At 40.6% G+C, this 72,089-nt stretch overlaps 2 protein-coding genes across 2 annotated transcripts in view; one reads left to right on the top strand and one right to left on the bottom strand.

Annotated features, from left to right (window-relative positions):
- LOC127621464 (reticulocalbin-1-like) overlaps window positions 1-5,057 on the top strand; it is a 9,645-nt gene extending 4,588 nt beyond the window's left edge. The window contains exons 5-6 of the mRNA XM_052095111.1: window positions 1,636-1,835; window positions 1,950-5,057. Of these exons, the coding sequence (XP_051951071.1) occupies window positions 1,636-1,835; window positions 1,950-2,057 (308 nt within the window). The 3' untranslated portion in view covers window positions 2,058-5,057. The remainder of the gene's footprint in view (window positions 1-1,635; window positions 1,836-1,949) is intronic.
- Window positions 5,058-37,294: 32,237 nt separating this feature from the next.
- LOC127646242 (multiple C2 and transmembrane domain-containing protein 2-like) lies at window positions 37,295-69,541 on the bottom strand. The gene is made up of 21 exons (XM_052129741.1): window positions 69,461-69,541; window positions 65,787-65,907; window positions 61,101-61,243; window positions 59,692-59,768; window positions 59,500-59,611; window positions 59,387-59,419; window positions 57,456-57,620; window positions 56,180-56,310; window positions 55,903-56,089; window positions 54,247-54,340; window positions 54,057-54,159; window positions 53,491-53,593; window positions 53,232-53,333; window positions 52,988-53,062; window positions 52,717-52,836; window positions 51,470-51,583; window positions 49,429-49,470; window positions 47,830-47,939; window positions 40,109-40,218; window positions 39,850-39,947; window positions 37,295-38,782 (listed from the first exon to the last, which is right to left on the bottom strand). The coding sequence occupies exons 1-21, from the start codon at window positions 69,518-69,520 to the stop codon at window positions 38,714-38,716; spliced, it is 2,169 nt and encodes a 722-aa protein (XP_051985701.1). The 5' UTR covers window positions 69,521-69,541; the 3' UTR covers window positions 37,295-38,713.
- Window positions 69,542-72,089: the final 2,548 nt, after the last annotated feature.

Raw genomic sequence — 72,089 nt, 5'->3', positions numbered from 1 at the left:
TGCAAGAGCTCACCAAAATTGGAAAAATGTTGCCTGGTCTGATGAGTCTCGATTTCTGTTGAGACATTCAGATGGTAGAGTCAGAATTTGGCGTAAACAGAATGAGAACATGGATCCATCATGCCTTGTTACCACTGTGCAGGCTGGTGGTGGTGGTGTAATGGTGTGGGGGATGTTTTCTTGGCACACTTTAGGCCCCTTAGTGCCAATTGGGCATCGTTTAAATGCCACGGCCTACCTGAGCATTGTTTCTGACCATGTCCATCCCTTTATGGCCACCATGTACCCATCCTCTGATGGCTACTTCCAGCAGGATAATGCACCATGTCACAAAGCTCGAATCATTTCAAATTGGTTTCTTGAACATGACAATGAGTTCACTGTACTAAAATGGCCCCCACAGTCACCAGATCTCAACCCAATAGAGCATCTTTGGGATGTGGTGGAACGGGAGCTTCGTGCCCTGGATGTGCATCCCACAAATCTCCATCAACTGCAAGATGCTATCCTACCAATATGGGCCAACATTTCTAAAGAATGCTTTCAGCACCTTGTTGAATCAATGCCACGTAGAATTAAGGCAGTTCTGAAGGTGAAAGGGGGTCAAACACCGTATTAGTATGGTGTTCCTAATAATCCTTTAGGTGAGTGTATGTACAATACCTGATATATTTTGAGTTTGTCTTTCCCACACAAATAATTTTGAAGATGTTCTGTTTCCATGTCCAAATTGGGAATGATATTATTTGTTATTTGTGTTTGCTGTCTTGAAAAAAGCCATATTTAGCCAGTAGATGTTTATTTTATCTTGGAGTAAAGAAGTTATTTTTGTGTGGTGTGTTACGAATGGATTTCAAAGCTTTTTCACACCAGATATGATTGTCTTTAGAACAGAACTTAGATGCAGGTAGATTTGATTTTGATTGATGGACTTTCGAGGTCTTATTGTTGAACAAATGGATTGTCACCCAAAATGGAAAATTCTTATGCCCCATACATTTTTCAAGAGCTTTACTTTGTACTGGAGATCTATCGATATACACTCACAAGCACTTTATTACAAACACTAAGATCCTGATAAAGTGCCTGATGTTGTCTTTTGCTGTTGTAGCCCATTAGCCTCAAGGCTCGACATGTTGTGCATTCTGAGATGCTGTTCTGTTTACTACAATTGTACAGAGTGGTTATCCGAGTTACCGAAGCCTTTCTGTCAGCTCAAACCATTCTGGCCATTCTCCGTTGACCTCATCAACAAGGCATTTCCTTCCACAGAACTGCCGCTCACTGGTTGTTTTATGTTTAGTTTTTGGTACCATTCTGAGTAAATTCTAGAGACTATTGTGCGTGAAAATTCCAGGAGATCAGCAGATACAGAAATACTCAAACCAGTCCATCTGGCACCAACAATCACAGAGATCACATTCTTCCCCATTCTGATCGTTGATGTGAACATTAACTGATGCTCCTGACCCATATCTGAATGATTTTATGCATTGCACTGCTGCCACATGATTGGCTGATTAGATAATTGTATGAATAAGTGGGTGTACAGGTGTACCTAGTAAAGTGCTCAGTGAGTGTATCTACAGTATATATTGTGCAAAACACCATATATATTGTCCTGCTATTTTACAGCGGACATGTTTGCTCAAGAAGATACCGGTCCAGAACCAGACTGGGTTAGGACTGAGAGAGATCAGTTTTCCGATTTTAGAGATCTGAATAAAGATGGTAAGATGGACCTAGAGGAGGTTCGCCACTGGATCCTGCCACAGGACTATGACCATGCACAGGCAGAGGCCAGACATTTGGTGTACGAGTCAGACACAGACAAGGTATACATGTACTTAGTATTTCAATAAAAAAAACCTTATTTTCATCCAATCCAAATCATGTTGAGAACAAAAAACTAATGAAAACACATTTTTATTTTATGTTTTATTCACCAGGACCAGATGCTTACCAAAGAAGAGATTCTTGAGAACTGGAACATGTTCGTAGGCAGCCAGGCCACCAACTACGGCGAAGACCTCACTAAGAACCATGATGAGCTATGAGCCCAAGTAAAAGATCTGGACCTCTACTGGACATTGTGACCACAGGCATCCTGACCTGGAACTCTATTGCAACCATTCTTTTCCTTGGGGGAAAAAAAAACCAGAAGCCATGCCACTGATTGACTGACCTATTGCAGCTCTACCTCACAGAACAGACATAGAGGAATCATTACTATTGAGAGTCTGAAATATAAATAGCCATGGTCCCAAATGCATACTTACAGTTTTCTCCTGCACTCTATGTCCTTTTTGTGGGATGCCAAAGGACTATTCTGGTCTAGACTGAATGAGCTGCTACAGATTTCTTCAGCTGAAGCTAAAATTTTTTTTAGCAGTCATTGGATAAAGACTGTACTTGTACAAGTTGTTCCTATTTTTGTCTGGTGACATTCTATTGTAACAAACAAGAACATTCAAATTCTATTTATTTAGGATTAACGTCTTAATTCTACAATGCTGTTATTGCTGCAAGTCAGTGTTATACAGTTATTAGGTGTGTTTATATGTGTAATTTCACTACACTGTAGAAACATCTTCACTGTAGGTAATCATATACATTTTCCCAGAGCTGGACAGTTATGACTCTTACTTTTTTTTTTGACATACCATGCTTGAAACCCAGCTGCCTCAGATGCTTCTTTTAAAGGGCTAGTTCACCCAAAAATGTTAATTCTCATCATTTACTCTCCATCATGATTTTCCAGATGGGTATGACTTCATTTCTTCACAAGAACACATTTGAAAATCTCAACTCAGTAGGTCCTTAAAATGCAAGTGGATGATGATTTGGCTTTTGAAGCTCATAAAAATGTATAGATAGTCAGCATAAACGTCATTCATATGAGTCCAGCTGTTGAATTAATGTCTTATAAAGTGATCACTTTTGGTGCAATAAGATCAATATCCAAGTACTTTTTTAACTCTAAATCATTGCTTCCAGTCAGCAGCGGTAAGCACATGTGACGTGAGCGCGTTGGCACTTGAAACACATGGAAGAGCAGTGCTGTTTACAACCAAGTAGGATGAGAGCTGTATAGAAGCATTGTTGGATTTGGTTTAGAAATGTATTTATCTTTTTCTTTACTCACAATGGTGCGTTTGTGTGCTTATCCTGGATGTCTCAGCTGAGAGTAGAACATGACATTTCGTTCATAACATGGCAGTGCGAATTCATCACACGAGAGACCGTGTGATGATCACCCTCTCGTGAAGTTTTCTGGAAGCATTGGATAATAGTTAAAAAGTGCTTAAATATCTTTTTTCACACCAAAAGTGATCGTATCGCTTTAAAAGACATTAATTTAACCAGTAGAGTCGTATGGATAACGTTTTTGCAGACTGTGATTTTTGGAGCTTCAAAAGTCAAATCACCATCCACTTGCATTTTTGAGGACCTTCTGAGCTGTGATGTTATTCTATTTTTCTTTTAATGTGTTCTGAAAAAATACATTCATACACGCCTGCGATATCATGATTGTGAGAAAATTAAACAATTTTCATTTTTGGTGAACTATCCCTTTAACTTTTTATGTCTTTTGAATTTTGCATTTGTAGTTTAATTTTGTCTAATGTCTGGTAAATTTCCAAAAAGAAATGTTGAATTTGGTTGGTGATTATGGAAGATGTTTTACCCTTGTACTGAGCAGTTTCAACATGAAATATCCCTAGTGTCTCTTCAAAATCTGTTCATTGCTGTACATTTATACATTGCCAAAATGTGGTCCTGTTTGTCTTCAAGTGTTCTAAATCTGTAGCGGCTTGTACATCCTGGGTTTTGATCTTGATCCTGGTGTCAGTTCTTAATCTGAACCAATAGCAGTGATGCTCCTTTTAGGTTTCTTATGTATAGTACCTGAGAAACCAAGTCACTTTAACGTGATAACCATTGTGAAGTGTTGAGGAATACAAAGCATCTTTATCTGCTGGCATGATTGTGATGTTTGGTTCCAACCAAAGAAGCTACTCAGATGAGGGTCTTAAAGATTAGAGTAATAAAATGTCTTTAATAAATTGATAGACTAGTCTTAGATCAGATGTTCAACAATGACTCTGATGATACAAACTTTCCTAGTCTTTATTTTTATGTACTAAACTAATACAGTACGGTAGATCATACCATCATTTTCCACTAAGGCTTTGTTTTTTCCTCCACAGAGGATTGCATTAGAATATTTTTGTTCTTTGTAATTGTGGTTTTAAATTCTGAAATGCTTTTATTTTAATTTGATGAATTTATGGAATTAAATGGCACCGTATTGTGGTAAACCTGTAGGAGAAAAAGGAAGGAGGTGAAATGGGGATATTTAATTGTCTCCAACAAAACATTTTCATTTAAGCCAGTGTTCTGCTTCAGTTACTTAAGTCTTTCTTGTAAAATTGTCACTTTTTTTTGTTTATTGTATGTTTTATTGTATGTTTTATATATATATGGTATGAATCAGTCAGATTTAATTGTAATAAAAGAAAATGGAATTCGGTTTAAAAATAGATTTCCACGCATGCTTCGGGACTTCAGTGCTGCAGATGGAGACTGGTGGTTAATAGAAACTACTTTGACATTTCTAAATGGAGACTGAACAGTCAGACCTGTACCAAATGTTAAGGTCCCATTGCCACATTGGAGTGTGTTCATCGCAGTTGTTGACCATTGCTATTCATTGGCCCCTTGCCTGATGACCTCATAAATTGTTCTAATTAATTAATTACACACTAAAGATAACCAGATACTGATTATGCGCCAAATGTGTAAATATGCCAAACTAAAGCTGTTATCTTTATTTAGTAAGTTTTATTTTTGTGTGTGAATTTGGATATCTAGTAGGGATTCACTTTAGAGTGAGACTGGTGTAGTGGTCGATTATTATTTATATATATATTTTGTTTTAAGTTAGAGAAGCTGAAATTTATAGTAATGGAAATATTTTGTGCTGAATGTGTTTTTATAATCTAAAACAAAACAATAATAAAAGTACCAAGACAACCCAGAAATACAATGTTCTCAAAGCCACAAGTCTAAAAAGTTATGTTTCAAATTTGAAGATGATCTAACAATCTAAAAGGTTTTTATCAATATTTCTCAGATTTATCACTTTTATGGACAAAAAGTGCTATTGGATGTATTTCAATGAACGCTTGTCATGGACAGTTGACCCAAGTGTGGCGAACTGGATTCATCTGGCGATCGACTCTTGATAAAGGTGTGAAGTGCCGTTTTGATATTGCATGTTTTAATTTGTACTCCTGGCATAAATAACTAAATTGCTGTTTCTGGAGCATTGCTATCGTGAAACAGAGATCTGATATCAATGTTGAACCCTTAGACCTTTGAAAAGATGTATAATTTGTTAACATAAATTAGATTTATAGACAGTACATTATATATTAAATGTGCAGTGTGACGTCACTACCGCATGCGGGGGGGATTGCGTATCAACAGGTTAAGGAGTTCTATCTTGATATTTATAGTTCCATGTCTTTGTCTACAGACTTTGTGGAACCATTAGAACTCCCTAAACTGATGACTGAGCAAAAAATTATCTTGATTCTGAGATAACCTTGGAGGAGCTTGACAAGGTAATTAAGGCCCTGCCTACTGACAATGCTCCGGGGCCAGATGAGTGTAAAAAGATCCAAGTGAGTGTAAAAGTTACCGTCCAATTTCCCTGAGCTAGATGTAAAAATGTTGGCAAAAATTCTGGCTAAGCGATTAAAATTGTTTTTGTGTTTGTTTTTGAGTTGCCACAGTATGCAATAGACTGGCGTGTCTTAAGGTCAATATTAGGTCAAAAATGGCAAAAAAGAAACCGCTTTCTCTAGATTCTCATCTGTCAATCATTGTTTTGAGGAATGAACGATATACAATCCTTGAAATTGCCAAAAAACTGAAGAATTCATACAAAGGTGTACACTTCACTATGTGGAGGATTTGAACTTAGATCTTTTTGAAGTAGTTTAGTTTTAGTTAAATTATTTTCAAATTGTAATTTTTTCACGTTATTAATGTGCTGACTATACATTGTGATCAGTTAAATGCCACTTTGCTGAATAAAAGAACCAATTTCGTTCCATAAGAGTAAAATCTGTACATTATTCAAAACTTTTGGATGCCAGTGTATATTTATATAAAACAGTTAGTTCCGGTCCTCGAATCTGATTGGACGAGAGATGTTCTATGGGCACTGATGACTCAGAACATCAGCACTCATATGCTTTACTGTTTGTATCACTCTGCTTGTGTTCATGCCATTCTTTACACTAAAGCTAAAGTGTAAGAGCAGTGCAGATGTGTAAAAAGCTAGATGTGTCTCTACATTTATTTTTGTGACATTGCAGATTTTAGACAGCATGTGGCAGCAAAAGACAATTTTTGTGCGTAAATGAGTCATTTTAAGTAACGTGCATCACCAGTTAGTCAGTATTTTCATTCATAGGCACTCCATGATTTCTCAAATCACTACAACACTACTAAAGCTGGGAAAACTGCTTTACACTAACAACATCAGCATTAAGGCTCCTCACAGCTGAGAGACACAACAGACTGATTAATTACACAAACTCAAGGCACTTACCTCTTACTGGAATTTACCGCTACATCCCCCTCTCTCTCTCTCTCTCTCTCTCTCTCTCTCTCTCTCTCTCTCTCACTCATTCAAACACACATACATACATCCTTGTTTCTCCAATACCTTGTTAGGATCCTGCCACAAACCACGATAATACTTCTAAAGTGATGTTTTCGAGAGGCTTGGATGCCTTTATGATGGTTTAAACCAACAACGGCAGATTCTGATCCGTCGGGTAAGAAAGTAGTTCCATGCACAAATGCGTTTTTTTGTTTTGTTTTGTTTTGTTTTGTTACCATACTTAAATGTACTTATATGGCCATGTGCCATAGGTAATCACAGTAGTGCTGATGTAGGGCCATATAGCCCAATTACAAGTGTGATATAGGTTGGCAGCATCCTGCCCACAGACAATATTCACTCAATCTGAGAATATTGTATTCTGTCACTACAGGCTAGAGATTTCACCATAATACCTATCTCATATCTAGAATTATGATGCAGCATTATAACTCTACCCAGACTCCAGTTTCTGTTTTGTTCATTTATTAATACATGGCTGGGGGTTCTGTCAGATGCAGCTTTTGAACTCACCCAAGAAAAGTTAAACACAAGCTTTTATAGATGATATTATGTGATCTCTCCTGATACTTGTTAACTTTAGTCTGATTGGATATAGGTTAGTTAGAATTAGCTAATCATCTTGTCAATTGATCAACATTATGAAATATAGTTATTAAAAAAGATTATGATGAAAATTCCAGTCATCGTTTAACAATGTCAGGTTCACATTTTCAGTTCCCCTTAAAATATTCCACTTGCACTGACTGTTTGATTGTTCCCCTTCTCAGCAATCTTTCATATTTAGCCCAAATATGCTATCACAATATATATATATATATATATATATATATATATATATATATATATATATATATATATATATTCACATGAATTACATTTTATGTAGGGCCTACACAAAATTGATGCTCATAATATATTTCTATTATTTTCCCTACTTACACGCATGTGTATGTGTCCTGAAGAATGTTGGTAGTCAAAAAGACTTTTGTAAAAGCTTTTTGAAAAAAACTTTTCTTAAAGGTTTTCTTCCATTCCTAAGGAAATGTCTGTTTGCAAAGGGATCGCATTTACTTCAGTCAGCGAGGACATATAAAACTTTAGATTCTGTTTCATCAAATGTAAAGTAATTTTCCTCCCTCTAGTGGTTGATACATTGAAACATTTACAGTGCCCCCCAGCATATTTGGACACACTTAAAAATATCTGAATGTAAATGCTTTAGAGAGCTAAATATCAAACCAAGTAGAATCTGTAACACCAAGTAGAGACAAATTATGCTACATTTTGTTAGTTCTCAGAACTTAAATTCTCTTAACCATTTGCTGTTACTTTTATATAGTGTGATTAATTATGTAAAAAGTAAGGTATAAAAATAATTACCACAATTTATCATGGCCCCTGACCCACATGCAAATTCCAAAATGCAAGTATGTATTTTCTTACTAGGTTTTGATGAGCTGCATCAACAGGGGGCATTCAGGGTGCCTTATGAACAGTTGAGTGCTCCAGGTGTTATACAGACACAGGACTCGGTCTTGACAGTCAAGTCATTTTCATCTGTATATAGCTTCACAATACTGATTGTTTCAAAGCAGCTTTATAGAAAGTATCTGTAACGTCTTAACCTCCTCAATGCTCAAGCAAGCTGTTGTAACCTGCATTCCCTGATGGAGGGAACGAGACGTGTGTAGATGTAGTGACACTAGGGATCTCTCTTGAGAGCCTCAGTTACCTCTTATCTTTGAGAAAAGGCCAATGAGAACTGGCAAACAGAATTTGCATGCCCCTCCCCCGGACATATGGATAAAAAAAAGGAGGGAAGCGTGTAACTGTTCAGACAGGTTTTGAGCTTTTTTACATAAACCTTCAAGGTGGAGGGGGACAGCCGCCCCTCCAGCTTCTCCTGCAGGAATGAGAGCACTGACCCGACTACGCAGCTCTGTGGGTCTTCAGATCGGGAAGAACACCAATTTGCGAATAAGCGCCACTTTAGAGCATAAAGCTGCCTGGTAGAGGGAGCTCTGGCTTGAGTGATCGTGTCTACAATGGATGGTGGAAGACCGTTTAGATCTTCCGCATCCTGTCCAGGGGCCAGACGTGAAAGTTCCAGAGGTCTGGGCATGGATACCAGAGGGTGCCCCGTCCCTGAGAAAGAAAAGAATTCATCAAGGGAATTTGCTTGGGAGGTGCTGTTGAGAGGAGCATGCTATCCGAAAGCCAAGACCGAGTGGGACAGTGGGGGGCCACGAGAATGACTTGTTCTTCGACCTCTCTGACCTTGCACAGGACTTGTGCAAGTAGGCTCACTGGGGAAAATGCGTATTTGCTCAGCCCCCTGGGGCCAGCGCGTCTGTGGGTGGGGCTTCTGTCAGAGAGGTAGGCGTCCGTATGTACATGTCTACGACGCGTCTGAACACTGCTGTAGGGGGACCCCTGTCGATAGAAAACAGAGGTCTGTCCAAGGGCTGAATAAGTGACGGCAGGAAGGGGTGAGGGTCACACGGTATGTGCCGTGGCGCCGTCCCCATCTTGGGACTCAAGTCTGAGGCCAGTGGTGAAGCGGTCTCATATGCATCAATCAACGGAGCAGTGAGACCGTCGCTGAGGATCCCATATGCCCCAGGAGTCTCTAAATTTGTTTCAGTGGAACCGCTGTGCCTGGACTGAACAAACTCAGGCAGTTTAGCACCAACTGCGCATGCTCGCTCATGAGGCACACAGTCACTGAGACTGAGTCTAACTCCATGCCGAGAAAAGAGCTTGCTCTTTTCCCAAGCAACTGTCAAGAGTGCGTTAAGATTAGCCAGTCGTAGAGGTAGTTGAGTATGCGAATGCCCACTTCCCTTAACTGGGCAAGATCTGCCTCTGCGACTTTCATGAAGACGCGAGGGGACAGGGACAGACCGAATGGGAGGACCTTGTACTAATACACCTGGACGTCAAAAGCAAACCGGAGAAAGGGTCTGTGACGGGGTAATATTGAGACATGAACGTATGGATCCTTCAGGTCTAAGCGTAAGCCACGCGTCCAAGCTCTGGGCGAGGGGCACTAAGGGGACGATCACGTGTGACATACCTGAAGGAGGGGCCTCACAGCGTAGGGGAGCAGGCGACGTCACGTGGAGAGGTGGTTGAGCTGAGGAGAGGCTCGAAGCACTTACCTTGCTCCACATACACGGCCTTAGGCAGGTACGCGACTGAGGAGGAGGTTCTGCGGCGACAACCTCTGGTTGCCTGAGGCATGAGTGTGGTGCATTTGGGCACTTGAAGTAATGGTCTGCATTCATGGGGGCCCAATTGAAAGCGCTTGGTGCCTGATCGCCTTGAGAATGCCGGTTGTGGGCACCGTCTAAGTGACCCAGGGAGTGAGGAAACTGCTTCCTTTGCGACAACATGGGTACCACAGCCCGTTGGGGGTGCGGCAAGCAAAAGAAAGGAAACAAGTATGTACCAGCTCTGTGGCAGACATCTCTCTCCCTGGTTTGCCTGATTCTGGAGCACTTGGGAGCCTTCTGGGTCCAGGAGGTGATCTGTGAGACGGGGGTGTCCACTTCCTGAGGAGAGCTCTATGCTGGGGCTGAGAGCTGTGCCCGGGGTGGGGCGGAGCTGCCTGGGGTTTCAACGCCGCAGGGGGGATTCCCTCGGCGAGCAGACGAAATGTGGGATCTTGAGCCGCGGTGGGGCAAGATGTGTTGAATGGCCGCCATCTATTGTAAGTCACTTTGGATAAAAGCTTCTGCCAAATGCATAAATGTAAATGTAAATGTAAATCTATTTCTTCACCATAAAGAACAGATGGGCAAAGCCCTCTACGGTGTCACCGAATAGGCCAATCTGGGAGATGGGGGTGTTGAGAAAGCGATCCTTGTCGGGGTCCCGCATCTTGACCAGATTCAGCCACAGATGGCGTTCCTGGACCATGAGGGTGTCCATCGCCTGTCTGAGTGCATGCGCTGTGACCTTCGTGGCCCGGAGGGCGAGGTCGGTCGCCAAGCACAGTTTCTGCAGTACCCAAGTTGCTACCAATGGCAGGCTAGCGCCTTGCATGGCAGCTCTTCCACCATTGGTGTATGAGTGTGTGTGAATGGTTGATTGGGACACAGTGTAAAGCGCTTTGGTAACCTCTAAGGTTAAACAAAGCACTATATAAGTGCAGACCATTTACCATTTACATTAGGACCAGGCTTCCCAAGTGCAGATCTCTGCATTTTGGCCTGGTGGACTTGCAGGAGGGATGTAGTGTGCAGGGCGGAGGCGGCCTTTCCAGTGGCGCTGTAGGCCTTGGTCACCAGAGACTTGGTCACTGTATCAACCTACAGGCCTTGGAGGGTTTTGCGGGAACAGGTGCACCGCAACTGCCTTATCCAGCTGGGTGTGTTCCGTGTACACGTGGACCACCCCGCCATCAAGGGTAGTGAGAGCAGACAAGCCAGGGAGTTAATCACTTAAAGCGTGATTGCGTCACTCAAGGCCAGCTAGAAGGCCTCGACCAGGACATATCCTAAAGATCACACCCACCAAGAACAAATAAATCAATCTGATTGGCTGATGAATCTGACAATCTGACTTTAGTTGCTCATTCATTTGCACCGTTGAGATGCTGTGGAAATTCTGAAGGTTTGACGGGGTGGAGCTCAGACTCACGCGCTGCTTCGGGCATAAGATTTGTGAAACAGCTGTCACACTTTGCTTGTAAGCATCAAGGAATAAATTCTGACTGGATAAACTTTTCATTTTTCTCTATTTGTTTGTAGATTAATTAAGAGTGGAAAGGGATTAAAAAATACATAGGCAAAAATGTGATTGAGAATGAAAATATTTATTTATTTGGCATGTTAGGCCAGCAGAGAAGGCTTTGCTTGCCCTGAGAATTTGCCACTGCTCTTTGTTCTGTCAAAACAAACAAGTGATAGCCAGTCCTGAAACATTTTTCCAATTAGAAATTAGCATAATTAACTCTGATAAAAGTAATGGCCAGCATGGTGCAATCACTGCCAACCATGTCAACATAAAATTTAGCATAATAAATTCAGAAACAGAATGTACTGATTATCATTGTCCTATGTCTGCCAAACATGTTGAGTGGTCCAAACATCATCTGCAGCTTGAAACTGAACTTTTGACTGGATTTTAAGAGTGAAGGCACTTGGCTGCATCAGAAAGCTATAGGATGCCACTTTTCTCCATTTCTCCTTATATAGTGAATGACTTAACCTTCATTTTGCCATCTGTCTGCGCTGGTCTCAGGACAGTTCAACTTCTTGGTGGTCTTTGCAGCATTGTCTTGTTGAAAAATAGCATCTGATCATTCCTCTTTCAAAAACAACTTTTCAATTGTGGGAAGCAAGCCTTTCTGCAAAATTCTCCTCTACTCCAAAGCATTAATTGACTATTCACAGTGAAGCAGCTCAGTACCAGTATCTGAAAAGGCTCCCCACACCATGACACCTCTTCCTCCTTGCTTCACTGTGGTAGAGATGCATTCACTATTGTATTTCTCAGCAGGTCTTCGAAGACACCTCTCAGGAGCACCACCATGCATCTCAAATCATGATTCATCACTCCACACTACTTGGCTAAACCACTCTTAATCAAACTTTCCATATTCTACCAAAAACTTAATTCGGTCTTTGATGTTTTTATGAGACAGCATTGGCTTTTTTACACATATTCTAGACACCTGCATTAGATAACCTTCTGGTTATTGTTCTTCTCGAAAGAGTCTTGTTTTCTGAGGTCTTGAATTCTGCTGACAGTTTTCAAAGGTTTTATTCCTGTCATTGAGGCAATTTCAGCAGGTGATTATTCCAGCATGAAGAGGTTTGGGCCATCTGAAATGCGGGTTGGCACTGTTTTGGCAGCATGCGGAGGACCTACACAATATTAGGCAGGTGGTTTTAATGTTGTGGCTGATCGGTGTATATACGCAATGATCTCAACATTGAGTTTGTCTGGGATTATATGAAGAGACAGAAGCAATTGAAACAGCCTAAATACACAGACCTCTGGCAAGTTTTCCAAGATGCTTGGAACAACCTACCAGCCAACAACCTTAAAAAACTGTGTGCAAGTGTACATAGGAGAATTGGTGCTCTTTTATTGGCATAAGGTGGTCACACCAAATAGTTATTCTGTTTTTTTGGTTTACTGCACTTTAAATTATGTTACTCGATAAATACAAATTATTTATGGCATTATATTTTTAAGAATCCTCACTCTACACAACATTTTATATATAGGCAAATGTATATGCATAATTTCTTAATTAATCCATAAGCCCTGAGGGTGTAAATATTATTTAACATTCACAGGGCATGAACCCATTTAAAAGTCTTTAAAATATGTATAAATATTAGAAATTGTTTATATGAATAATTTACAACCATGCATTAGTTCCAAATGATTAGGATACCTGCAAATACCTGTAAATGTTGGAGCTGTGCTGCAGACAACGCATTTGCTCAAGATATATAAAAGCTCAGGAGACGGCTTCATGCTTCATGCTTCATGCTCCTATAACATTTTCCTGTCTTTCTAAACTGTCCTATTCTTAAAAAAAAAGGAAAAAAGAAACATAAATATGAATAATAAATAAAACAGGTATCAGGTCAGATTTTACATCACACATAACATGTTTTCCTTTTCCATTTATTTGATGTCTCATGAAATGTATTGCAGGGAATTCACTGTAATACAGAGTTTGTTTTTGTGTGCATCTGTCAGTTCGGCAAATAGATGTGGCTGCACAACAAACATCTGTGCCTGTGTTTTTAATGAGGTTAAGTTTATTGTCTCATCCCTGGAGATTTCCAGGACTGTTTTAGGACTTTTTTTTAATGAATACCAGTACAGCCTTGGGGATCCTTATTTGTCTTGTGTCTTTCTCTTTCCTATTCATCAGAGACCTGGAATGGGTGGAATCAGTTCCTTCCTGAAGAGCTGGCATCTTGTGATCCAAACCTCACGTGATGTTAACTTACAGTGGCTTCAAAAAGCTTTAATAAATAAAAAAATAAATAAAACCAAGTGACATTATTTTCAGCAAAACTAACTTTTTAAGCAGAACATTTCATAATAGGAAAGATTGTTAGACATTAAATAAAAAAAAAAAAAAGATGTTCAAAATGACAACAAAGTATTTGGAAACTTTCTGGTTGTCATAGGTTTTAGGAACATCAGAATTACACCTGTGGTTACTCTGCTTGGACACCTGTGTGAATTTGAGAGGAACTGAAGTTACACAACCACTAAGACTGGTTGATTAAGCATAATTGGAAAAATGGTCCAGAAAGTTAGTTCTGAAAATTTCTAAAAACAGATAGTCTTATTTCATATTTTTTTTGCATCCATTTTCAATGTTAAATATGGGTCACACAGACATTTGCATTATGTAAACTCAGTGTATATCCTGATTTTTTATTTATTTAATATATTTATTTTGCAGCTGTCTTTTGATATGTTTATGTTACGTGTCAGCTATCCCTGGGGAATTCTTTTGCTTTTCCTCTCTGGCAGTTTCTTATCAAGGTGTTGTACCTTTTCTCAACACTCTGTCTTCTATTCTTCTTGTCCCTGAGGGACTGCTTTCACAGGCCCATCTGAGTCTCTCTTGGTTCCAGCTGCCAGGGGCCCCAGTGTCCTTGTGCCCCCCCAGGCATTAAGGCACACACACAGCATGGGAGACGTCTGCATTCTTACAGACTCTCTGGGCACCAGAGGGCACAATCACAAGACACACACACACACACACACACACACACACACACACGATGATTTTTATACTGTAAGATTCTATCCCCTAACCCTAAACCTAACCTTCACAAAAAACCTTCTGCATTTTTACATTGAAAAAAAAAAAAAAAACATAGTTTAGTATGTTTTTTAAACTATTTTAATTATGGGGACACTAGAAATGTCCTCATAAACCACATTTATAGCATAATACACTTGAAAATATCAGTTTGTAACCGATTTGTTTTTCCTCGTATACCACCCAAACCTGCCCACACACACACACACACACACACACACACACACACACACACACACACACACACAAACATCTCTAAGGTGTCCTGTGTGTATTGAGGTATTCCTGCAGCTACAGATGAAATATAAAGAAGTTAACCCTGTAATTGACTCCCCCTGTATTTGGGGTAATAGCATTAGACTTTAAATAGTTTGCTGATCTAAGATGACCTAAGATGGGGAGTCTAACTCACCTAAGTTCCATGTTACTTCTTTGGCTGCAGTGACCTGGGTTCCCCTTCTGTCAATCACTCAACGTTGTGTCGATGAAGTTACACTAGGGGTCACTCCTGGGAGCCCCAGACATCTCTGATCTTTGACAAAAGGCCAATGAAAATTGGCGAGTGGGATTTGCATGCCAGTCCCACAGACATACAGGTATATAAGGAGCTGGAATGCACACACTCATTCAGATTTCTTCTTCGGAGCCGAGCGGTTGTATTCACTGAGCTGAATTACTCTGCTGCCCCATTCATCTCTTACTCTTACGAGCTGTTGCGGTTGCTATCTCTCTGCTTCTGATGGCCACGATCACTGTCTCAGGTGTTTGGGTGGTACCCATGTGGAGACGGCATTCTTGGATGGTTCATGCCCTCATTGCGAGAACATGACCATGGCTACGTTGCAGTTGTGGCTTTACTTCTTCAGAGGGAAAGCCACCCCAGCTGCTCCCCGGCTAAGTCCTTCTACCTTTGTGTATGAGGCTGAGTCGGTTAGTACTGGGGGCGATTTGGGAACTTTTTTTTACAGTGCTTTTGCCCGCACCCGATTTGCGAACTCCTACACTCTCACTACCCTCGATGGTGGGGTGGCAAGGGGGTACTCGGCAATTCCTCAGGTGGTTGTGGTGCACTTGGGACTGCAGAGCGCCGCCACCTGGCAGAGTTGTCCGAGGTTCCCGTCCAAGGCCTGTAGGTTTACATCATCACTGGCGGCAAAGGCCTACGGCACTGCTGGACGTGCTGCCTCCGCCCTGCATGCCATGGCTCTCCTGCAGGTGCACCAAGCCAAGAAACTTAAAGAAATGCACAAGGGTAGTCCTGACCCAGGATTGATGCAGGAGCTGTGCTTAATGACCGATCTCGCCCTACGGGAGACAAAGGTCATGGCGCGGTCTCTCGGGCACCTTTGGCTCAATCTGGTCGAGTAGAGAGAGGCTGACAATTCCTTGATGCCCCCATCTCCCATGTTGGCCAAGAACCAGAGAATGGCTTAGAAAGCACCCTGAGACAGGCAGCCCTGGAAGTCCAGAACCTGCACTTCAGGAGCTGATAAGAAGACTACTCCTTCCCCTGTGATGATCTCCATGGGTCACGAGGACAAAATTCTTCCTCTCCCATCCCAGGCTGTTCCAGGAGTGGTCACAAGGAGCAGGGAAGTGCTTTGATGTCCCTGGACTCATCATGGCCACAAGTGGCACCTCAGGCTCCACCCCGTTGCAAGGCCCTGCCTGCCGGTACGTCTGACACGATTTTTCCCTTGGTACCCTCACGCGGTATTTGGGGCTGTGGCCCGCACTCCCCGACCTGTAGTGATGGCTGATCAGGACTGTCCGACTCGGCTATGCGATTCAGTTCACTGTGGTGAAAGGTAAGAATGCTGTTGCCTTGTGCACGGAGATCGCCTCCCTCCTACAGAAGGAAGCAATGGAGCCTGTTCCTCCAGCCAAAATGCGGAAGGAGTTTTACAGCCCTTACTTCATCGTACCCAAAAAAGGCGGCGGGTTGTGGCCAATCTTGGACCTGCGAGTTCTGAACTTGGCTTTGCACAGACTCCCGTTCAAGATGCTGATGCAAAAACACATTTTAGCGAGCGTCCGGCATAAAAATTCGTTTGCGGCGGTAGACCTGAAGGATGCGCACTTCCATGTCTCGGTTCTACCTCGACACAGACGACCCTTCCTTTGGTTTTCTTTTGAGGACAGGACCTACGAGTACAAGATCCTCCCCTTTGGTCTGTCCCTGTCACCTCGCAGGGTCGCAGAGGCAGCCATTGCCCCATTTAGGGATGTGGGCATTCGTAACTCGATGACTGGCTGATTCTAGCTCACTCGCGGGACCTGTTGTGTGCGCACAGGGACCTGGTGCTCAGGCACCTCAGCCGTTTGGGGCTTCGGGTCATTTGGGAAAAGACCAAGCTCTCCCTTGTTCAGAGCATCTCTTTTCTTGGTATGGAGTTAGACGCTGTCTCAATGATGGCATGCCTCAAGGACGAGTGCACACAGTTGATGCTGAACTGTCTAAGTTCAGACAGAAGACGTCAGTCCCACTGAAATCCTTTAAGAGGCTCCTGGGGCACATGGCATCCTTAGCGGCCATCACGCCACTCAGGTTGATGCATATGAGACCGCATCAGCACTGGCTTCAGACCCGAGTCACGAGATGGGCATTGCGCCACAACGTACACCACATGTTCATAATGCAGGTTTGCCGCCGTCTGTTCAGCCCTTGGTCCGACCTAGTGTTCCTATGGGCAGGAGTTCCCCCTAGGCCAGTTCTCCAGGCATATCGTGGTTACAACGGATGCCTCCAAGCGTGGCTGGTGTCCTTGGACTGGCCCACGACTGCATTAGCACTGATATTGTTCCTTTTGTGGAGAAAAAAGAGAAGGTCGTTCTTGAAGGCCTCGGTTACCTCTGAACTTGAGAAAAGGCCAATGAGAAATTGGCAAACAGAATTTGCATGTCCCTCCCCCGGACATACAGGTATAAATCGTGCATCTGTCCATTCAGATATTTTCTTCGGAGCCGAACGGTTTTGCGATCAGCGAGCTGAGATCACTTCTCTTCCACTCACCTCTGCAGAGTATTTGCTGTTGGAACAACGGCGCATATCAGCGGCTTTCTCCTTCTCTGCACACCAGTGCAGCTTTGCCCCTGGGTGCTTTGACAGCACTTCTGAAAGAGTTATTTTCCTAAAAGAGTATAATTTCTCTAAAAGAGCAAACACATCAGGCGTTGAACGTCCTTTTCAGGACGTGTCTTTTTAAAGATGTCCTTCCGACTCTGTGTAGTTCCTGGATGTGGACGATATCTCTCCACTCCTGACGGTCATAGACGCTGCCTCGTGTGTCTGGGCAGTGATCACACTGAGGCGCCGTTAGTGGATGGTTGTTGTTCTCACTGCGAGAAATTAACCATGGCAACGTTGCGGTCGTGGCTTTCATCCTGAAAAGGAACGGCACTCCAGCCGCCCCCCACATCACTTCTTCTTCACACGGTATTAAGGATGACCCGGCTGGCGATGGAGGCAATTTGGGGATGGCAGTGGGGTCGGTTTCGCCAGGTAAATCCCTACAAACAACCCGCCCCCCTGCATGCTCGTTGAATTCCATCCAGGCTCGAGGTGAGAGCAACTCGATGCTGCATCGTAGAGCATCCCGGCATCTGATGCGGAAGACTCGACTGGGCTGCCGCCTTCGGGTCGGCCCGCCCAGTCTGAGGCTGACGCCCAGATGGCCAACATGCTTGCCTGGGCCACCGTGAGCATGGGGTTGGACTGGAACCCTCAGTCCTCCCCACAGCCCTCATGGCTAGACGATTGGTTCCTAGGGTAAAGGTCATGCAGCCACTGACTCCTGAACGTGGCCCCAGCTGGGTTGGCACATCAACTGCCTAGAGTTGCTGGCTGTATTTCTTGCCCTGCGGAGGTTTCTCATGCTACCTCGGGGCAAGCACGTCTTGATCCATTCACACAGCACCACCACGATAGCGTACATAAATCGTCAAGGTGGCATGCGCTCTCGTCACATGTCACAACTCACCTGCCATCTTCTCAGGTCGCTGCGCACCACTCATATCATATCGACAGGGCACATTTCTCGGAGAGTGGAGGCTCCACCCCGAGGCGGTCCAGCTGATTTGGGAGTTGTTCGGCAAAGCACATGTAGACCTGTTCGCTTCCCATGAGAGCTCCCACTGCCTAATGGAGGCTCCTCTCGAGACAGATGCGCTAGCATACAGTTGGCCCTGATGGCTGCGCAAGTACCTACTTGGAACAAGTCAATTTAGTGGCCCCCTATTGGCCCACGCGGACTTGGTTCTCACGTTCCTCGCAACAGCCCCTCCCTGGCGAATTCCCCTGAGGAAAGACCTTCTTTCTCAGGGATGGGGCATCCGCTGGCATCCTCTGGGATGTGGAAGATCTAAGTGGTCTACCACCTGCTGTCATAGACACGATCAACCAAGCCAGAGCTCCCTCTACCAGGCAGCTTTACACACTGAAGTGGCGTTTGTTCGCAAATTGGAGTTCTTCCTGATCTGAAGACCCGCAGAGATACGCAGATGGGTTAGAGCCCTTTTATCTGCAGGAGTGGCTGGAGGGGAGGCTGTCCCCCTCCATCTTGAAGGGTTATGTAGCCGCTATATTGGCTCACCATGACGCAGTGGACGGTAAGTCCTTAGGGAAGTATGACCTGATCATCATGTTCCTTGGAGGCTGAACCCTCCCAGGCCATGCCTGTTCCCCTCATGGGATCTCTCTGTGGTCCTATCAGGCCTCCACAGACCCCCCTTCGAGCCGCTAGAATCAGTTGAGCTCAGAGCCCTCTCCTTAAAGACGACACTCCTGATCGTGCTCGCTTCCATCAATAGGGTTGGGGACCTGCAAGCATTCTCTGTCAGCGACTGGAGTTCAGTCCGGCGGACGCCCATGTCCTACGACCTCAACCGGGCAACATGCCCAAGGTTACTATGACCCCCTTCAGGGACCAGGTAGTGAACCTGCAAGCACTGCCCCCGGGAGGAGACAGACCCAGCCTTTTCGTTGCCATGTCCGGTGCGTGCTTTGCGTACCTATGTGGACCACACGCAGAGCTTTAGATGTTCTGAGCAGCTCTTTGTCTGTTTGGTGGACAGCGGAATGTGAATGCTGTCTCCAAACTGAGGCTAGCCCACTGGGTTGTCGCATCAGACCCTTGTGGGTTCGAGCACACTTGACGAGAAGTGTGGCATCCTCGTGGGTATTGGCCATGGCATCTCCCTAGCAGACATCTGCAGAGCGGCGGGCTGGGCAACACCCAAACCCTTAACGAGATTCTACAATCTCAGGGTTGAGTCGGTTTCATCCCGTATTCACTCAGGTCCGAGCACGTAGAACTCGGGAATACAGAAAGACTGACCGGGTGTTCTGCTTGCACATAGCGATCACATGTGCTCTTTCTCACTGGAGAGTCCACTAAACTCTTGCTCCCTGGATGTCTTTCCTCCCTAGCCCTCTGGTCTGCGAATTCAGTGGAGGAATTCCCGACCAGACCACCACGGGTACTAACTAGTCTGTACTGGAATAGGTGCTCCACAGGGTTGGCCTTCACAGATGAATCCCCCTGTGTGTATTTTCCGTGGTACGGTCCCCCTGTTGGCGGACCCGTGTCTCCCTTGGGCAGCCCCCTCTGCCCCCCTGTCACTGTGTTTGTAGCAACTCCTCTCTCGCTAGGTAGGATCTACCACCGTGCCACTTCCACATGTGGCCTGAAAACACATATGACGTATTCGCCACATTTAACCTCCCCCCAGGAGGTGGTCTCCATGGGGTCTTTTTCCCCTGAAAGAATAGTAGTTGGAAAAGAATGCCTTGCATGTTATAGCATTAAAGGGCTCCAGACACTTTAAATTTATGCGAGAAACATAGAGAAAGAAAAGGCGCGGCTGGCGAGGCCAGGCCCCCATGCTTGGCGTGTCGCTTGTCCCCCCCCCCTTCGGGGATGCCGGGAACCTAAAACGTTTATGACGTTTTTATGGAGCGTTGGGGAAGGGTACATGCAGTTTGATGCAGCGTGCTGCTTTGGCACGCAACTGCATCAGTAGCTCACATACACGGTTCAGCGCATGGTCTGATTGAATAGGGACCCCTAGTGTCAACCATTCAACACAACGTCGAGTGAGCGACAGACAGGGAATGTCAAGGTTACTTTTGTAACCTCCATTCCCTGATGATGGCCACGATGCTGTACCAAGCCACTGAAAAGGCTGAACCTTATTCTCGGCTCCTCAGTTCAAAAACCTGAATGGACAGATGCACGATTCCCTCCTTTTATACCTGTATGTCCGGGGGAGGGACATGCAAATTCTGTCTGGCAATTTCTCATTGGCTTTTTCTCAAGTTCAGAGGTAACCGAGGCCTTCAAGAAAGTGTCGTCTCGTTCTCTCCATCAGGGAACGGAGGTTACAATAGTAACCTAGAGAGTTTGATTAGACCCGCAACCTTTGGCATCAACAAGAAAAGTATGGGAAGCATTTTCTTCCATCCATAAGTCCATCCATCCAACCATTCATTTTCTATAGCCACATCCTAAAGTATGTTAAGCATTTTGTGTTATCCTACCTGTATATTGTATTCTATGGTTGGTTACATTTTAATAGTTGTGTTTAGCACCCCCCCCCCCTTGAATGCAGAGAATACCAGGCAAGTTGGCAATTCTGAGATGGAGTTATCTGTGTCACAAAGCTAGAAAATGAACTAGTTTAGGCACATAAAATACATTTTATTTGTACATTTATATACATTTAGACTTGAAATCTTAAATCTTTATAAAATCTTGAAAAAAAAAGAGTTAATGTACTTGTTATGCCTAAATTTATCTACATAGTTGTGCAGTTGAATGTCTTACCCAAAAAGCTATTTTATCACATGCCCAAAACACCTTTTCTGACAGAAAAGGATATAAACCACTAGCATCCCTAATTTACTTTAGGGATGCTAGTGGTTTATATTTTCTGACAGAAAAGGATATAAACCACTAGCATCCCTAATTTACGTTGCTTCTTACAAAGTGAATTAAAGCGACTACTAAAATGTGCCTTTTTTTCTCCACACAAATTATACAATTTGTACCCAACAACTTCTTGTGTCACACACTCTCAACTACATAGCCTTTATTCAGTCCTTTTTTGTGCAAAAGCTTAGGGACAAATGTAAAAAATGAGGGCACAGACGACAGGCATTAGGCTAATGAAGGGGTGTGAGGGGAACAAAGCTTCTGTACGCTTCAGTGACATTAAAGACACTGTTAAGAGCTCTGCATCCTGCTTTGTCTGCTAATGATCTGTATGGTTATAACACACCCGTGCATGCTGCAGTAACTCTCATCATCAGGATTTTGAATGTGACAAAGAATCTCATCATACATGACATATTAGACATGATTTCTGTTCCTCCTGTGTGAGGCACTTCTTGTCAATTTATACGATTGCATGATACAGAAATCTAAACGGATGAGCAGCCTTCATTAATGTATAGAGACATGGGTTTTTTAAACATGTAAAACATTTCAGTTCACACTTCTGTAATGAATATGCAGACACATCCAAAACATTCAAACAAGAGAAACACTCACCCCTAACTCAATGGTAGCAGCCTTATTGTAGTAGGTTGCAATTCTTACTAATGTTGACAATGATAGTTAATTGGTGAGAAAAGTGTAACCTGGGAGACCAAACTTCTAGAAATGTTAACTTAAATCACAAATCATGCTCTAGTCAGGAGCCAGTAATCATGTTTTTATGATGTCACATATTTAGGGTTGAATCCTTTCAAAAGATAATGGTGGTAAATATAGTCTTCGTCTATAGTAGTCACAAACACGCCTAGCTAGACATGTTCATCTTTAACACATTATTTGTCTTTTGGAAGTCTTTTTGATATCTGGATAGAAGAATCTAACAAATGTAATACATTTTGGTTAATGTAAATGCACACAGTACTGATGAAAGTGCCTGCTTATCTCCACCATTATATGTAAGGTAACAGTATATGTGTTAGGATGTTAATTCTACTGTCAGCATGTCTATGCCATTAAATGCTGAATATTTTGTAATGGAATTAGTCGCGTTCAGCAACTATTATAAGAAAGATAATGACAAGATTATTTATCAAAATAAACCACAATCAAATTACATTACATACACATATGAAACAAGTTGGTAAATAAAGTGAACAGAGTGACTTTGTGGTGTCTGTACAAAAAAATACACCAGCACTTTCAACAAAAGTCTGGAGATGTAGTTGCATGTCGTTGCGTTGCTTGGTTCTTTGGCTCTTAGTAGAAATATTGGGTGGTTCCATCTATGTTTTGGACCTCTGTTAAGCTCATGGATAGTTTGTTGTCTGTTGCGTCAATGGAGGATGAGGCGGCGTCATGTGTGTGTGTTGTAGCGCAGAGAAGAGAAGGGCTTTCTCTGAGCTTTACTCCAAGCCTTCTTGGCCTTCTAGATGGTACAGAACTTAAGAGGCGTGAGGCTACAAGCCACGAGGGCCAGAGCATGGAGCTGAAGGGGAAGTGGAGTGCAGAGCAAGAGAAGAAGAGAACTTCACAAGGGGGTTGTCCAATCTGCCCTTTTTAACCCATTTGGCTTGTTCACACCCCAAAGAGGGTCTAAGCCAATCAGAAGCGGCTTTTCCGAGTCACATGGTCATCTTTTTCAAAGCTGATATACAATCCTTGTGATTAGTACATATTTTAACCATACATTTTATATCTTGGATACCAATTAATATATAAATAATGAATTAACATAAACATTCCAGAAATTCAGAAAGGATCTCAATGATAGTAAACATGATGTGCTTTATCATGAATAGTTAACATTCTTAGTAAAATGACATGAGTAACACAAGATTCAAGATTATAATCATCGATTTGTCATTTGTAACTGATCACAAATCACTACAGATATTTTAAAAGGTACATCAGGCTATAATCATTAGTTTGTCAGTTATAAAAGTGATCACAGGTCATAACATCATTTTCAGAAGTATCTAGCAAGGCTAGATATTGTGTACATTTTGGTCCAAACGCATTTTGTGCATTTTATAGGGTTAACTCAGCGAAGTACTTTGACTTTGAGTGAAACGCTCCTGGATTTAGATAATATGTCTTGGTATTAGAATTGTGCAAACACAAGGGTCTTTTCTTGCCAATAACCTCTGCCCTTAGGGTCTTTTTGCAGAGGTGGTTAGCTGGTCATGTCATGGGGCTATTCCCTGATATATAACATGGATGAGTAGAGGTCTTTGTGGTCTATAGATCTCTTTTGTTCATTTTATTGGCCAGATGTGGTTCATCTCATTTAGCTGGGCCACGCCAGACTTTAGGGAGCTGTTTTGTCAGCTCTTAGTTTTATGGCTCTGAGGAATTCCAAGATTGAAAGGTTGAGTTTCCTGGACTCAGGTAATTTGCATAGCAATTGTTTGTTTTTCTGAAGCTCAAACATATCAATCTTAAAGTTTTACACAAATGTTGAGATAAATTGACATATTAAAGATTGAATCTTATCTACAGATTTTGAGCAGTCTGCAAAGTTGGCCAGTGGATACTAGGGTGGTCTGGTTGGTTATCAGGTCATTGCTATGGGGTTGATATGGTGTTCTAAATGATGATTTACCTTGCTATGCTGTTTCACAGAAGTGCTGGGTGGTTGCTGTGACGTTGCTAGGGTATTCTGGGTAACAGACCTCTCCTGAAGCTGCACGATTTGAGGAATCATTCATCTCCATAGCACAAAGGGTGCCGGACAAGTCACACTCTGTTGATTAATTCTTAGGAGTTGGGGTTTGATAAAATCAAACCACCAAGTATGAACAAAATTACTACTGATGCTCTGATGTCTTTGTAAGTACCATTAATTAGCCATTAAATGGAGTAAACTTGTCTCATATTAATAAGGGCAATCAAATGATCTCTATGGAAGTATATTGATGACAAATGTCTTTGAAATATTCACAGATTAAATTTGCAACCATATTCAATTACAGCTCCCAAAAATGTCATCACTGTTAACGCAATTTTTTTTTTAACAAAGACATTTGTCATTAATTTACTTCTACAGATATCATGCAAATACAAGTCTTTCATCTTCCTTTCATCCAGAATTTATAGAAGCACATGTGGTGTACATTGAATTTAATTTGTTGTGTTTGTGTGAGTGCTGGAGGAGAACACAGTACTGTCCTTCAGGAGACCTCTCTGATTTTACCCACTTACACCAAGCATCAGAGACCAAAGGCTGGTGCTTTATAATTAAAGTGCATTGGATTATCTGTTCCTGATGCACAGAACACATCACGGGAATGTCCTGTCAAACATTACACAGAGCAATGCAAGAACACTTCACTTCAAATGATTGGTCACTGGCCTAAAACTAAAGGGGTTATGCCTTATTCTCTCGAAGTTAACTGGTATCAATGTCCTGCAAGGAAATGTAGGTGGAATGAATGGCAGGATGTTTTGAGAAGGAGGTTGTCTGAATGTTAAGGTAGTTGCCATGCACGTGTATCCATTCTTCTATAAGGATTTAAGCACCATTATATGGACACTGCAGTCTCGTTATGCCACGCTTTTGACCATCAGTATAAAGTCTGGTCCAGACTTGGCACTGGCAGTTTTAACCAGCTTTTGCACCCTCACAGCATTTGCAATCTTCCAAGCCCACACTTTGGTGACATAATACGGTCTTGGACTGTTGGGTTGTAGTCATCTGAGATACCCACTCCAGTAGGAACTAAGGCTTATTGAGGACACATGATGGCCAAAATGTGTGCACTTACTGGATGAGCACCTATCTGAACCATTAAATTAAGTTTCAGACATAAGATACTTGTTCGTCTAGGCCTGCCGATCAAATCCCAAGGATATATTAGTAGTTGCTTCCCTTGCACCTGTGACGATTCTTCCAGCACCCCTCTACCTCCCCATCTCCACATTTATATTTCACAATGCCTATAGCAATTATTTAAAAATTGTCTTCCTATTTCTGCTCAGTTAGACAGTCCTGTGCTCGAGCCCCTCCATTATGGCTTTATGGACAGCACACCAAATACATTTAACTTAATGCACTCCAGGACTATATGAACCACTGAACTCATAAAATCTCCATGGGTATGCCATCTGAGACTAAAGGTACATAACAAACCACACACTTCTGCACTATTCTACATCATTTTGTAGTGTAAGAAGTGAGAAAAAAAACGCACAAAAAAAAAAAAAAAAAAAAGAAGTGTACTATGAGTCAAAACAGAGTGTGGAATGTTGGACACTTCATGCACTCAGCACTTGCTGCCCATAGTGGAAGGTGCAGTTACCAGGCTGTATCTGGTCTGAAAAAACAATTGTAAATAATGGAGAATATAGCAACTAGCAAAACTTCAGTTCAGTCATGACAACTCTCAGAAACATTTAGCATGTTAATGTGGGTAGGACATATTGATAGGATATTACACTTGGCAGACTAGATCTGCTAGACTGCTGCTACTGCTGCTACAGAGCAAGTAAAAAGACTTGCTACTGCTAGAACATAAACTTTGAAAAAAGTTGCTAACCCAACTAAACAAATCTAAATGTCGTACATTCAAAAGAAGGAGGTGCAACACTCACTTTTTAAGCAACAATAGAGCTACAGCTTTATTTGTTTAAAAAATGTATGATGTTATGGCCACCCTCTTAGCCAGGTTTGGCTAAGGCTTACATTGTTAAAGACGTGCTTCTATGTGTCATGGCCAAAAGCAGACCTTACCATGCAATCTGAAAGAAGAAAAACCCCAGCAATCACCTGAGCATAAAGCATTTTTATAGAAAATTTTCACAGCATGCTGCAGTAAATCCAGCTTGTCTGCAAAATTGAACAATTTAAATGTTGATTGGCTACCCAATTACATGTCAAAGGACCAATTAGCTTACACTATATGAGCCAATTGGCTTAACAGATAACATTCTCAAAGAATCAATCAGCTATTACCACATAAACTTGACATGTATGTTGGTCATTTATGACAGAACCATACAAATTTAAGCTGAATGCTGTACCATCACCCCATGCTGTCCCTTTTTTGAGATATAAGTGTTCAACTGAGTTTGACTAACATGCTAAAGCTAGCGCCAACAAAATCAGCTGTCAAACGGTGAAGGCTTCCGTGCAGTAAAAATAAATGTAAGTGTTCCATTTGGGAAAATGCTATACTTTTACATTTCATACACTACATAGCTGAGTGCATAGCGTACAGTATATTGTAAGGGCACAGTATAGTATGTCATTTGGGATGCAGCTTAAGGCTATGGACATTTTAGGTATATTATGTTGAATAGTTTGCATAGAATCAATAAAAGCAGTTGGGTTGCTCTTCTCTGCTTTGTACATCAAGAAATACAGTTTTCAGGTAGACTTCAATAGAATTACTGATTATCTGATTGTCAAATTCAATTAGATCTGCATCATTGTGAGTAAGCCTGCAAAAATCAGTATGCCTCTGGCATAATACCTTCATTCCCACGATGCCCCGAAAAGGCCTTGTCCATTACGCTCTCTCTCTTCCCCTTTTTAATTCTCTGTGTCTGGCCTAGATTCCTTTAGCTTTGATAAAGGCAGAGGAGATGAAGGGAATGCTGTAGGTGTTTGGACCCCCCTATCTCCTTTTGCCCTCCCCCCACCTCCTCAGGGAATGAAGCCCCATCTGCTGCTCAGTGTGTCTTGTGAGAAAACAAGGGAATGGAGGCTGCTTCAGGGCTCTTTAGGGGCCGCGATGGAGCTCCCTTCATATGCAGACAGCAGATGGAATCTTTCCCTAGTTTGGTATATTTTCAGTTCTTATACTTGACTCATCAGACTTGGGAAACAAAAAGTAAGAAAACCCCTCTGCTTCACTCTCTCTTACTATGCCAATCCACACAACACCCCTCACATTCATAGCCTAGAGTAGTTTAGTGGGCAGTGAGGTCTTCATAATGTAAATATGGACAAATAATAATTAGGGCTGTCAACTTAACATTTTAATGTAGTGCAATTAATTGGTATTTAGAAACTTTGGCTACCCAATCATGGAAGAAGCAGGAAAGAGTTTGTTATTCCTAACACCATAAGTACTAATGATATGAGGTAAATGCGAGCAAGTCTATAAAACCTCTTTGCTGTTCCTGGCTGTGTATCACATTTGCTGCTCTGCATATCTTTCTCAAGGTTTGCAACAAAAGAGCAGCTGAAGTACATTTTTAAGAAGGTCCTTGATATTTTCAATCTCACTGTAACAGATTAGCAGCACAGTTAGGCATGGATTGTTTTGTGAGTCTGGCAAGGTACAATGCAGACTTTGTAAATATGCTGTTATTGAAGGATGGGGTAGTTAAAAATATATTGCACTCTACAGCAAACGTGCATCCTGTGTGTAAGTGTATTCAAGCGCGGTTACTCATTTTACTTGTTAAAAGTACATTTAAAGCTGCATTCAATTTTGGTTATAATTAACAAAGGTTAATTATTGAATGAGTGCATACAAATTCCATGTTCAAAGCCTTGTCCTTGTCTTATTCCAATTCACTACAGAACACCTACAATAATATTTTTTATTTAGAGCTTTTGGGTTGGATTTGGTGCAAAATCGCTGTACGTTTTGGAGTTCCTGTGCCACTAAGTGATTTTGTTTTCTTAGTGACTTTTTGCACCCCAGTATAAATAGCATCTGCCACACAGTGCAACTGCTTGCACTCCAAAAGTCTGGTGTCACCACAGGAATATATTTGACAAACTAGAAAATAGGTGTCGCTGCAGTGGCATGGGGTGTAAAGATGGTATGAATGTGTAGTGTTGTCCTAGTGACCCCAGTTCAATTCCGCCTTTTTTGTTTCCCCATCTGATTCCTGTTTCCACTCTTAATATTTCCTTTACTAATACTTAAGTTTGATCCAGAGGTTGGGTCTGCCAGTCGCACTCGTTCCCACGGCTCAACTTCGCTTGTATGTAGATTGCATCACTGTTTAGTAATATTGTAGAAACCATGGCAGAATCCATAGTTCCCCTTCTGTCACTCACTTCGACATTGTGTCGAATAGTGACACTAGAGGTCGCTCTTGGGAGACCGGTCCACCTTCAGATCTTTGAGAAAAGGCCAATGAGAAGTTGGCGAATTGGCGAGTTGAATTTGCATGCCACTCCCCTCGACATACAGGTATAAAAGGGAGATCGGGATGCGGATTCCATCAGACTTTATCTTCGGAGCCGAGCAGTCATACTACAGCCAGCTGAATACCATTGCTGTTTCCCATTAACCTGACTCTTCAAGAGCATTCTGCTGTTGAATATAAGGCGCATTCCAGCGGTTCTCTCTCCACTCTGCACTCCGCTGCAGAGTGGACCCCTGGGTGCTTTCCTCTAAAAGAGTGTGTTTTCTCTATTAGAGCAAAGCACAGTGACGTTGAACGTCTTTTTAAATACGTGTCTTTTTAAAGATGCCTTTCTGTCTCTGTGCCGTTCCTGGATGTGGTTGTTACCTCTCCGCCTCTGACGGTCATGATCATTGCCTCACGTACCTGGGCAATAAGCACGTTGAAGAAGCGTTCATGGATGGTTCATCAATCTACATACGCTCCCATCCAATGTCACGACTGGCCTGTCGCCTCCTCCTCTGGAGTCGGCCATGACTCGTGTAAGATGACTCAAAGATAAGACCCAGCCTTATCTTTGCTGTGTCCGGTGCATGCTTTGCGCATCTACTTGGACCGCACGCAGAGCTTTAGACACTCTGAGCAGCTCTTTGTCTGCTTCGGCGGACAGCGGAAAGGGAACGCTGTCTCCAAACAGAGGCTTTCCCACTGGATCGTGGATGCTTTAGTGCTAACATACCAGGTCCAGTCCATGCCCGCCTCCTTGCGGGTTTGAGCACACTCCAAGTGCGGGATCCTCCTGGGCACTGGCCAATGGCACCTCTCTAGCAGACATCTGTAGGGCAGATGTACCTTCGCAAGATACAGCTCCAAGGTAGGTTAAGACATGCGCTCTTTTTCCCATGCGTGTTCCTGACTTGTGAACCCTGGATGCTCCTCCTCCTAGCCTTCTGAATCACAAATTCAGCAGAGGAGTCCATAGTCAGACCCAGTAATTGTGCTGACAGGCCCTGTACTGGGGTAAGTGCTCCAAAGGTCTCGGCTACCCTGTGTGTGTATTTTCCGCAATACAGTCTCCCTTCTCTGTTTCGGTAGACCTGCGTCTCCCTTGGCAGAGTCTTCTCTGCCCGGTTGCTGTGTTTGTAGAAACTCCTCCCCCACAATGGGTCGGACCTACCACCGCACCTTTCCCATGTGTGGCCCCTGTGGGCCCATATGATGTATCTGCCACATTCATACTCTTCCCCCACAAGAAGGGTAGGGTCTCCACAGGGTCTTTTCCCCCTGAAAGAATAGGAACAGAAAAGAATGCCTTCTCCGGCGCATTTTATGAGCATTAAGGGCCTCAGCCGAATTGAATTCCTAAGTGGAGAGAAAAACATAGAGAGAAAAGTCTGCGGCTGGCGTGGCCTGCTCCTATGTTGGACACGTCTCCTTTCCCCCACCTCAGGGTTATGGGGAAGCACCCGATGTTTTGGGGCATCTGGGTAGGCTCCGTGCAACCCAAATGCATCTGTTCTTACGCTCGTAGTAGCTTGCCTACACCTGCATTGGCAGTTCAGCCTTTGTGGCATTTCCTATAGGGACACCTAGTGTCACTATTCGACACAATATTGAAGTGAGTGACAGAAGGGGAATGTCTCGGTTACTGTCGTAACCTACATTGTGTCCCTCTTGCCACAGGCTGAACTGTACCGCTGTAATGTCTGGGACCTTGTCTCCTCAGTGCAAAACCCGACTGAATCCGCATTCTGATCTCACTTTTATACCCGTATGTCGGGGGAGTGGCATGCAAAATCAACTCACCAATTCGCCAACTTCTCATTGGCCTTTTCTCAAAGATCTGAAGGTGGATTGGGCTCCCAAGAGCGACATCTAGTGTCACTATTCGACACAATGTCTCGTTCCCTCCATCAGGCATTTTTATGCAATTAACCATGGTGATACCTACAGTAATATGGTGTTAATATTGTAAGCATGGTTGATTTTGTGGTCACTGTAAATTTACATGAAAATACAATGGTGAAACTATGGTTACTGTTGTAAAATCAAGGTTATTTTTTCTAAGTTAAGGTTAGGTTTAGGGGCAGGGGTTAATGTAGTGTGTCTGTGGGACTCTAAAGAAACACAATAAACACTGCAGTGATGCCCATTAACTGTATGTTAGTAAATAAATATGGGTGCAAATAGTATCTGACACTATTTGCACCAGGGTGCAGTTCATATCTACTATTATGTGCACCAGCGTTGGGGTGCAAATAATTTCTGCCTCTAATTTGAACTGGGGTTTAAATAGCATACACACCATTTGCCATTTGTTTAGGGGCAAAGTAACAAAATTAGGTGCAAAGAAGCAAATTTAACATTTAAAGAGAGAGCGAGAGCACACGTACATCCACGTGTGAGAGAGAGACCTTGCTTTTAATGCAAAAACAGTTAAGAAGCTGATTTACATGCACTTTTAAAAATATATTGCATTAGGATCAATTAATTAGGGAGTTTTAATTCTGATGGTGCTATATAAGATCATATACTGTAAGTTCAGGTGTCAGATGTCACTCAACAGGAAATATTAATACAACTATAAATATTAATATAAAACAATATTGTTGCATTTCCTAATTCTCAACCATGATGACAAAATACAGGGCACAACTTAATGTGGAGGATGGCTTCTGTGTTATTGGTCAGCACCTGCCTGTCCCCAATAACACCCAGAATTTAGTGCAGCTTTAAATAGAAGACTTGAAAAGTACAGCAGCAGAAAACGCCCCATTGGGTTAGAGAAAGGGTGGAAAATGGCACTGAAAATATTTATTCTGATTTTATTAAAATTTTTGTACCGAAAAACAAAGTATGACCTTTTAATTTGCCGAACAATAATTAAGGTTCTCTTTCTGAAGTTTTTTCAGAGAATGATGAAAATTCGGCATTCAGACTCAAAAATGTAAAAAGTGTTACATGTGATTTAAAAAATTGTCTCAGAATATTTTAAACTTGTGTATTGTTTAGCCACACTGGACTTTGTGTGTATAATTGTAACTTTTTGATTAAATCTTATTATGAGAAAAAGAGTGAAGCTCCACTTCTCTTGACAAAACTGTGTATTTCATAGTTAGATCAGACTAATCATGGGTAAAAAGATCTAAAGTTAAAAAAATAGATGGATGTGTATACATATATATATATACACTCACCTAAAGGATTATTAGGAACACCATACTAATACTGTGTTTGACCCCCTTTCGCCTTCAGAACTGCCTTAATTCTACGTGGCATTGATTCAACAAGGTGCTGAAAGCATTCTTTAGAAATGTTGGCCCATATTGATAGGATAGCATCTTGCAGATGATGGAGATTTGTGGGATGCACATCCAGGGCACGAAGCTCCCGTTCCACCACTTCCCAAAGATGCTGTATTGGGTTGAGATCTGGTGACTGTGGGGGCCATTTTAGTACAGTGAACTCATTGTCATGTTCAAGAAACCAATTTGAAATGATTCGAGCTTTGTGACATGGTGCATTATCCTGCTGGAATTAACCATCAGAGGATGGGTACATGGTGGCCATACAGGGATGGACATGGTCAGAAACAATGCTCAGGTAGGCCGTGGCATTTAAACGATGCCCAATTGGCATTAAGGGGCCTAAAGTGTGCCAAGAAAACATCCCCCACACCATTACACCACCAGCCTGCACAGTGGTAACAAGGCATGATGGATCCATGTTCTCATTCTGTTTACGCCAAATTCTGACTCTACCATCTGAATGTCTCAACAGAAATCGAGACTCATCAGACCAGGCAACATTTTTCCAGTCTTCAACTGTCCAATTTTGGTGAACTCTTGCAAATTGTAGCCTCTTTTTCCTATTTGTAGTGGAGATGAGTGGTACCCATGGGGTCTTCTGCTGTTGTAGCCCATCCGCCTCAAGGTTGTGTGTGTTGTGGCTTCACAAATGCTTTGCTGCATACCTCGGTTGTAATGAGTGGTTATTTCAGTCAAAGTTGCTCTTCTATCAGCTTGAATCAGTCGGCCCATTCTCCTCTGACCTCTAGCATCAACAAGGCATTTTCGCCCACAGGACTGCCGCATACTGGATGTTTTTCCCTTTTCACACCATTCTTTGTAAACCCTAGATATCGTTGTGCGTGAAAATCCCAGTAACTGAGCAGATTGTGAAATACTCAGACCGGCCCATCTGGCACCAACAACCATGCCACGCTCAAAATTGCTTAAATCACCTTTCTTTCCCATTCTGACATTCAGTTTGGAGTTCAGGAGATTGTCTTGACCAGGACCACACCCCTAAATGCATTGAAGCAACTGCCATGTGATTGGTTGATTAGATAATTGTATTAATGAGAAAGTGAACAGGTGTTCCTAATAATCCTTTAGGTGAGTGTATGTGTGTGTGTGTGTGTGTGTGTGTGTGTAGTGACATATCATATTTTTTATTATTTTTATAACAAATAAAAAAAAAAAAAGATAAATATACAATAGCACAATAGTGTTGTTAGTGCAACTATTGACCTCCAGCCGCTCTGCACACGATTAGTGGTGTTTCAGACAACTGTCCAGACAATGATTCTGACTGTGTCTTGAGGTGCGATAGATACAATCTTGTTATCATATTTCTCATTCTGTGCTTTTGATGATCCACAGGGCCATTGCTTTGGCCAGACACCATTAATCGCTCACAGGGGGCTAATTAGGGGTCATATTCTAAAAAGAGTGAAAAGGGGGCATGCATTTGATTGGTCATTGGGTCATGATGATGATGAGTTACGCTCTTTATCTCCCTTGTATATGGAAGAATGCTGCCCGGTGAGCAATGCTGTAATGTAGAATGGCATATGGGTCAATGATGTGACACATTTTTTGTCCAAATTGCATTCAAATTTAATTTCATACATACTTTACATTTGCACCCCTTTTCTGTGTTTAAAATATTTTCACATTCTGAATTGAGATAATTGTTTAAAGATATCATCATGTTCTCCATATACAGATTTTAATCCAGTAAGTTCATTTTAAATTCTGATTTCTTAAAAATTGCAACCACAGAAGTGTGTCAGTCTAGTCCAATCCTGGTATAAGACAGTTTCCTACTTAGACCAGAAACGTGCACATAACTGCTGAGTATAAAGACAACTCTTTCTGAAGCAGAGAAGAACTCTCATTAACTAAATGGGGTGGGAGTGTTTCAAACCCAAAATAGTTCTAAGATACACCAATTACAAGTCAGCCAGTTAACACTTGCAATTATGTACTACTCTAAGGGGTGAAACCACTATATTTAGGTTTTAACCCCTTGTATTTGAAAAGATGGCTTTTTGCCTTCATGTTACAAAAGACAATGAGTTATTCCATGCTGTTATAATAAAAGTGTTGAGATGTAGAGCCGTCTAATTATTTCAACTTAAATCAACTTTGGTTTTGTACATCTAGCTGAAGTGTGGTTGGTTGGTGGCTTTCTCATCATCCAGGTGGTTGTGGTTAGTTCTTGTAACTTGATTACCCATAGACTTCATTGAATGAGGAAACCAAACCATGGCATCATGATCACAGTGGAAGTCGGCATGTTGTTTCCGGAAGTTCCAGTATGCTAGGATTGGCCACATTATGGCAACTCACCAACAAGCTCTAACTCCATCTGACCTTCCTCTCTGGCGCGACTGGAAGCGCGATGCGTCAGCAGCGTGGGAGACATGGGTTCAGATTCCGCATTGTAAACAGGAAGTAATCGCGTTTGCATAATCAGTGAAGAGGGCAATTCAGAGGTTGTGTCTTTCTCTCTAACATCACATTTTGACTTCACTGATGGTTAGGTTTTGTACTTTTAAGTACTTTTATAAGTTTAAAATATGCATTCCCTCTCACTATATTGCTGTCTGTACAGCTGAAAGAAAAGAAAAAAAAATACACACACACAAAAAAGAAATCGCTGCACAACTCTGTGGCACCCCTCTGTGGACATCACACCTGAAAATTGGAGCTTACACTTGCCACACTTACCGTTTTGGCCACTGGAGCAGTGTTTCACATTTCAATAATTACAATGTGAGATCAGTCTGACCATATAGGGATCAAAATATCATAAAGACTTGCTGGTGGGCTTGTTTAACTCACCGCAACCACCTAGAACACCATAGAAATGTGCAAAAAAAAAAAAAAAAAATCACCCAGAACACTTTAACAACCACATAGCAACAACCGGACAACCACAACAACCTGGCATCATGACGGTGAGTTTTGCAAGGGCAGTCCCCGTTTATTTCACATTCATTCTGCAGACAATTTATCCAAAGTGTATTAAAATGCATGTTATTGCTCTGGGAATCAAACCGATCACTTTGGTGTTGCTACTGCCATGTTCTATCAGTTGAGCTACATTAACTCCTTCTGCAAATGAAAAAAATCTTGTTATTTTTGCAATTCTGCACAAAAGTTACATGCTTCACCCTATGCAAATTATATGTAATCCCAATAACAAATATCCCATCTGATCTTTACGTTTTCAACACCATTTTTGAGATGAGTTTCATAAGTGATTGAGGAGAAATGTGCATTTAAATGAGATTCGATTAAGAGCTGTGGCGCATTCATCATATGAAATTAGTCAGTTTTATTTAGATACATATGGCTGAATAATTGAGATATTTATTACATTTAACACCCACACTGTCTCATTAAGATCATGCATTCACAACAACAACAACAACAACAAAAAAGGAAAAAAAAGGTCCATATTGGTATTTTGGTACTAGTATTCTTTGAAGTACCTTACTATACAATTTAAGTACTACAGTACATAAATATGGTATTCATACAGTAACATCTCATACCATCACTGTTTTATGATACTGCTGAAGTACTTTTTTGTAAGGGTCTTTTAACTGAGGACTCACAAACATGAAGAATAAAGAAATGTCATTGCGTATCCCAAAACTCAACTCTCCATGGTAAACTGGATTACTGCAGAATAGAGTCCCGTAGAAGGAAAACACTGCCACTTTGTGGCTGAATAGTCTCAAAGCACTCAATATAAATCTTTGGACTGTTGGAATCATTGTTTCTGCATTCTTTCTTATAAACATGCATATACTCCAGTGAAATCAATGGAAGTATAATTGTAGCATTGATTATGCTTTATCTGTTAGAATATCTAATGGTAAATATACACCAAGCAGCTCTGTCATAAATATTGAAGATGTTTATACAAAATGTTCATGATTTCATGTTTGTATTGTGCAGATTGAAAACTATATCGGTAACACTTCACAATAAGGTTCCATTTGTTAGCATTAGTTAATGACATCAGTTAACATTAACAATTAACAACATCCTACTTTTACAGCATTTATTAATCTAGTTAATACATCTTAAATTCCACATATAAGCCTACTAATAAAGTTTTTAAATCAAAAGTTGTATTTGTTAACATTAGTTTATGCACGATGAACTATCAGGACCTAACAATTAATAATTGTATTTTTATTAACTAACATTAACTTGAAAAAGTAAACTTAAAATACATTGGGTATCATGAACAAACAATTAACAATGCATTTACTAATGTTCAAAATGTTCAATATCAATCAGAAACTACTCTTCTGCCCCTACTTAAAATGTTCTAGGTCAGGGGTTCTCAACGGGGGCAGTACTGCCCCCCATGGGGCGTACAAAGGATACCATTGGGGCACTGAGAAAAATTTGTTGAGAGCGGCATTAGGTAACAAATGGGGGGCGTTTATCAGTCATATTAATAAAATCAAGTTCCTAGTTGCATAAACACATTTATTTAAACTTATATTATACAAGATTTCCATTATACGTGTTGTTACGCATTTGTACCGCGGTCATCTGAAGTCTCTGGATTAATGGCGTCAAATAGACAGGTGGAGTCAACCTCCGCTAATGCACCTGTATGGCTCTGTAGATGGCTTCATGGCAGGGCTGGACTGGTAATCTGGCATACCGGGCATTTTCCTGGTGGGCCGACACATTTTGGGGCGGACTGGCCATCGGGAGAACCAAGCGGGCCGGTGGGTCGGCCGCGAAACAAGCCGAATGGGCCGCGATAAGCAAAAATGAGCCGCCGCATTATGCAGAACGGACCACAAAATGGCGCTGCAATATGCAGAAAAGTAGAGCGAACTACTTATAAATGTTTATATTTTGTATGTATAAATGTGTTTAGAGTAGGTCTACTGTTTATGTACACAACTGGATTTAAGCAGAAATAAATCTGTGGCACATATATTAAACGCTGTGAGGTTTTAAACTGCAAAATAGAAATTAAAAAAAATTTACAATTTCCATTTTTATATACAATTACTACTCTTGAACTATATGTATATACAACCGTATGTTGCACAAAAAAACTGTATAAGTAGAGTGTAATAGAAAATAAGTATAAAAAAAAAAGGCACTTTCTGTCTACTTATTTTCAAACATGAGTATTCTGAATGTAATTTCTCTGCAATAATTAAACCTTAACTTTGTACAATTTAAAATATCCTTGAAAAAATAAACATATTTCTAAGCCATTTTAAGAAATCCATGGAGAAATTACACTGTATTGCACATGTGACATTCAGGCACCGACAATACAATAGATAAATGTTTAAGGCCCAGTGTGACGACTATATTCCAAGGTGGCGTAGTCTATGCTTTAACTGTTCCCTTTATCTTAGTCGAGTTTGTTCATCCCTGAATGCAACAGGCTGACTAGAGCTGAAGCCAGAAGTTTATCACAATTCCTGACATTCAATCATAGAAAACATTCCATGTCTTAGGTTATTTAGGATCACTACTTTATTTTAAGAATGTCTAATATCAGATTAATAGTACAGGGAGTTATTTATTTCAGCTTTTATTTCTTTCATCACATTCCCAGTGGGTCAGAAGTTTACACACAATTAGTATTTGGTAGCATTGCCTTTAAATAGTTTAACTTGGGTCAAACCTTTTGGGTTTCCACAAGCTTCTCACAATAAGTTGCTGGAATTCTGGCCCTTTCCTCCAGACAGAACTGGTGTAACGGAGTCAGGTTTTAGGCCTCTTTGCTCACACATGCTTTTTCAGTTCTGTTTTGGACCATTGGCTTCTTCCTTGCTGAGCAGCCTTTCAGGATATGTCGATATAGGACTCGTTTTACTGTGGATATAGATACTTGTCTACCGGTTTCCTCTAGCATATTCACAAGGTCCTTTGCTGTTGTTCTGGGAATGATTTGCACTTTTGCACCAAACTATGTTCATCTTTAGGAGACAGAATGCGTCTCCTTCCTGAGCAGTATGATGGCTGTGTGGTTCCATGGTGTTTATACTTGCATACTGTTGTTTGTGCAGATGAACATGGTACCTTCAGGCATTTGGAAATTGCTCCCATGGATGAACCAGACTTGTGGAGGTCCACAATTTTTTTCTGAGGTCTTGGCAGATTTCTTTTGATTTTCCCATGTTGTCAAGCAAAGAGGCACTGAGTTTGAAGGTAGGCCTTAAAATACATCCACAGGTACACCCCTAATTGACTCCAATTAGGCAATTATTCTATCATTAGTTAATTGGCTAATTGCCTAAATGCTTGATATAATATTCTGGAATTTTACAAGCTGCTTAAAGGCACAGTTAACTTAGTGAATGAAAACTTCTGACCCACTGGAATTGTTATATAGTCAGTTAAAAAAGTGAAGCAATCTGTCTGTAAACAACTGTTTGAAAAAAATTCTTGTGTCAAGCACAAAGTAGATGTCTTAAATGACTTGCCAAAACTATAGTTTGCTAATATGAAATCTGTGGAGTGGTTAAATGAGTTTTAATGACTTCAGTAAGTGTATGTAAATTTCTGCCTTCAACTGTATCTAAAGTATGTCATCAACCAAGATGCACCTTCCTTGAGCATGGCCCAGTGGTAATGCCAGACCCATCTCATGATATATGGACCACCAGCATGGATGAAATGCATTCACTCAAACAGAATCTAATTTGTACTAAAATATGCGGATCAGCAATCCACTTTTTGTAAAGTTCTGAACAACTCCAGGCATGTTCTTCAAATGCAACTCCAAGGGTTTTTCACACAGAAAGTCTCAGGAGACCGTTCTCATTTGTGTCTATGGAGATGCCCTCCTTCTCCTGGAAGGACTGTGTACACTACAGCTGCTCAGCTCCGTGTACTGTGCCTGAATAAAGAAGATTAAATCAAAACATGAGGCTTACAGACAAATGACTCAACTGAGAGAGTGTAAGTTTAGGGTTGGTTCAAATTAAGTTTGTGTTTGTTCGTTGCAAAAATTTAAAGACATGACAAGTCCTGTGATCACAACATGGCGGTCAACTCACTGTAGAAAAAGACAGCTTTTTATAGACCACTGACTGGAGTCTTCATCTAATGTGAGTTTAAATCATTTTAATAGGGCTGTTAATCGATTAAAAGTTCTAATCTAATTAATTACATGATATGTTGAGTAGTTAATTGAATTAATCAAAATTAATCCCATATATAAATATTTGCTGCAAAGGCAATATTTGGTTTATTTCCATTTCATTTAACAAGACAATCATTGGTCTGCTGTCCACAGCAATCCATTTTACAATCGAATGTGTCGATCTGTCTGAGATAGATTTATTACAAGGGCTTTTCTAAGGTATGTACACATGACTCAGATGGACACTTTTGGAGCATCTTTGTTTGTGTCACATAAAAAACACTGTATTAGTTCGCTTCATCAAGTTTAATGTACTTTGAAACTTTGAACGAAAGAATGTGTCCTCATCTTGTGCCGTCGCAAGATTGTCAAGCTAGCCTGAGTGTGCTTTGTTGTCTGTACAGGTGGAGTTTTGCTAACAGCCCCCATCTGAAAACAGGTGGTACTTCAAATTTGAATTGCTCAGATGGTGGGAATATATTTCTTATTACGGTCCGGGGACACGAGTATTTGCACTCATTTTTTATATGCATTATTTTTTCTATAATCAATCGCAATTATTACTGTACCACATTGGAAATTAAGTCTTAATATATTATGGTAAATGTAACTTTTTAAAATGGCATTAACATATTTTACTGGATAAAACAATACAAAAAAGTTACATAGTGCACCTTTCTATTATACCAGTATGCTTTTGTTGCCAATTCAGAAAATAGGCCAATGATCTCATCCATAGAAAAAATTATGAGATTTCAGAATTTGAAACCACTGTCCCTAAATTTAGTCTATAAAAACTTACTAAATTACATGGCTATTACCATTTGGACATCTGAAGGAACTCTGGAAAGGAAGTCCATAACCTCACTGTTATCAATGCCGTATGGATTCCGTAGTTTCTTTGTGAATTTATGTATACCTAAAAAACAAACCAAGCACTGAAACAGATCAATCTAGAACCATTAACACTTTTACTGCACTTTAAGCAAATTTAAAACAAATCTATTCTATAACACAACATTTAAAATGAAAAAGAAAACAAAACAAAAGTTTCTTCAGGTAACAGTATTGATATCTTACCCCATAATAAAATAATGTAGCGTACTGAAATGAGGTAAGTGATGACTGTAGCCATGATGAGAACCAGGAAGGCCAGACTGGACAGGAAAGGCACTGACCAGTTGAATGTACTGAAGGGTAAAGACACACTTTACAGCTTCAACTTTAAAAACAGCGCCCTTAAAGGATTAGTTCATCCTAAAATGAAAAACATGAAATGAAAACATTGCAAGTGAATGGGTGGCAAAATTTCCAAAAAATCCAAAGAAGGGCAACATAAAAGTACTCCAGACATCTCTGTTGGTTAAATCCATATCTTCTGAAATGATATGATAGGTTAGGGTGACCATATTTTGATTACCAAAAACCAGGACACTCTGCCCGTCAATGAGATACTCAAAAGATACTCGAATTTTACTCAAAGATGCCTTGTTAATTTCAATATATTTAAAGTAGTCTATGCCTCTGTATGGATAGAAAATTGTTATTACAAAATACTATCTATGCCATAGCCTACTATGGCTGAGTATCTCATTGCTGGGCCGAGTGTCCTGGTTTTTGGTAATCAAAATATGGTCACCCTATGATAGGTGTGGGTGAGAAACAGATCAATATTAATGTTCCTTTCCCTTCACTTTTACTTTCTGCTTCGGTTTATGGTTATTCATGTTCTTAGTGCATATCGCCTCATACTAGACAGGGAGGAGAATTTATGATAGAAAATTACTTAAATATTGAACTGTTTCTGACCCACACCTATCATATTGTGTCTGAACACATGGGTTCAACCACTGGAGTCATATGGATTACTTTTATGCTCCATTTATGTGGATTTTGGAGTTTTTTGGCACCTATTCACTTGCATTGTGTGAACCAACAGAGCTAAAATATTCTTCTAAAAATCTTAATTTGTGTTCTGCAGAAGAAAGAAAGTCATACACATCAGGGATGCCAGGAGGACGAGTAAATCATGAGATAATTTTCAATATTTGGTGAACTGTCCCTTTAAATCTATTTAAGGGCATCACCATGCCATGATAGTTCATTCATTCAAAATCCAATTCTAAATATTCTGACACTAGCTTCTAGATCAATGCTAATGTGTTAATTTCATGGACAGATATCACTTCAAAATAAAAATAAGTCCATTCATTCTTGTCTGAACACTATCTACTGACTCATGGATCAAAAGGTTGTACTCTTCCATGAATCTGGGTTAATTATTAATGCAATTAAAATTATGCAATTACAGTACCTTACATACCATATATTTAAACCACATTGCTTTAAAGTTCGTCCAAAAAAGAAAACTATGTGAAAAGTTGTTTCAGACCTTTATGACTTCTTCTTTTGTGGAACATAAAAGGAAATACACTATATGGACAATATGTTACACCATACAATGACAAATGTATTGCTACAGTTCGGGAGGGCTCTTTTCTGTTCCAGTATGACTAATTAAAAGGGGTTTCCACATACTTTTGGCCATATAGTGTAATTGAATAAAAATTAAATACAATAGCAGTACAACCATGGCCAAAAGTATTGGCAGTGACATAAATTTGGTGTTTCTCAAAGGTTTCTGCTTCAGTTGTTGTGTTGTTGATTCACATTGTTTCTAGATTATTGTGCAGAGTCATCAGATGCATTTAAAATAATTGCAAAAAGCTTAATAAAAATATTTACTTTATCACAAAAAACAAAATTTCACAGTTTTGTGGTCCTGGCACAAAATGACCAGCTAACATCATTTCACTAATCATATCAGCAGCATATGGGAATGTGTGAATGAGTACTAATCAGGTGAAATCACTCTGATTGGATTATAAGAGCAGAATGATTAAAAGGAGGGAAGAAGTGCTTCCAATTATTGCATTCTTGTTAGCAATGGTTACCTCTAAAGAAAGACGTGCAGCCATCAAAATGTCCTTATTACGAGTACGTGACCCAGCGGCTCCCTGCCTCGGTCCATCTACCCACCGGTATGAGGCCTGCGTGGCAAGCACTGGGGGCGATTTGAACCACAATGGGACCACCTCCACTGCGTAAATCCCCACGGACCTCCCATTCCCAAGCACGCTCGTTTGCTACGGTTAGGCTCACGGATGAGTGCGATGGCTCGTCTCAGGGCAAGTTCAACCTCTTGTTCGATGCCCGCAAAGGTGATGAGCTTTCGTCCAGTCTGATGCGCAACCTCCGCTGGGCTTCCCCCTTCAGGCATTGCGGAAATGACGGACATGCTTTCCCGGGCAGCCGCTAGTGTTGGGCTACAGTGGAACACTCTGCTCTCTCCTGAACCCTCGCAGCTTGACGATTGGTATCTGGGCTCGCGGCGCCGCTCACAGCCACGCCCCGCCCCAAAGCCTTTCTTCCCGGAGGTGCATGAGGAGCTGAAAAGGTCGTGGGAGGCACATTTCACTGCCTGGTCCCAATCTTTCGGCTTCCCCGCTCTCACTACCCTTGATGGTGGGGCGGCCAGGGGTTATTCAGCGATATCCCCGGTGGACAGGTCGCTCGTGGACCTATGCCCGCAGAGTGCACCCACCTGGTGCGGGCACCCGAAGCTCCAGTCCATGGCCTGTTAACTTATGTCGTCCCTGACGGCCAGGGCCTACGGTGCCGCTGGGCAGGCCACCTCCGCCCTGAACACCATTGCACTCCTGCAAGTACACCAAGCCAAGGCCCTGAAAGAGATGCATGAGTGTAGTTCCGTTCCAGGATTGATGCAGGAGCTGTGTTCGGTGACCTACCTCGCCCTCTGGGCGACGAAGGTCATGGCACGGTCTCTCGGGCGGACGATGTCCACCTTTTTGGTCCAGGAGTGCAAACCTATGGCTCAACCTGGTCGAGATGCGAGAGGCCGACAAGACACGCTTCCTGAATGCCCCCATCTCTCAGGCCGGCCTATACGGTGACACCGTCTGAGACTTTGCCCAGCAGTTCTCGTGGTGAAGCAGCAGATGGAGGCCATCCAACACATCCTGCCCCGGCACAGCTCAAGATCCCGCACCCTGTCTGCATGTCACCAAGTGTGTCCCCCTGCAGGAAGCAGACGCCACCCATCTCACAGCTGCCTGCTAAGAAGAAGACTTCTAAGCGCCCCTGAGATGGGAGACCCAGGGACGAGAAGACCTGCTGTCCTGGAGCTGGTACACAGACCACTCCATCCCCCGGTGGAGGGTCGGGAGGAGAATCTTTTGTTCCCTTTTCATTTTGTTTTGCCAAACGCTCAAGTAGCTGTGGTACCCAAACATTCAACAAAAGAGCAGTTCTCTCATTCCCTGGGTGACAACCGGTGTGTATGGCTGTCACCCTGATCACCATCCACCATTTCCCCACCCCTGCGCACCCCACCCCATGAAACACTTCCTCCCCCTCAGGTAAGTGCTTCGATGTCTCTCTAATCAGCACGTCCACAGGGCCCAAGCCCCTTCAACTTGGCCTCCCTGGCTCCGCCCCAACGCTCCGCCCCACCCGCTGGTACGTCCGATGAGATTGTCCCCTTGGCCGATGCGATTCAGTTCACCAGGCGCCTGCCCAGGTTCAGCGGCGTCCATTTCACCTTGGTGAAGGGCGAGAATGATGCCACCTTGCATGCGGAAATCGCGTCTTCTTCTGCGGCAATGTGCGATAGAGCCTGTACCTCCGGACGACATGAAGAACGGGTTTTAAGCCCCTACTTCATTGTACCGAAAAAAGAAGGTGGGTTGCGGCTAATCTTGGACTTGTAGTACTGAATCGGTACTGAATCAAGATGCTGACACAAAGGCACATTCTAGCGAGTGTCTCAAGATGGTCACAGAGGCTGCCCTTGCCCTGCTAAAGGAAGGGGTATTTGCATTCTCAACTAGCTCAATGACTGGCTAATCATAGCTCAGTCTTGAGATGTGTTGTGTGCGCACAGGGACCTGGTGCTTTCACACCTCAGCCGGCTAGGTCAACTGGGAAAAGAGCAAGCTCCTCCCGGTTCAGAGCATCTCTTTTCTCGATTTGGAGTAGGACTCAGTCTCAATGGTGGCGCCCCTCTCCAACAAGCACGCACAGACGGTGCTGACCTGTTTGAAGGCATTCAAGCAGAAGACAGCGGTTCCACTGAAACTATTTCAGAGGCTCCACTGGCATATGGCATCCTCAGCAGAAGCCACACCACTTGGGTTGATGCATATGAGACCGCTTCAGCACTGGCTCCGGACTTGAGTCCCGAGATGGGCTTGGCGCCGCGGGACACATCGCGTGGCCATCACGCTGATCTGTCGCTGACTTTTCAGCCCTTGGAACAACCTCACATTTCTAACAGGTCTCCAGGTCACGACTCTTGTGGTAACGACCGATGCCTCAAAGACAGGCTGGGGCACTGTATGCAATGGGCATGCAGACAACAGCTCCTGGATGGGCCCATGGCTACGTTGGCACATCAGCTACCTCGACTGCTCGCCCTGCTGAGGTTCTGGCCATTGATCCAGGGTAAGCATGTGCTGACTCGAATAGACAGCAAGTGGCAACCTTGGGCAACCTCAACACCACAGCGGACGCATTGTCACGGCAGGTCACACATAAGGGAGAGTGGAGCCTCAATCCTCAGGTGGTCCAGCTGATCTAAATTCGATACGGGCAGGCACAAGTAGACCTGTTAACCTCCCCAGAATCCTCCCACTACCCGCTTTGGTACACCTTAACCGAGCCGTCCCTTGGTATAGACGCGCTGGCACACAGCTGGCCTCCTGGACTATGCAAATATGCACAGACCCTGTGCAAGGTCAGGGAGGATGAGGAGCAGGTTGTCCTAATAGCACCCTACTGGCCCACCCACAATTGGTTCTCAGACCTCATGTGCCTCGCATCAGCCCCTCCCTGGAAAATTCCCCTAAAGAAGGACCTTCTTTCTCAGGGACGGGGCACCGTCTGGCACCCACGACCAGACCTCTGGATCCTCCATATCTGGCCCCAGGACGGAATGCGGAAGACCTAAGTGGCCTACCACCTGCCAACACATGCAAAGACCCCCAGAGATGCGCAGTCGGCTCGGTGCTTTCGTTTCTGCAGGAGAGGTTGTAAGGACGGCGGTCCCCTCCACCTTGAAGATGTACATTGCAACTATAGCTGCACACCACGACACAGTGGCTGGTAATTCCTTAGAAAAGCATGACCTGATCATCAGGTTCCTGAGAGGTAGGAGGTTTAACCTTCCAGACCACGCCTCGTTCCCTTCCTTTGAGCCCTTAGAGTCAGCAGAGCTTAAGTCACTCTCCCTGAAGACTGCTCTCCTGACGGCGCTCACCTTCATCAAGAGAGTAGGGGACCTGCAAGCATTTTCTGCCAGAAAATCGTGCCTGGAGTTCGGTCCGGACTACTCTCACGTGATCTTGAGACCCTGCACAGGCTATGTGCCCAAGGTCCCCACTACCCCATTTAGGGATCAGGTGGTGCCCCTGAAGAAAGCGCTTCTCCAGGAGGAGGCAGACCCAGCCCTTACGTTGCTGTATCCGGTGCATGCTTTAGCACTGTCTCCAAGCAGAGGATTGCCAACTGTATCATATGCCATAGTTATCGCTTACCAAGCTCAGCACGTGCCACCCCCGGCAGGGCTACGAGTCCATTCTACCAGGAGTTTATCATCCTCCTGGGCTCTGACTAGTGGCACCTCTCTAACAGACATTTGCAGAGCAGCGGGCTGGGATACACCAAACACCTTTTCGAGAATCTATAATCTCCGTGTTGAGCAGTTTTTGTCCCGTGTCTTAGCAGGAACGAACAGGTAAGTCCAGATCAGCCTCGCGCATAGCACTTTTTACCTCCCTTGCGCTGACAATGTCCATTGTTGATTCCCAGTAGCGTTCACAAATGTGTTCCCTGGTAGACTTCCTCCTTGCCCTGTGGCAGGCGAGTTTGTGGAGAAACTCACTGCCGGCTCAGTACACGTGTTATCTAAGCCCTGTACTGGGATAGGTGCTCCGTATGAGCTGGTTCCCCATAGGTAACCCCTTGCGATGCATATCTCCGCTGAAACGTTTCCCTGTTGGTAAACTGCGTTTTCCTTTGGCAGAGGCCCATCTGCCCCAGTCACCATGTTCGTAGAGCTTCCTCCCCCATTGGGTAGGACCTACCATGGGACTTCTCCACATGACATACTTCCGACTAGACTCGGCAAGACCATGTAATGTATCTCCATTCGAAATCCCCCCCCCCCCCCCCTGAGTGGGATGTGGTCTTCGCGGTGTCTTTCCCTTGGGAGTGACACCTCCCCAATGTAGACAGTAGTGTCCCAGTTGTTAACGATTTCTCTCTTTTTCTGGAGAGAAAAGTAAAAAAGGAGGGAAGAGGCACGACTGGGCTAGCCTGTCCCTATCCTTTGGGCAGTCGACTTGTCCACAAAGGGCTGTTCGACACTCATACTAATGTCAGGGGAGGTTACGTGCCGGCCCAGTGCACTAGCTACGCGGCACACAGTAGTCTGCCCATTTCGCACCGCTGATCCATGTAACACAGTTCAGCTAGATGTGCCGTTTTTGTAGGGGTCCCTTAGTGTCACTACATCGACACAACGTTGAGTGAGTGACAGATAGAGAACATCCTGGTTACTTCCGTAACCTCCATTCCCTGATGGAGGGAACGAGACGTTGTGTCCATCCTGCCACAATGCTGAACTACCCACTGAAATGGCCGGGACATTATTCTAAGCGGTATGCACGCCAGCTCCTTTATACCCGTATGTCCGGGGGAGTGGCATGCAAATACCACTCACCAATTCCCATTGGCCTTTTATCAAAGATCAGAGGTGTCTCAGGCTCCCAAGAGTGACCCCTAGTGTCACTACATCAACACAACGTCTTGTTCCCTCCAACAGGGAATGGAGGTTACGGAAGTAACCAGGAAGTTGTGGAGGTGCTTTGCTGCCGGAGGTACTGGTGCACTTCACAAAATAGATGGCATCACGAGGAAGGAAAATTGTATGGATATATTGAAGAAACAACTCAAGACATCAGCCAGGAAATTAAACTTTGGATGCAAATGGGTCTTCTAAATGGACAGTGACCCCAAACATACCTCCAAAGTTGTGGCAAAATGGCTTAAACAAATGGCCTATAACCTGGCTCAGTTCTATCAGTTCTGTTTGGAGGAATAGGACAAAATTCCAGCAACTTATTGTGAGAAGCTTGTGGAAGGCTACCCAAAATATTTGACCCAAGTTAAACAATTTAAAGGCAATGCTACCAAATATTAATAAAGAGTATGTAAACATCTGACACATTGGGAATGTGATAAAATATATAAAATCTGAAATATATAATTCCCTCTACTATTATTCTGACATTTTGCAGTCTTAAAATAAAGTAGTGATCCTATCCGACCTAAGCCAGGGAATGTTTTCTAAGATGAAATGTCAGGAATTGTGAAAAACGGAGTTTAAATGTATTTGGCTAATGTGTATGTAAACTTCTGACTTCAACAGTATGTTTAAAAATTTTCAAAAGACTTTGAACGTGATACATGGGCTACTTTTATGACACTTTTGGGTGCTTTTAAGAGTTAAAGTGAGACACTGACTGTCTGCTGCAATTGCATTGAATTCAGCCAACAGGACTGTATTAAATCATCATTAAATTATCTCCTTTTGAGTTCAGCATAAGAAATAATGTTTTGGAATGACATGAGGGGGAGTTTAATTTTGGGTGAACTATTCCTTCAACGATGACTGTGTATGTAGTTTACAGTAATTGGAGAGGTGAAAATGGCATGCATACTTCTTTATTCTTTCACCGAAGCATGCAGTCTGCTCCAGAAAGTTCTGAACCGCAATGATAATCTCCTGAACCATGTGGAATTTCTCCATCAGACCTTTTCTTTCAGATTCCTACAACAAAAGACATTTCAAATAAAAAAAATCTTGGATATACAACCCCAATTCTGAAAAAGTTGTAACAGTATGAAAAATGCTAACAAAAACAAAAAGGAATGATTTGTAAATTATATTCACACTTTGCTATATTGAAAGCACTACAACTAAACATTACATTATGTTTTACCTTGTGCATTTCATTTTTTTATTTTTTTTTAAAGTACAGAATTTCAAATCAGACGATTGCAACACACTCCAGAAAAGTTGGGACAGTCGAGTGTGTGAAACATCACCATTTCTTCTAATAACACTTATTAAGCATTTGGCCTCTGAAGTCACAAGTTTGTTAAGTTAAATTTTTCCCCAATCATCCATTATGCAGGTCTTCAGCTGCACAATTGTACATCGTTGACATATTGTGCACTTAATAATGCACCACACATTCTCAATTGGTGATGGTCAGGACTGAAGGCAGGCCAATCTAGCACCCACACTCTCTGCTTTTTCAGCCAGTATGTGGTTTAATGTTGTCCTGCTGAAAATTCCATGACATCACTGAAAAAGATGGTGCTGAATGGCAGTATATGCTGCTACCAGATTTTTACATATCTGTCTAAAGTAATTGTGCCCTCACAGATGTGCAAGATACTCATGCCATGCTTTTTTCTATTTGGCCCGGAGAACACGATGCTGTAATTTTCAAAAACTATGAAACTATTCAAAAGCTGGCAGTGTTTCTGGTCAGTGTTGATGTAGGGCATAGTAAAGTCTTAACTTGCATCTGTGGACGCAGCGGAGAATGGTGTTGACTAACAAAGGTTTATTAAAGTAATCCCAAGCCCATCTTCATGATATCCATTACATACAAAAACATTTTAAGACAGTGATGTCAGAGGGATCAGTGATCACAAACATTCAGAAGTTGTTTTTCCCTTTACACACAGAGATTCGACCAGATTCCTTGAATCTTTTAACTATATTGTGCACTGTAGAGGGTGAAATGCCCCATATCCTTCCAATTTGTCTTTGGAGAACATTGCTCTCAAAGTAAACTGAAGCTTCTGTTGGCAAATTGACAAGTCTCGAATGATCCTTGCTCTTGAAGGACTAGGTTGTTTTTGTAGGCTCCTTATACTTTGTATGCCTCACCTGTTTAACATCTCCTGTTTCACATTGCCTTGTTATTTTAAGTAACAAATTCTCGTCTTAAATTGCCCATCTCAACTTTTTTGGAGTGTGTTGCAATCATCTGATTTTAATTTACTGTACATGACATTTATTTTTTTTTAATCACAAGGTGAAACATCATATAATGTGTAGTTGTAGTTTTTTCAATATAGAAAAGGTTGAATATAATTTACAAACTTTTGTTTTTTTTAGCATTTTTCATACAACTTTTTTGGAATTGGGGTTTAAAATGTAATAATTATTTTCTGAGATAAAAGAAACTGGTGAAATTTGTAAATTGTCAAGGCATTGGATGATTAAGAAGAGAGAATTATGCCTTTTCATCCTCGTCTTCCTCTTCATATAGCTCCATGGTGTCCTGCCAAGGAAAGATTTTAAGTCAGGTTTGAATATCTATGGAGCTAAATAAAAGACAAAAAGATTTGAATTTTAATGATGTGAATTTGAATAAGATGTGTGGCATTTAACAAAATTGAATTTTCCATGGCATATTTTATAGTTTTCAATTTGAATTTAAATTTGTTTTATTCTAAACATGTGGCATTTAACAAAATTGAATTGCTTTTGTGGCATAACTTGTATATTTTTATTTTTAAAAGGCAGATTTTGTGTTCTGAATTTTGTAGAGGTGAAATTGAGATTATAAAATTACAGATGAAGAAGAAATTCAGTATTTTAAAATTCAATATCGAATTAAATATTCTAACATTCAAAACGCAGAAATGTGGTCAAGCATCCGGGCTCCACAGGGAAAACTAGAGGGTTTCAGAGAAGTCGAACAGAGCGTTTTGGCCAAATCACAGAGCTACAATGGCAATTCCAGGATTAGCAGTGAAATGCTACATATCTCGCTGACATCTGCGCTTCTCTCTGATAGTGTCTTTGATCATTTGTACATTGCGTTCGTTGCTCATGAGAGTGAGCTCTGATTTGCCTATGATTTTCGGGGTTTTGCCGGCGATCTCCACAAAACTGTCGGCGAGTGAAAATCGGGCCTAAAATCGTGTAGTGTAAACTCTGTTTAGAGCGCATTGAGAATTTGGGAGAAAATCCACAAAAAAATTATGAATTATAGCCTATAATACAGTAAACTATAAATCTAAATGAGCAATTTAAAAGGGGGTTTGTGCCTTTGCTTAAAACTAAATTTTTACAAGGTGGATATGTTCGTGGCATTGCTCACTACAGGTTTCTGACCTCCTTGAAGTTGGCACCCCATATAATTCAATCATTACCAAAAATTATACCATTCGTTTATCTAAAGTGGAACAAAACTTGTTTAGAATGAACATTTTCTGATGTCTGGACTCTATCTGCAGGTGTCTATGATAATTCATTGAAATGGTTTGATATATACTGGTCATGGGTACTTGATACATGTTCAATTTTACTTTTTCACTGCAAATGCTCTGTGAAAAATGCTCAGTTCAACTTTTCTGAAACCCTCTAATTTTCCTTGTGAAACCCGGATGCTTGACCTCTGGCCTACTTTCTGTAATATATGAAATTCTGTGTTCTGAAAGTTAGAATATTAAATTCTATATTGAATTTTGAATTTCTTCTTCAGCTATAATTTTATAATCTGAAATCAGCTCATTTCCCCTCTAAAAAAATTCAGAACACAAAATCTGCTGTTTAAAATACAAATCTATCAAATATGCCACAAAAATAAATAAATAAATAAATAAATACAATTTTGTTAAATGCCACGTCTACAATTCAAATTTACGGAACTCAAAATATCCATTATCCATATTACAGTATATTCTATATGTAAAATAACAGTTGTTTTTTATTATTACATTTGTCCGCATTTTATAATAGCAGTAAAGTCATCAAGGAACAAGGTATGAGAATTATGTTGTGACCAATAAACGGCTCAATTCACTGGTTCAATTCATGAGGTGTCACTTGTTTTTGTTTGTTTGTTTGTAAACAGTATTATTAATGTATGTTGGACACTTGTTGGCTCCTTTTCCATCACTCTCCTGTCCATTTCAATTGTTTAAAAAATTATTATAATTATTTTTTTTTTAAGAAATTCAATCAGGCATTATTTATATTTATCTACAAAACGAATTTCAAACATTTATGCATATGCCTTTGGATAAAAAGAAGAAAAACAAATTAAGTCAAGTGTGTCTGAACATTTGGCTGGTAGTGTACATTAGAATAATGCAAACTGTGACCTGTTTATGCAGTCAGGCTTACAGACATCATCAAGCCACTTAAACAAATGACAACCAAATTCCCAACTGTAGCTGTCCACTCTTGTGTTATACTATGAAAGGCAACAAACTACAACAAACAAGTTGCTTATCTAAGCTGTTATGAAAATTTACACAAAAGTCACCCACTAGATCTTTGCTGACTCTCTCAGAGGCGATATGCAGATAGTTCCAAGCAATTAGCAAGACCATGAAGAGAGGCAGCATGTAGAAATCCCAATACCACACTGTAAGAACAAAAACCTGCAGGAGAACACATGGACATGAGTTCCTAATTCCAATGCTGGTCTAATGCATGCTCACAGATCATATATACCGTATACACTCACCAAGCACTTTAATAACAAGACCTGTGAAACTACTACTTATTTATGCAATTATCTAATCAGCCAACCGTGTTGCAGCAGTACGATGCATAAAAAAGGAACTTTGGTTATTGATCACATCAACCATCAGAATGGGGAAAAATGTGATCTCAGTGATTTCGATCATGGCATGATTGTTTGTGCCAGATGGGCTGGTTTTAGTATTTCTGTAACTGCTGATCTCCTGGGATTTTCACGCAAAACAGTCTCTAGAGTTTGCTCGGAATGGTGCCAAAAACAAAAATCATCTAGTGAGCGGCAATTCTGCAGACGGAAACGCCTTGTTGATGAGAGAGGTCAACGGAGAATGACAGAAAGGCTACAGTAACTCAAATAACCACTCTGTACAATTATATTGAGTAGAATAGCATCTCAGAATGCACAACACATCAAACCTTTCTCTGTGGGAGTGTGGAAATAGTAGGTGTATTGTATGTTAATGAAGTGCCGCAATGCGCAATTTGCTATTTTCCTGAGAAATATGTCATTGTGCTAAGGCCACATCTGCACTAATACGTTTTCATTTAAAAACATGTTAATTTCACTCCCTTTTGGCCTTCCGTCCACACTGAGAAATGTGGACAGGGAAATCGGAGATATGTATTTGTTGTCATGTGAAGCAGTCGTGATCCACTCAACCCAAAACAATCAAGATGGCGGCTGATGTTGTAGCGGCATTGTTGTGCATGCTATCCACTTTGATAGCATAGGGAAAGATACATTTTATTTTGCACAACACATTTCTTACATTCTTTTCTAATTAACATTTCATTCCTTTCAAATGCGATAGGAAGTTTAGTCTGAATTTCTGTCCGGTGGCCAGGGGCGGACTGGGAATTTACAATTTTAAATAAAAACCAGCCCAAAAGTTGTTGAGGTGCGGCAGGGGTGGTAGTTGCACAAACTTTGTTTTCGGGGGGGGGCCTTAATTACGCAGGCTGGATTTGGCCTGTCAGGGTAGTGGCAGCAAGTTAACACTTATTAATGAGGTTGCTGAAAGATTTGGCTTACCAAAAATGCAGTGATACTCCTCTGCACACTTTCCCACTGGAAACAGCTTTTGATAAACTGGTTAACGTGGCACATGGCTCGGTAAAGGTTCCGCACGCGAAGAACGTTCCGGGCAAGGACCTGTTGGTATCACACTTTGTTACCAGTAAATAATAGCCATTTATATATGCATGTATTGAAAGTTTTCAATGCTTACAATTTCTGAAGATGTTCTTGGGAATGTTTTTCCAAGTCATTCAATAACACCCTATACTATACCATACTAACTTACCTTCTTTGAAAATTTGGCATTGTCCTCAAGAAACTTCTGTTCTCTAGGCTTGAATGTCCTAATGCTTGCTTTGACCTAAAGAGGACATTGTAAATAGAGAGCCACAAAACATTTAGAGAGTTTAGTTCTGTCACTCTGTATCTGAGGTCAACCAATTCAAAATATATATTTCATTTCGACCAATGTTTAGCTTGATTGGATAAAGTACGAAGACTCTTTACTTATCAACAGATTAAAGACTCACAGGATTGAAGATAACTTCAAGCTCCAGTAATATGGTCCCTTTAGATATTCCTCCCAAATTCTCTTTCCTCAGAGGACAAGCAGCCTGCTGCCCATTATGTATCTGATGCAGAGAGAAATATATGATATTTAAAAAGTAAATTATATTAGTTATATTAGTAATAATTAGTATAATTATAATGTTGATGCCAAGCAATTAGAACATGTCTCACTTCATTGTTCTCCATTAGAAGAGTGTAATATAAATGCTCTATACTTACCAAGAGTAAAGGAATGGCCACCTTCCCCAAGAAATCTGGAGCTTTGTCTCCATCCTCATCAAACACAGTCACTTCCAGAACTTCATGAATGTCTTTTACTGGGCTGGTAATAACAAGAAATGCAACAGAGGTCAGCACCATAAAGCTTGATATACATTCAGTGAAAGTACACCTGCATACCTACTTATTCATGGCATTATCTAATCAGCCAATCGTGTGGTAGCAGTACAATGCATAAAATCATGCAGATACAGGTTGTTAATGTTCACATCAACCATCAGAATGGGGAAAAATGTGATCAACGTGGTCTTCTGCTGTTGTAGACCATTCGCCTCAAGGTTCATCATGTTATGCATTCTGATGGTTGATGTGAACATTAACTGAAGCTCCTGACCAGCATCTGCATGATTTTATGCATTGCACTGCTGCCACACAATTGGCTGATTAGATAATTGTATGAATAATTAGATGTACAGGTGTTCCTAATAAAGTGGTCACTAAGTGTGAATGTTGATTGAGCTAATAGTAATGCTAAAAGTTACTAGTAAAGTTATGGTGATACTGACAAAGTGAAGACTTTATTCCACTCAGGGTTGAGGGTTTTGTAGATGGTATGGGTCTGCAGTCTGTTGTTTCCCAATTCTAAAACGCAAAATGGATCACTCTTTCCTAACAACATAGAGAAAAAATGAATATGACTTGATGACAGACATGCATGGCAGCAGTTATTGAAGGGTCTTTTACAAATCGAATCACCATTCAGATCAGCAGCCATCAGGTCAGCGGCCTTGATCACTTTAACCTGAAGAAAACCAACATCTCTCATGTCCTTCAATGAGTTCCTGAAACTCTGCCAAGGTAAAAGCAAAAGTAAAAGCAAAAAAAAAAAGAAGCAGCAAACTTTACACCTCCAGTATTTCTTTGTAATTAAAGGGACAGTTCACCCAAAAATGAAAATTATCTCATCATTTGCTCACCCTCATGCCATCCCAGATGTGTATGACTTTCTTTATTCTGCTGAACACAAATGAAGATTTTTAGAGAAATACCTCAGCTCTGTAGGTCCAGACAACACAAGTGAATGATGATTAAAATTGTGAAGCTCCAAAAAGCACATAGAAGCAGCATAAAAGTAAGCCATACAACTCCAGTGGTTTAATCCATGTCTTCAGAAGCGATATGATAGGTGTAGGTGAGACACAAATCAATATTTAAGTCCTTTTTACTATAAATTCTCCTCCCTGCCCATTAAGTTCACAAAGAATACAAAATCGCAAAAAAAACAAAAGAAGACAAACTCTAAGAAGAGATGAGCGCTTAGGAGGGCTTTTTGAAAGTGAAGTTTTAGAGTAAAAAAAGGATTTAAATATTGATCGGTTTCTGACTCACACCTATCCAATTGTTTAAGAAGATGAAGATTTAACCACTGTACTCATATGGATTAGTTTTATGCTGACATTTACAGTTTCAAAATAAGTTCACCCCATGGAAATTGTTGGCTTTTTTTTTTTTTACATATTTGTACAAGCAAACATGTGATCCTCTTTGAAGCAGTGTCTATTAATAAAGTTAATATACTCAAGCAAATGACACATAAAATGGACATTTTGTAGTCATTTTCATAAAAAAAAAGAAAGATGAGTAAAATGGAAAAAGTAACAACACCCCCATATATTTATAACACCTTCAAATCCATAAAATTAGACTTGAAATGGGCAGTACATGAGAGAAAACCCTCAAATATCTTGCAACTGAAAATATTTTGCAAGAGCAAAATGGAGCAAGCTGATGTCAGAGAATGGTGGACAATTATGCAAAATGCCTACAAGAAGTTATTTCTGGTAAAGTGGGAAATGCTAGCTTCTGAGGCCAAGGGTGTACTTACTTTTTCCACAGAAGAATATCACATCTATTGATATTTTCCTTGAATATATGATTGAAAAAGCTGCCGTAGAAAGTCATACACATCTGATATGGTATGAGGGTGAGTAAATTATGATTTTTTTTTTTTACATTTTTGGCCGAACTATCCCTTTAAATGTAAGATATGAGGTATGTGAGGTATGTTTGCAAGTGTACCTAGGAGAATTGGTACATTTTGAAAGGCATAGGGTGGTTACACCAAATGTAAAAAAAAAAAATGATGCACTTTCTATGAAGTTAATTAAAAATAAAGCCATGAATATTTTTTATTTATATAAAATGATTCATACCTTTATTTAAAAAATATATACATATATTCTCACTATACACATTTTTCACAACTGTTTAAAACTTATGCAGAGTACTGTATATAGCAGTAAAATTGAATACTGTATATACTGTGCAGTGTGCAGTATGTTAGCATTTCATTCCAAACAGACCCCATCATTGTTTATAAAGGCAATGGAAGAGTGTAGGGTGTAAACATACGTATTTAACCAGCATGTTGTCTCTCTCGTGAGGCTCTTCCAGTGGCGGGGCAATGAGATCCATGATGGAAACTCCTGTGCAAGGAGTGGGAGTGACGAGGAACACCACTCTGCCTCTGCACGAGTCCAGCTCAGACTTAAACAGCGTGGACTCGTTCAATGGCAACCCTGACATATCCACCTCACAACTTCAACCAAAGAAAGTTGAACAAAGAAAATCTGAGAAACTCTTGCTTTGAGTTCACTTGTTAAGTCACGAAAAAAACATGACAACTCACTGTCCGTAACAATCCTCATATCTCCGTCCTTCTTTCCCCACAACTTCTATCTTGAGAAGACTTGATGCGTCAGGGAACTGGTTGAAGTCAAACCTTTCTCTCCACTGTATGTTGACCTTCTTATCTTGGCTCTGTGAAGATGAAGGTAAAGTTTCAGCCTTCATGCCATGAAAACTGCCGAGGCAAGCATCACCATTACTATTGCTCATATTTGGGGTTAGGGATTTAAACAAATCCTGTACACACCCTTCACTGTTTGAGCCATGAACATGAATAAAACAGTACTTTAAGTTGAAAGGAGGTGTTCTATTACTTTTCCTAAGCAATCAGACTTACAATTTTTACCTGGCAGATGGTAAAACAGGAAAAAATATTGTTTAATCTTACATTGAATATCTTGCATTGAAGAAGGGACCTGAGTCATACCATCAGAATATCTTGACCTGACGGTGAACTCTTTTGATTTGGGCCAGTACACAACCCTAGCAGAAACCACCCAGACCAGAACACCCCACTAACCACCTAGAAATGCCCTACCAACCACCTAAAACACCCTAGAATCATGTCTGCGACTTTTGCATGGGCAAAGATCACTCTCATTTTCTTCAGAAAGTGTAAAATCGGAAATCTAGATGAAGTGCCAGCAGCCATATCAACCTGTAGCTCAAGATCGGTTGCCCACTAAAGCGAAGTAGGGTTGAGCCTGGTCAGTACCTGGATGGGAGACATCTTAGGAAAAACTAAGGTTGCTGCTGTACGAGGTATTAGGGAGGTCAGTAGGGGGTGCTCACCCTGCGGTCTGTGTGGGTCCTAATGCCTCAGGAAAGCTATAATGGAAAAAGGCAACTTCCTTCAGATGAGACATTAAAACAAGGTCCTGACTCTCTTTGGTTGTTAACAATTCCAGGGCACTTCTCGTAGAAAGAGTAGGGGTGTAACCCTGGTGTCCTGGCCAAATTGGCCCTAATTAGTCAAGGCCCATCCATTAATTGGCTATATCACTCTACTCTCTCCTCTCCCCAATAGCTGGTGTGTGGTGAGAGTACTTTTGCAATATGGCTGCTGTCGCATCATCCAGGTGGATGCTGCACACTGGTGGTGGTTGAGGAGAGTCCCCTGTTCACTGTGTAAAGCGCTTTGCATGTAATGCCAGAAAAGTGCTATATAAATGTAACATTTATTTATTCAAGTGAATTCCAAGTCTGGTCAGTGTTTTGTTACTACATTGGTGAAGACCTGAACAGATCTTACTGATGGTCCTAGGTAAGTACTGCACCTTGCTTTTATATTTCTGATCTCCTAGTTTAAAGCGAACAAACACGTCCCCCTGTCCGTCCACTGGTAGGTCCTGGCCCTCAACCAGGGTGATGGTGTAGATACCAGTCCACTGCTGACTTTTCTTCAGAGAGTCTGCGAGATGCCTGTTTTGCTCTGTACTTCCCTGAGGAACAATAAAGTATATCAACATGCGATATCGAAGAAAATCAGTCTGGATACTATCCTTGATGGGAAAAATGGACAAGTGAATATTATTAGTTTTAATCTTAATTCTCTTATTTACATTAATGTACACAGTGTTGTGTAGCAATGGACACCATTTAATCTGGATTATGTAATCAGATTACAAAAATCAAGTATTTAGATTACATTACAATTTTGAACTGGTAAATTGGTACTTAATAATGCACACTTTAATAATACTTAATATACAGTACTACGTGCTGTATGTAATTTGAAATAAAGGTTAAACAACATCTTAAAAAAAGCTGAATCAGCATTTGTTGCATAATTTAAAAAAAGAAATTAATTTCAACTCGTCCCTTTTCTTTCTAAAAAAAAAAACAAGGTTACAGTGGGGCACTTATAATAGAAGTGAATGTGGTCCATTTATGGAGGGTTTAAAAGACAGAAATGTGAAGCTTATCATTTTATAAAAGCACTTACATTAATTCTTCTGTTGAAACTTAAGAGCTATTTGAGCTGTAATGTTGTTTGATTCTTCGGTTTTATGGTTGTTTTAGTGTTTACAACGATACGTTGTCATGGCAACGAAGTTGTACAATTGTGTATAACTTTGCACAGGAAAGGTTAGTAACGATTTTATCACACTAAAATCATGTTGACAAGTGTTTATGTCTTGTGGCCAAGGTTTGGAGGGTTACTTTTGAAATGTATTCCACTACAGATTACAGAATACATGCTGTAAAATGTAATTTGAAACGTATTTCATCAGATGATAACAAGCCTGATAACATGTGCATGTAAAACAGCTAGAAATAACATTTTAGCTTAGCATAAAGCTGAACATTTACACAAGGTTTATTTCTATTTCTTCTGCTCCAAACTTACTTCAAACTTACTTCTATGTCTGCTCGTATGAATGTAACACATCATAAGAAAGTGTTTCACTGCTGTTCAAATGCATTTTGGATCGTAATAAGTAAGAGTAATAAGCAGCATAAAAATAATCCACATGACTCCAGTGGTTAAATCTATGTCTTCATAAGTGACATGATAAATGTGGGTGAGAAAAGTTCAATATTTAAGTCCTTTTTTACTATAATCTCCACTTTCACCTTCACACTCGTCTTCTTTTGTATTTGCCGATTTGCATTCTTCATGCATATCACCACCTACTGGGCAGGGACGAGAATTTGAAGTAAAAAATGACTTAAATAATTTTCTGTTTCGCTTCTGAAGACATTTAACCACTGGAGTCGTATGGATTAATTTTATGCTGCCTTTATGTGCTTTTGGAGCTTAAAAACCATTAATTTGCATTGTGAAGACCTACAGAGTCAAGCTATTCTTCTAAAACTCTTCTTTGTGTTCAGCAGAAGAAAGTAATATGCATCTGGGATACATGAGGGTAAACGATGAGAAAATGTTCATTTTTGGGAGAACTATCCCTTTAACGTTTATAGTTTGGCCCCTTTCACTAATATTGTCAGTGTCTCACTGTAACTTAGATTTTAGCGATTTATAATGTTACAAATATATACAAATATCACTTCACTTTAACATACATCCCCGGAAGAACGCCGAAAAGGAAACACCAGTTGGCCTCATTGTTAATGGATTAGTTTGCTTTGAATTTATTACAGGAAGTACTTTGATAAATTCATGAGCAAGCATTCACATAACTACTCAAGAATGAACAAACATTTGGTAAAAGAATAGAACACAAAATTAACTAATCCTTCTCACCGTAAAGCTCCTTTTTTTCCTCTGCACCCTCCTCTTAACAATAGAAACAAACAATGAGAACATAAGCAGCATAAAATGTAATTAGTACTGTAGAGTTAGTAGTTGTTTTTTACATGTTTTTTGTTTATGTCATCTCTCACAGATAAACAGACATCTATGACTATGACACCCATATCATCCTCCAAGCTGTTGGGGTCATCGAGTGGTAGCTCCATCTCACTGTTCCTAAAGAATCGAGATAACAAAATCATTAGAAACCACAATCTTGATTTGTCATTGAACACAATGATTTCAAATTGACCTACTTTTCAAGTTCCAGTTTACTGAGGACAACACAGCAGGATCCCATGAAGTCATCCGTTGTCAGATCTCGATCGTAAACCTGAAATAATGAACATGGTTGTTCATGTATCTGTCTAGATTCATCATTAGAAGTATCCCATCATATATCCTACAGAGGTGTCACACCAAATGTTAATCCTAATACATACAGGGCCCGATTTTAAAAGTGCTATCGCTAAGCGTAGCGCTATGCTATAACTCATAAGTGCAAAATCAATGAGCATGGCCAAGAAGTTTTGGTATTTTTGGAGCAAACATGCACCAAGTCTAGGTGCAAGTGGGCTTGGTGAAATTTTGCACGCAAAGCGCTAATGGGCTGGGTCCAGTGTAAGTTAATTCGGAGGTTGTTCTCCGGTTATTGCACCATCTGCGTCCTATTATACAGTCCATTCCCTGTCAAAAACAAGCGATATAAACAAAGACAGCACATTCATAAGAAGTTGGTAGTGTAAATGGACTGTATGCAATGCATTAGAAGAACAGAAATATTTCTATGACAGTAACACGCTCATTTTATAAGCATAGAAAATGTGATTCTCATCCTGTTTTGGATGCAAGCTCCATTAAGTTATAGAGAATGTAAGTATTATTAATAATTTTCATTTACTGACATACAAATCATGGCTAGTATTAACAGTGATTGTATCGGCATGCACTTCACTTCTATTTATTTAGAAAAATGTAATCTTTTTATTGAAAAAATATTTCTAAATTCAGTTTACACTTCAAACTAAATGAAAATATAAATCAAAATAACTATGTGGTCATACCAAATCCAAACTTCTTCCACAGCCCACTTTTGCAGTGACTTAATCACTCTACGACAGCAGGTGGAAAAATACCAATACAAATTAGATCATAAATACAATTGTAAATATAAACATAATAATAATAATTGAAAAATAAACCATGACCTATAGATAGTTTAAGTCAAATCGCATACATTTTTATAAAAAGTTTTGTTTATATGAAACGGCTACAGCAGGGATTGTCAGGGACATTATTTGATTTTCCATTATTCTTTCAGAGTTTGGACATTAACTTTTTTACCACCTGCTGGTGGAATCTCAAAACCACTAATGTAGGAACTGAATTTAGACGTTGCGCCGCAAACAGATGTGCTTTTGAAACATCTTAGCGCAATGACCTATCATTCAAGAAAATAGCAAATTGTGCTTTGCACCACTTCATTAACATCCAATACACCCACAGTTTGTGCGCATACACCCACAGATACCGCAAACACTCCCACCAAACAAAAATTGCACTTACAATTAGCACAGTCATAAAAATTAGATAAGACGTTGTGTATAGCGCTGCACATAGCACACTCACGAAAATAGATCCCGCAGTATAAAACAATAATCTGTACCTTAATGAAGAGTTTCTGATCCAGGTTGCGGATTGGGAAGGCGAAGGACTCATTCCATTTAGGGTTGAGATTCTTATACACCACTTTACTTTTATATACAGTCTTCCCATCCAGTTTGAATTTCACATATGGATCACTTGTGCCTATAGGGAGATAACAATTTCTTTAGAGGAATGTTTTGCGTTCAGTACAAGTAAGAATCTATTGTCCGCATTTGTGGAAAAATTTGGATTGCCATTGAAAATAATTTCAACTCATCCCTCGGTTGTTTGTCAGAGCAAAAAAATAAATAAATGCATTTACAATTATACACTTACAATGGGAGTAAACAGGGCCATGCAATTTGAGTTTAAAAGCAGAAATTAAGATGGTTTGAAAAGAAAAGTACAGCAGATTTGACTCATAACCTTTCAGTGAACTCTGAATAATGCACTCAATAAATGGCTTTAATTTAAATCATTTCCCCTCATTCAGATTCTAAAGACGTGCTGTAAAGTCAGTCAGTTTAGTCATGTTTGTATTTAAAATTCAAAATGTAAAAAGTTTAAATATGCAGCTGCCCCTTATTGGAAAGTTTATATTTGCTTTAAAAGATTATGGATTAAAATATGATAAAGGGAGTCAATTAACCTGTATTGAGAAAATTGAGCCTAATACATGAAACTTGAGCAGAACAAAATTAGTTTTATTAAAACTATTATTTATTAAAAAGTGATTCATAAATCAATTCCCACATGAATTGTTTTAAGTAACCAATGTTTTTTTATGTACACTTCCTGGCCAAAAAAAAAAAGTTGCCTTTTGGATTTAAATATGCAGATAATTAAGAGCCTATGACTGGTTAATTATTGCAGTGATTCATATGTTTCAGCTGGTGTGCAAACATGTCAGAAGATGTATCCTGTGTTCGTGGAAAAGATGTTACTGTGTTTCAGAAGGGGCAAATTATTGGCCAGCATCAAACAAAGAAAAAGAGATTGCTGAAATCACTGGAATTGGGTTAAGAACTGTCCAACACATTATTAAAACCTGGAAGGATAGTGGTCAACCGCCAGCTTCGTGGAAGAAATGTGGTCAGAAAAGAATCTTGGTGAAGTCACATCGTAGCAAATCGACAGTAGAACTCATGGCTATGTTTAATAGTGACAGTAAGAGGATTTCCACACACACACAATGCGATGAGAACACAGAAGGATTAGAACTAAACAGCTGTGTGGCCACAAGAAAGTCACTTGTTAGTGAGGCTAATCTGAAAAAAAAAAAAAGCAATTTGCTAGGGAGCATAAAGATTGGACTGTGGAGCAATGACAAAAGGTAATGTGGTCTGATGAGTCCAGATTTCCCTTTTCCAAAGCGATAGGCACGTCAGGGTAAGAAGGGAAGTGCACGAAGCGATGAAGTCAGCTGACTACCTGAATGTACTGAATGACCAGGTTATCCCATCAATGGATTTTTTCTTCCCAGACGGCATGGGCATATTTCAAGATGACAATGTCAAGATTCATTGGGCGTGGTTCAGGGAGAATGAGGAATCATTTTCACACATGAATTGTCCACTACAGAGTCCTGACCTCATTTAAAGTCTTTGGGACGTGCTGGAAAAGACTTTATGGAGTGGTTTGACACTTCCGTCATCAATACAAGATCTCAGCCAAAAATGTATGCAACTCTGGATGTAAATAAATGTTGTGACGTTGCAGAAGTTTGTTGAAACAATGCCACGATGAATGTGCATCGTAATCAAAGCTAAAGGCAGTCCAACGAAATAGAGTATGCAACTTTTTTTTTGTTTGTGTGTAATTTACATGCAAATTTGTTTTGCCCCATTGAGAGGAAAAAAACAAACCTGTCCAGTTGGCACTGACTTGAAAATTGCACCAGTAGAGTACAGCATTTAGTGTTAATGTAAGTCGGGGCAGGTCAGGTCCTCAGTTGTTTCCGCATTTGAGCCTTCATCACTCACATTTTGAAATGCCACTATGATATCTTCAATAAATGTATGTGTGCAATAATGGTATTATGCAAATGTTGACTCTAAAACCACAACAAGCAATATACAAATGACTGAAATAGATCCATACACATTATCCTCATTTTCATAACTGTAATTTTTAACTCTAAATTAGAAAGATCAGTGGAGGAATGTTGGCAAAAGTATAAATACAATGCACACATTATGTTGTTAACTGACACAAGAGTGATCATAAATTGATAAAGTAAATTTACAGGATAGTAATATTGGCTCAAGTCAGGTTGATCACTGGAACATGATAGTGCTGTTGTGTTTTTCGGTACTAAACCTTTTGTGGTTGCTGAAAGGTGTTTTGAATTATTGTTAGCATGTTCCTATGTAGTTAGTTGCTATGGTTATATGGGGTTGCTAGATGGTTGTTAGGATTGTCTTGGTGGTCAAAAGAGCCTTTCCAAGTCTCTATGAAATTCTAGTCCCTAAATATGGCTTGGGTCCTTCCTTCCATGGAAGTCTTTGATATTTTTTCGCCTGTTTTATCGTCTGCCAGGCCAAAATTCAAAGTCAGATTGCTTAGAAAAGTAATAGCACACCTATCCTCAAGCAGCCACGTGATTTGAGGTATAATTCACGTCCGTAAACAAAAGATCTGCATGGAAGTTTAGGGTTAGGGGTTTGTTAGCAAGCAATTATTATCGTTTTCAAATAGGTTTTCTGCCCCGAAACCCTCTTCTATTGTTTGGAATACAGGTAGTCCCACCCCCAAACTCAATGTCATTGGTTGAGCCAAGCTGACATATTGAATCACTCAAACAAACAAGGCTGCCTTTCCCTAAAGAAGGGTTCCCCAATTAGTTTTCACCAAGGGCCATATTCTGTCAACAACACTTTGGGGCTGATCATGGGCAGACTGGCCATCGGGAGAACCGAGCGGGCTGGTGGGTCAGCCGCGAAATGGGCAGAATGGGCTGTGATAAGCTGAAATGAGCCCCTGCGTTATGCAGAACGGACCACAAAACGGCACGGCGATATGCAGAAAAGGACAGCGAACACCACCCCACTCAACCTTTGGGCCAGATACTATGTCAAATCCCGGGCCGATTTCTCTTCCCAGTCCAGCCCTGCCAAACGGGACCTACTCCCTGCACTTTCCCTAATTGCTTAGAACTGTTAGCATTAATATTGTTATTGTTCTTCCTTTGATTAATGGGGGTCAAATTGTATGTATTAATTGACTCCCCATTCAATGAGAGAAGTGACAGCGACGGGCTGAAGCAACCTCTGATATTGGGACTTTACTCTGCTGTTGCAATCCTAAGACACTGATCAAGATGTGCACTATCCTGATTCTTGATGATATTCATTATAGAAAACGACTCGCAGATGTAGGTGTAGACGGCACCCCCGAACATTATATAATTGAACCTTTGCACTGCAAACACCTGGTAAAGGCCGTGAGCCAGTGATTAATTATTTTTAATATTAGGCCTATGCATCATATTTTATACTGTACTATACATGTTATTCTTAATGTGCACTATTGTGCATGTGTATTTGTATCACTGAACCTTGTGTTATATTATCCAGGCATCAATCAAGACATTATAATAAAAAATAAATAAATAAATAAATAATAATAAAAAAAAAAGAGTAATTGGGTTCAAGAGTCCATTTACTCATAGCAAAATACATGTTCAAATATAAACAGGATGATATTTATGCAACATGCTTCAACACCATGGAAAGGACATAATGAAACAGTTATGCCAAAATGGGTAAATAAATGCATTCACAGCAGGGCAGGGCAGGAGACTGGGATAATGTTTGTAGAACAGCAACAACGCAGCCTACTGTACGAGGGTGAAATTTTTGGGGGGTTTTATTTTTTACGGTCTCTGTGTGTGATTCGTCGGAGGTGCGTCTCGCAAAATCGTCACAGATTTGGTGTGAACAGGCCTTTGACGTGGGCCAGACACATGTATCTTGCGGGCCGGATCTGGCCCGCGGGCCACCTATTGAGGAACCCTGCCCTAAAGCATCGTAACTTACTGTAAGTGGTACTTAAAAACCGTAGATCTACAAGTGCTTTGGAGTAATCATAGTGTACATTGTAAGGGGACAGACTCATGCAAGAAAACCACAGAATTACACCTCAATTCAATACAGTAAATGTTGCAATGCTTACACACTTGATGCAGAATCCAACATGATTTTATTATCAGACACTTTTGTTAAAATTGTATTTACTTCTATATTATATTATATACAACAGTGAGTGATTCTAGGTCACAATTTAGCACTTCATACAGACAGTGACACTTAAGTAGCACGCAAAACACATTTTCGTGCATTTCTGTTAAGTGCAATTTTGGAAAACGCACCTAGAAAAGCAGTGAATGTTCAACACCTTGCATATAGAGAACACCTCAAAGAGCTAAGATACATCATTAATGGATTCACATTCCAAGGAAGTCAACCTATGAATCTCTTATTTACAGTTTTTGATCATTCGATTAGGAATTTCAACAGAGAAAATTACACCCTTCACCTTCATCTGTACTATAATCACATGTTTTGGCTGGGCTACAATAGCTTCAGCTCAATATTTACCTTAACAAATAAGCACGAATATAAGGTTTATTGATTGTAATTACAATGCAGGATGTGTGTAGTGTTTCAGTGTGTGGTGTGTTTAAAGACAGACATTTGACACCTACCACAGCGGTCTCTAATGACCAGTCCACGTCCCTCCTTAATGCATATAGTAAGCAGGTACGTTCTCTGAGCTTCTCTCTGATTCTCACTCACTCCAGGCGTTTCTGATCTCATGTCCAGAATCTGATATACAAAAAAGGCAAATAATTGAGGGAAAGTTATAACAATACAAGCTTTCATTTGAGCTTTTAATTATGGAGGCTACGTCTGAGAAGTTTGGGTGAAATTTCAAACAGTGACAGCAATGTTCTGTGGTGTGCCATGCTCTTCTCCATCTTCAACTATATCAAACAACATTTTTTGTTTTATTATACTGTACATGAAGATATTATGACCTCACGTTAATTGAGAGACCACATGCACACATGTAGATTGTAAATTGTAATGTGTATATTATGTAATTATTAAATCTGTGTCCATCATTGCATGTTTAGCAGATGCTAAATGTTACCAATGAAATTGTAGTACCTCACATTACTGGCAAATCAACGAGATTTCAATTCTTACAATTTGAACTTTTAAAATTAATTGGTCACACCGCAGGACTGGAATGACTTGAGGGTGTTGCATTTAATCCCTTACACACTTCTCTTAGGTAAGGAAAACTGTTAAAGGAATCTTCCGTGTTCAAAACAAGTCTAGCTCAATCGACAGCATTTGTGGCATAATGTTGATTACCACAAAAATTAGTTTCGACTCATTCCTCGTTTTCTTTAAAAAAGCAAAAATCAAGGTTACAGTGAGGCACTTATAACTGAAGTGAATGAGGACAATTTTTTTAACCTTTAAGGGATTTACTACAGTGAGCAAGGTTTTACAATAATAAAATTCTACTATTGCCATGGACACTGCATGTCTCTGCCAACTTGCAGAAGATAGTAAATGTCCCAACCAACACTTGGGCAATTTTACCACATAGAAAATGCTTTCACTTTATACTATGTTTTTATTTTAATTTAAATGACTCTCAAAGTATTTCTGTGCTCCTGATACATTTTTCATCTCTAAAATGGTCTAAACTGGGTTCTCCCTATCGTGAAAAATTTGCATCAGCACACTATATTCTTCAATTGGTTGTATAAATGTAGCTATTTCTTCATTATAGAAACCTTGAAACTTTTAACCTATAATTAAGGTGAAGTTTTCCTAACCTGAAGAAATACTTAGGAAAATGGCAGTTAAGAGGCTTTATGCAACACTTAATGGTTTTTAAGGGCATACTTATGTAAAATATAAATACTTGAGGAAAATCTAAAAGGGAATGTAACGTTTTACCTATGAAAAGCTTTAAGTAACTGTGATGGAGATCCTGTTTCTCCATCACAGAATTTTATTGTGTTCCATGAACTTATTGTTTTACTCACTATTTTGCAATATTTATTGGGGTTTAATTGTGCAAATGTTTTTATCCATCCTCACTGTATCAATTTTGGTGGTGTTTTTAACTCATTCTTATGCATTTATTCAAAGATTTTGTATTTAAGAATGGGGAGATGAGGGTTAATTTTATTTAAATAATGGTATGCTCCAATTGGAAAAGGAGGAAATATTTGCCTATTTAACCCAGCCGCCACTAGAGGGACGATGGACAACAAGTGTTTAGAGGACATGGACAAGGTTGCTAGCGCTGCTTGAGCGTCATTTACTCCGGCCTCTATAGTTGAAGGAGGGCAGTTGGTTCTGTTTTAGTACCTAAAACAGGTCTAGCTTTTTTTTTTTTTTTTATGTAACCTTGGTTTTAAGGTCACTTTTAAACTCTTATTTATTTGCACATTTTGCAACTCTAATGGATTAAACATCTTTTTTGGAACACCATTCCTTCTCTCTGGTGGGATTCTCCTTGTGACAGCTCCAGTCCCTATCACAGTATATTTACATTTATGCATTTGGCAGATGCGTTTCTCCAAAGCGACTTACAGTGCACTTATTACAGGGACAATCCCCCTGGAGCAACCTGGATTTAAGTGCCTTGCTCAAGGACACTATGGCGATGTCTGTGGGGATCGAACCAGCAACCTTCTGATTACCAGTTACATGCTTTAGCCCACTATGCCACTACCACTCCATTAACACTTGAGGGTTATTTCCTGCAACACCCTTAAGTTTAAGGGAAACTTTAGGGTGATCGTAAGGGAAAATTACATTTAAGGGGTTTTCTGCAATCGGACACAGGACCTAAAATATACATATTACTATATGCTATACATACAGTGTGATCTAAAAGTTTGCATTCTTGACATATTTAATATACATTTTCAATATTTGATTATATTATCAGCATAAGAATTTCAGAGAAAAGTTTAATTGAAATATTAACATGAATTCCAGAATGTCTTGGTATTTATTACGTCTGCCATTTGTTTTAATGGCAGCAGGCATTCAAACAGGCATGAACCTGATAATTCATGTTATCCAGCATGATTTGAAAATTCTCCAAACAGCAGCTTGTGTGCTTCAGTGAAAGCAACTGTGGTGAGCAGGGCAGAGCAGAGCGGCGTCTCTTGTGTCATGTTCTAGTGAGGGGCGGCAGGAGTATTTAAGGAGAAGAGACGGTGGCAGACGAGAGAGAGAGAGAGAGACGCGTGAAGCTGACTGTGTGTATCTGCGTGTCAGTGTGGTGTTACTGAAAAGCACACCTTTTGGGAACTGCTGAAAGCGGCCTTATTGTGTGCGACTGAAAATTGCAACAATAAATGTCTACATGTTTTGCCAAGCCTTCCTTAGCTTCCTCCTTGACCATCTTAACCTTGTTACATCAACCTTTTGTACAAAGGATTTAACATGGTATACCTCATAACTTTCCTTTGCATTAAATCTTAAAACTCTGTTTATTTTCCAGGTTTTAAAGGTGATCTCAGACTTTTTTGGACCCTATATAATTTTAAATAATGGTTGTACTTTGCCATGCATGGAAGATCACTGACCTTAATACTTTTATTACAAAATTCCTTAGCTCCATGGAAGAATGAAAAGCCACATAATAATTAAAAAGAACCCGAGGAATTTGCATTTTCTCTGCTAAGAAACCTCAAAAAACAAAACCATGTCCTGGTTTTACATGACTATACACCTAAGGTGGGGTCGAGTTATAAGCATATAGTATAACACCTGTTAAGCCGTTAACGACTATTTTAAGTGTATGCTATGTACTTTTTAGTTTAAAATGCTTTTAAGAATCATGTTTTTTGCCTTAAAGGTAAGTGGAGAGGTGTAGGGCTTTCCCTTACTGCAAACCCAAAGTTAATCTTATAAATGTTTAAGTTCTTACAAAATCTCTGAATCACCTTCATCAATTCTTCATAGTTTACTCACCCCAGAAAGCTGCAAATATTCCCAAAAATCATCCACAAGCAGTACCCATATGAAACATCATAATGAAAGAGGAAGATCACCAAACAAAAGGAAGTAACCTTACATAACAGCATATTCAACAATAATTCCACCTCTACCTGACTGTGAGAGAATTATATTTGCTAGTTTTATTTATTTTTTGGGGGGGAATTACAGTACTGTACAGGTATCACAACACTTCCCAGGTGATCATTTGCATTTTAAACAAATGGAGAAGCACCAGCTTGCTCTAAAAGTAGATTACAACATCCTACTGCTTTGTAAATGTTATGACTTGCTCATGTGCAGAATCATTACATGAAACATCATTACTAGCACACGTTACCTCTGTCAAGCTCTCTGATGAAGGCAATTGCGTGTCCCTCATCTGCAGCACCTGCTCCATCTCTTCTGTAGCCTCTGAGAAGTTCTGTTCCTCATATGGACCATCGGTGACGGAGTCATGCGATGGCCAGCCGGTCGAGTCCACCAGCATGGTCAGCGAATCAGCGACCCCTGTGCCGCTCACTCTCTTTTTCAGAGTCAGGTTGAGGGGAGTGGGTGGGCTGTAGCAGGTAGAGCAAGGCCAGACATCAGCTTGTTGCTTGTGGGAGGGGCTTTTGAGGGTGGATACCCTAGTTCTCTGCAAGACGTCTGCTACAGAAACACCCATCTGCTGGTCCAGCAAGTGCTCCTCCCTAACTTCAGGCATGTTAGGGTTTTTGTCACTGCCCACCCGTGAGTATCGAAATAGTTTGGCTTTTTGCCGCAGGGTGCCAATCACTGATTTTTTGTCTTCCATGAGAAGTGTGTATGAGTGTGTGTTTTTGAGAATTTCACAAGTCAGTCACAGTGGTCTCTCTCTAAAGCTGGCAGGAAGCCAAGACCTGCAAGGACATTAAAGGGTTAGTTCACCCAAAAATCTCTCATCATTTACTCACCCACATGCCATCCCAGATGTTTATAACTTTCTTTCTTCTACTGAACAAAGATTATTAGAAGAACATCTTATGATTGTAGGTTCATACAATGCAAGTGAATGGGTGCCAAACCTTTGAAGCTCCTACATCCACATAAAATCAACATAAAAGTACACCAGATGACACGTGTGTTCAAGTCCATATCTTCTGAAGCGATATGATAAGTGTGAGTAAGAAACAGATAAATATTTAAGTCCTTTTACCTTCGCTTTCACTTTCATTTACTTTCTTAATACATGTTCCTGGTCATGTATTTGCAAAAATGATTGTGATCTCCATGTGAATGATTAATCAGTGCACACACTACTTTAAAAGAAAAACATTCACTAAGAATGAATTGAGTCTGATAAAAGCTGTTTATTTGAATGTGCTTTCTTCGCTAGTTTAGCATAGACCAATTTGCAAGGTGCAATCCCAATCTTGCCGACTGGTTTGAAGTGCTATCTAGCAGAGGAGGCAGCAGATCATCGTGTCCTGGCACGGAAATGTACAGCATTACTCCACTACTGTGATAAAGACACCTGAATCATCTCTTTAACATTTACAACATTCTTTTCCATTATTTGATGGAGTTCTGCTTCCATGATCAAAAGAAAATATACACAAACATTTCTTTGAAATAAAATTCAGGATACCACCTGCTTTCCTCGGGTGGTAATAGCATATTGTTTAACTGCACCTGGCAAATAGCACAAAATAGAGTTTTGTGAATGATGCTTAATAAATGATGAATCCAATTGTCATGGAAAGGAATAAATACCACAAAATACCATGCACATTTATAGTTAAATATTAACTATTTAGTGCAGTGCATGGCTTGGCAACTTTTTAACAAGGAGCGGACAAAGTGGAAGGCATTCCTTGCGTTTAGCATTTTCACTGAATTGATCACATTAAGAGGTAGATTGGCATACAGGAACCATGGACTTTATATAAATATTGTAGCCTACTCCTCCCTCGCTGTTGCTTGTTTGCCAGTGATTACCCCTTTCCGTTGCCGACCCCTGGTTTAATGAATTCGCCCCTTTTTGTATTGTAATCAAACCGTTACTTGCTCGGCCTCTGAAGCGACTTCATAACTAATGTATAAAATGAGTTTTTTCATTCCGTTTCCTCCAACCACCTTCCTTCACTTCAACGCTTTTCTGCAATCCAATCAATTCCCAATAGATAAATCAAGTCCTGTCCTACGTTTGTACACATAAATTGATTTACTAATAATAATTTTCCCAATTGTTTCAAACAAAATAAGTGAACAACATTTCATGTTGACTTTAACATGGTAGGTGTGTTTTGGAATATGGTAGCTGGTTTCTAGCTAAGATTGTTTAGGCAGTTGACAATCTGAACAACTACCTGGTGGGGAAATGGCTGGGCTGGCAGACCATCTTGGATCAGTAAAGAAAACATCTTCCGTATTCTAAAAAACAGTTTGAACACTTTAAACTGGCATAACTTTTGTTTTATCCAGCAAGGGAAAAAAAAAAAAAACTTAAACAGGTTCAAGTCAATTGAGAGTCTCCAATTGTGTTATGGCCAGAAAAAATATTTATCATGTTTTCTTTCAATTAAGGAAAACCTTCAAGTCTAATAACAAAAAAGTACACTATCGGTAAACATTGCCATATCAATAATCTTTGTTTGAACGAACACGTCACTGTAGATCCATATGGCACAATGCTTTATTTGTCCAAATGAATGTTACATTTGTAAGCAAACGTTTCAGCCTATAGCTTTCTTCGGTGCTGACTTTCTTCAGGAGCACTGAAGAAAGCTATGAGCTGAAACGTTTGCTTACTGATCTGATATTAACTCACTGCACTTTGCATTTTTTCACTATGCAAGTCTAACTTAAAAAATATTTTTGATAGACCTTTATGGTCTGCACTTCATTTAGTGTACAGACAGCATCTGTTGTGGTTTTTGGATATTATATTTTTTTGCTCCACGCACCAAGGATATACGAGTCCTGTTTTGAGTGCAACAATTCTCTCT

Source organism: Xyrauchen texanus, chromosome 1 (genome assembly GCF_025860055.1).
Source record: "Xyrauchen texanus isolate HMW12.3.18 chromosome 1, RBS_HiC_50CHRs, whole genome shotgun sequence".
Lineage (NCBI taxonomy): Eukaryota > Metazoa > Chordata > Actinopteri > Cypriniformes > Catostomidae > Xyrauchen > Xyrauchen texanus.
Note: the sequence above shows the minus strand (reverse complement) of the source record. Positions and strands in the feature narration are given on the sequence as shown.

Excerpts from the sequence above, each read along its gene's own strand:
- LOC127646242 (XM_052129741.1), bottom strand. The coding sequence starts at position 69,520 with ATGGAGCAGGTGCTGCAGATGAGGGACACGCAATTGCCTTCATCAGAG. Across the intron at positions 65,908-69,460 it reads CATCAGAGAGCTTGACAGAG|ATTCTGGACATGAGATCAGA; the intron begins GTAACGTGTGCT and ends TTTGTATATCAG. Across the intron at positions 53,063-53,231 it reads TTGAAGTTATCTTCAATCCT|GTCAAAGCAAGCATTAGGAC; the intron begins GTGAGTCTTTAA and ends TGTCCTCTTTAG.